Source organism: Pagrus pagrus, assembly GCF_965226575.1.
Source record: "Pagrus pagrus genome assembly, chromosome: 5".
Classification (NCBI taxonomy): domain Eukaryota; kingdom Metazoa; phylum Chordata; class Actinopteri; order Spariformes; family Sparidae; genus Pagrus; species Pagrus pagrus.
Window position 1 is genome coordinate 7001732 of NC_140189.1, and position 71645 is coordinate 7073376.

At 41.5% G+C, this 71645-nt stretch overlaps 4 protein-coding genes across 5 annotated transcripts; 3 read left to right on the plus strand and 1 right to left on the minus strand.

The window, feature by feature from the left end:
- The first annotated feature begins 29192 nt into the window (after positions 1 to 29192).
- LOC311257910 (transmembrane emp24 domain-containing protein 9-like) lies at positions 29193 to 33093 on the plus strand. The gene is made up of 6 exons (XM_084353870.1): positions 29193 to 29358; positions 30536 to 30621; positions 30913 to 31038; positions 31152 to 31298; positions 31602 to 31717; positions 32950 to 33093. The coding sequence occupies exons 1-6, from the start codon at positions 29211 to 29213 to the stop codon at positions 32951 to 32953; spliced, it is 627 nt and encodes a 208-aa protein (XP_084209996.1). The 5' UTR covers positions 29193 to 29210; the 3' UTR covers positions 32954 to 33093.
- Positions 31772 to 35930, minus strand: tmem216 (transmembrane protein 216). Of its 2 annotated transcripts, XR_014622675.1 has the most exons (7): positions 35880 to 35930; positions 34638 to 34651; positions 34439 to 34532; positions 33534 to 33626; positions 33100 to 33301; positions 32892 to 32981; positions 31772 to 32384 (listed from the first exon to the last, which is right to left on the minus strand). XR_014622675.1 is itself a non-coding variant. In XM_084353871.1 (6 exons), the coding sequence occupies exons 1-6, from the start codon at positions 35887 to 35889 to the stop codon at positions 32966 to 32968; spliced, it is 429 nt and encodes a 142-aa protein (XP_084209997.1). In that variant the 5' UTR covers positions 35890 to 35930; the 3' UTR covers positions 32688 to 32965. The 2 variants fall into 2 exon arrangements, 1 of the variants encoding a protein (XP_084209997.1); XM_084353871.1 differs by lacking the exon at positions 31772 to 32384 and having other exon boundaries at positions 32688 to 32981.
- Positions 35931 to 37202: 1272 nt separating this feature from the next.
- LOC311257332 (transmembrane emp24 domain-containing protein 9) lies at positions 37203 to 42705 on the plus strand. The gene is made up of 5 exons (XM_084352908.1): positions 37203 to 37365; positions 39354 to 39454; positions 39610 to 39735; positions 40249 to 40395; positions 40484 to 42705. Exons 1-5 carry the CDS (start codon positions 37218 to 37220, stop codon positions 40631 to 40633), a joined length of 672 nt encoding a protein of 223 aa, XP_084209034.1. The 5' UTR covers positions 37203 to 37217; the 3' UTR covers positions 40634 to 42705.
- Positions 42706 to 43825: 1120 nt separating this feature from the next.
- b4galt7 (xylosylprotein beta 1,4-galactosyltransferase, polypeptide 7 (galactosyltransferase I)) lies at positions 43826 to 51978 on the plus strand. The gene is made up of 6 exons (XM_084352291.1): positions 43826 to 44473; positions 47235 to 47582; positions 48565 to 48790; positions 49262 to 49345; positions 49466 to 49570; positions 50525 to 51978. Exons 1-6 carry the CDS (start codon positions 44421 to 44423, stop codon positions 50678 to 50680), a joined length of 972 nt encoding a protein of 323 aa, XP_084208417.1. The 5' UTR covers positions 43826 to 44420; the 3' UTR covers positions 50681 to 51978.
- Positions 51979 to 71645: the final 19667 nt, after the last annotated feature.

The window sequence follows — 71645 nt, forward strand, 5'->3', positions numbered from 1 at the left end:
TGATTTCACCACAAACACTCACAGAGGTGTAAAACTCAACTGATGTGCAAATAGACTGTTTGTGGAAGCTCCCGTCCCGTCCAGCTGAAGATAATCATCATCCTGGACAGTCATGTGGTTGCAACCTCACACGCTCAGTGAGACCCGACGTCAGACTGAGTCGTTTATCATAACGGAGCCTCTTTGAAGGGCGCCGCCTTTGAGAAACGTCGCTTTTTATCTTATTGTCTTTGGGCAGAGTTTGATCTGCTCTCTCTTCCTGTTTCCTTTATGAAACAGAAGAAGAAGATGAGAAGTTTCAGCCTAATTAAAACTTTCTCTTCGCTGTACTTTCTCACTAACAGGTGTTTAAAGAGAGCAGAGTGGAACCGACAAAGGCAGAGCGATCTGGAAATCCGGCCCTCGGATTTAAAACCATCACACCTGAGCGCCGAGGCAGAGAGTCGGCGTTAACTCGGTTTTAATGCTTTCTGTTTAATCTGGGTGGCAGCAGCCCCTCACCTTCATCTGTCTCCTGTGAAGTTCCTCTTTTAAAATATTCAGAAAGTGAACCGAGGCAGCGAACACACACACGTCTGTGTTTAAACTTTAAAAACCGGCGAGATGTCAGCAAAAAAAATTCAAGTGAAAGAGGAGCCGCCGCTTCTCTTTGAGGCTCGGAGTCATCGTTTGAATTTTATGACTTAATGTTAAAAAGAGAAACGCTGTGATGGGAAAATGTCACTTATTGACAGAGAGAAGAGAGAGAGTGTGTTCAATCATTACATCAGCTGATTAAAGGAGCATGCCACTGTTTTTTAATGTCCGATCATTTTCAAAAAACAGTTTTTTCCTCACAGGTGAGGTAAAAACTGGTCACAGTCAACATTAACTCACCTTTACCTTGGCGCCAAAGTCTCCTTCATGGTGCGTTCGAGGACACGTCAAGAACGGACACTGAACTGCTGTTTTTGCTTATTAAAATAAACATATCAGTCTTTAAACAGCATCTTTCAACTGGATATAAAACAATGTGTGTCTTGTTTTACCGGTTTTGTGAGCCAGTTGTTGTGGTGCGTTCAAGGACAGTCTGAGAAATATATTGTTGTTCTTGCCAGAGTTTTAAAACAGTTGAAAACCTTTCTCCATATTTTCAGTTTCTATCACACCGTCCGCTCCTCTGAGCTCGACGCTGAGCTCCCAGGAGACATCGTCCGTCAGCCTGAGAAAAAAGTACGACGGCCGCTGTGGAGTATATATCATAAAGTTTTGGAGGCAGCGTTGGTTTGTGAGGCGCTGACGTCCAGCTGTGAGTGACGGAGGAGGCGGCGTGGATCGACAGGACGAGCGGAGGATCCTCGGGGAGAACGCTGCTGCCGAGAGTGTAAGAAAAAGGGGTTTGAAAACATCCTCGGCTCTAAAATCTTCCTTTTTCTTTCACTCTCTGTCTCTTCTTTCTCTACGTTTTCACCTCTCGCATCAAAAACTGTCAAATACTGAAACTCATCTAAACATTCAAGAAGAAAACGTGTCAAAAGATTCAATTAACATAAAGGAAGTATTCAGTTATAAAGGATGGATGCTCTTTAAATCACACCGACAACAAAAAAGCTTTGGTTTGTTTGTTAAAAGTGTTTCAGGACTTTGACAGGGAGGGCGTGAACGCCTCCTCTTCCTGTTTGAAGAACACAAATCTAAAAAGTTTTTCCGGCTCGTCCTCGTCCTCCTGCATTTATCGCAGCGTTTATCGAACTGATTGAAGCTCATCTGTTCTCAGAGCTGAAGATCTGCAGACACGATAATGAAACAGCTCGCTGCATTTCTCTGATTGTTCCCAACACGGAGGAGATTTGGCAGCGATGCGTCACCACATTAGCAAACGTGGCCGACACACAGCTGTCGGTCTGATTATCTATACTGCATTTTCATGAATCTTTTCGAGTGTCCACCAGTGTCACCTGATCCTGCAACTCCCTGCACACCTGACTTTCATTACCTGTGAATACTTCTAACTGTACCTGTACCTGTAGATGTGGTCTCACCTGCAGTATCCAGTCTTTATAAAGAGAAAACAAAAGGTATTAGTACTTAACTTATTCTGATAATATTGGCTAATTTATCTAACCTGTTCAAAAAGTATGACAGTAAATTTAATTTGTTGGATAATTATTTATATTAAGTGAAAGAAATGTAATTTATTTAATTGAACTTTTTTTGACATTTTTCATCATGTTTAGACCATGAAATATTGGTGATTGGGTTTCCTGGTATCAAGCAGTTAGCTATTGACTAACGTTAATTAACATCAGCCCTCACAGACACTTATAAATAACATATTGTATCTGGCTAACGTTAGCTAACATCAGCCCTCACGAACACTTATCGAACACTTATTAACACTTATCACATGAGTCCTCAAAAATATGTAACTCATATTAAAATGCTGAGTTACCGCAAAAAGATAATTTCCTTGCTGTCGTTTTTTTTCTATCTTTGTCTCATAAAATTACAACTTCATACTTTATTGTAAAGTCAGTTCGGAGCCTCAGGTTCCCCTCAGGTGTGAATATCGTTCTGTGTCTCTCTAGTGTTCCTGAAATCAAGTGTGAGTTTCAGTTTCTGCAGGTGTCATTACAGGTTGAATATATCTGATTTGAAACCAGCTGGTTTCATGTGGTTCCTGCACACTCAGAAATAAAATGGGTTTCAACTTCCTGCAGTGAAAATACGACAATTATTTTTGTTAGCATGTCCCACGAGACGTTTAGCATTTACCTGTGTTGAAAAAACCCTGGCGAGCTGCTCTGACCTGGAACAAACTGACACTGAGAGGAAACGTGACCCGCTCACATCCTCTCAGATCGACATAATAAACGGTTTGAGACTCAAGGACTCAGTAAATCCACCTGTTGACTGATTGTTGTTGGATAAACGTGTTGTTCTGCAGACAGATGCTGATCTCAGTTCAGCCTCGTGCTTCGGCTCTGCGACTCTTTAGTATTCTTCAGAGTCACTGATTCTGGATGAAAGAGTCACAATCACACATGCAGCTCCTCAAAGCTTTCAACTTCCTCTTTTTCTTTTTTCTTTAATTCCTACAGTGGTGAAAGAGGAAGAGCTGAATACAGATGTCACTGCTGTGTTCACTGACTCTGTGTAGTCTGACGTGTGAGGACAGGAAGTTCCTATATGTTGTAATTGTGTCATGAATCACATGTTTGTCAGTTTAAAAGATAATTTTCAAAGTCAATAAAGTGTCAGTTTGTTTGTTGTAAGTTTCACAATACATACAATTATCTTGGCACAGGAAACCATCAACGATTATGACATCAACAGATCTCAGGAGGAAAGAAGAAGAAGAAATCATCCACATAGGAAGCACGAGCCAAAGATTCAGACGCTGCCAGATTTTATTGCTTATAATACAAAACAAATGTGACACGTGTTAATATGATTGGATCCAGTGTGTACCTGCTGTTAGAAATCACCTCCTTTCCTGACTGTCGCTGCTTTCATGTTTACTTTTGGTGCCATTTAAGCAGACAACACAATTCTGTACATGCAGTCGTGTAGAGAGCCCCTTCAGGTTTACCTCATGGGATCTTGCTTCAGAAGTGTCAGTTTGTTGTAGTTGAAGTCAAACCTCATGTAGTTTTGTGTTAAAGCGCTCAGTGAACTACATCGTCTCACTCAACACCAACATGGAGCCAACTGGGCTCAGAAAAGGTCGTAAAAAAGATGAATAAATAAATAAATCTGCCCATATTGACAACTGCAGTTCTGGTTCTGGTTTAGTTCTGTGAGCTGCTAATATACAGGAGCAGCTCTACAATGTTTCAGTTAGGAGACGACGTCACTAACGACACTGTTGGCTGTGTCGTCTTTATAATGACGTATTTTCACAGGGAACAGCCTGACGTTCCGAAACACCTCCATTGCAAACCCCTCCATCCCGACACACCCCACTCCGACACACCGCTGTTCCGAATCCGACTTTCAACTTCCAATTACTTCCCAATATGGTTAGGGTTAGGGGTTAGGGTCAGGGGTACCACAATAGCCTTTTCGGAATAGCGGGGTCTTTTGAAAAAATGGGAAACTACGCCATTACGATGAATGGAAATCTATTTTCGGAACACGGGGTTTCGGAAAAGCGGGGTGTAACCATTTTCACAGGCTGGTGCTTCATTAGTTTGATGACAAACTGACACTTTACTGAATCGAAAAATGATCTTTTAAGTTCTGTTAAGGTCCCATATGGCAAACTTGAAGTACCGTGGCTTCAGCTCTCTATATAAAACTTCCTGTTAGACTGTCACAATAAAGTGGCTGATGAGGAAAAGTTCAAACTTTGATTCAAAATAACTGCGTTCATTTACTTACGTATGTTAACTAACTTATGTAATTGATATACAAATCATTCTTGACTTTTAGTCACATTCAGGACACAAAGCACTCCACAGGGACCGTCCAGTGTTTGACCCGTGGTACCGTCTCCTGAGTCGAACCTTTCTCGCTATTCATCTTGCTGCACTAGAGGGTTGCCTCAGGAAATGATGCTAACTACAGCCTCAAACGTAGAAGCGTATGGCCACTGACCAGGCTGCTGTACGCTAATGACAACACTATTATAAATATTATATTCCATCTCTGCCAATAGATCAACACTGGACCTTTAAATAAATGATCTGAGTGCTGCTTCTGTTACTGCTGGAGTATAAAGTATAAACGCCAAAAAACCACGACTGAGATCGTATTATAACTGGACACCTCTTTAACTGTAAAGTGAATCGAGCCAACATTTACAGATGAAGTGATTAATAACTAATATCTGCCCAGAAGTGATTGATTTGTTGTTTGGCTCCCTGTTATCACAGCTAAATGGACGTTTTTAACTGCAAACTGAAGAACCCTCCTTTAAAAGATAAAGAAAACTATAGATGGTACGCTTATATAGTAAATAGTTTGAATTAACTGAGTCAGATGATGTTTAAGGCCAGTGACAGTATGAGCAGAAACAAATCACACAACATGTTCTGCAGAGTTTCTCACTTTTAATTGGGCTCTTTTACATCTCCACTTGAACTAACTGAACTGTGGTGAAAACCAAATATAGATGAGAACTAACCACATGGCCTGTGTTCAGGGTCTGTTTGCTCTGTTTAAGACTGAAATGTCAGACTTTTAACACTCTGAAAGGGTTAATGTTCCTCTGACAGGGTTCATATTGATCTGACAGTCTCTCCTCCCTCCTCGTCCTCCCTCCTCGTCCTGTCCAGCGGTGTGTTTTATTTTAATCCTCCTCTCTGAATAAAGGACCATTAACAGCCGCTCTGTGTCGGAGCTGAAATGAAGCTGAATGTGTCAGACGGAGAGGAACATGAATTAAACATCCGTGAGAGAGACGGAGAGTTATGAGCAGTGTCCGGTCTAATAAGGCCGAGCATTAACACCACAGTATCCCCACCAGCTGACTGACACACAGACGTCCATCTTCCTCTGCGACGCTCCGGCTGAGCTGGAAACAGAGAAACTTCATCTCAGAGAGACGAAAATGAAACAAATGTTCTGAATGAAACACAAAAGAGAGGAAAGAGAAATGAAACAACCCTCTTCCTTCTGTCGTTAGTGGTGTTTCTGTCATCGGTTATCGATGTTAGCTTCTCCAACGGGCTCGTATTAATGCTAGTGGCAGGCTAACATTAGTGTTAGCTTCTCCAATAGGAAAATATGGATGTTAGCTTCTCCAACTGACTAACATCAACATTAGTTTCTTCAACAGGCTAACAACAATGCTCGCTTCTCCAACAGGTTAGCTTTCCAATAGACTACAATTAATGTTAGCTTGGTGTTAGCTCCTCCAAAAGGCTAGAATCGACGTTAGCTTCTAAAACAGGCTAACATCTATGTTAACTTGTCCAACAGGCTAACAGCAATTTTAGCCTCTCATACAGGCTAACATCCATGTTAGCTTCTCAAACAAGCTGACATTAGCCGTTAGCTTCTCCACACTGTTCTGTAGTAAGATGAGATAGCACAGATAGGAAAACATGTTTCTGAAATGCCAAATATCCTACATGTCATCCTGAACTGAGATATATTTGGATTTCAGTCTTGTTCAGTTTCTGTATCGAGGCTCCTGGATCTCCTTTCAAACCTCCAGACTCTCGTCACCATCTGCAGTAAAAGCACATCAGCTCAGAGTTTTAAAAAGTTTGTACTTGAACATAAACCGAGCTTTGTGCAGTGTTGAATATAAGATGATCCGACTGGTGACCGACTGTTTTCCTTCACGTTTCTGGAAAAAGACCGTCTGAAGGCTGCTGCAGCTGAAGCTTTCCAGAGATGCTGTTAGTCCACGGAAACATGAAACATGAAACATGAAATATGTATTAAAGCAGGACATAAATTTCACATTAGAGCACCGCAGCTTGTTTACAGGAGACTCTGTCCTCCTCAGAGATATTTGTGATATGTTGATTTTTGTCAAAGCAAAGACAGAAAAGTTCCTGAGACAAAATGTCATTTTCAGTGATTTGATTCAAAGATTCAGAAGTCTTAATTTTCTATTGCATAATGAAAGGAAGTATTGTGAGTTGTGAAGCTCATAAACAACATAAAAACACATGAAACCCTGAAATTAAATGAAAACAACAACAGTTACACAACATAAATGAATGAGAGCAGGTGTGCAAAGCTGTATTCAGAGGTAGTCACAGTGTTTGGCCTTGTTAAAATGGATATTTTAGTGGAGATGAAAGAGTTTTTGTCTGTTCTTTTTGTAAGCAGAGCTGCAGTGAAGTGTCTGTCTGATGGGAGATGATCTCTGAAAGGTCCTCAGCCAGTCTGACTTTCTTTCACTGTGGGACTGTAAAGGTCTGAGAGTTGTGTTGGAGTGGTGTCAGTGAGTTTTGGGTGCGTCCTTGATGATCCTTCTGTGCTTTTTGGTTGAAGTTGTAGCAGGATGTTGAATGTGAGGACTGATTGTCAGTAAACTGCTGCTGAAATGTCCTGTAAGAACCTCTGAGCCTCCTCAGGAGAATCATGTTCTGTTGGACCTTATTATAGATCATCTCTGGAAGCTGTGTAAAGAACACTAGATGTCGCCAGGAGGTAGAATAAATGTGAAACACACAACCAGTAACATTGTACTTTGCAGTCTACGGCGTAGAACCAAAAATACTTCCACACTCTGCTTCTCAGATGTTTCGAACCGCTCTGGACGGCTTTCCTTGCTTGAGTCCAAACGACACAACTTTACTAGCTTAGTGTACTGATCCGGTCAACATAGTTGGAGTGTACCAGCACCGGCTGAATCGGACTGGACCTTTGTCATCAAGTGGTACCATTCCTGAAATTTGTTGTAAAGTTATCCTAACTTGTCCGTCCCAGTGAAGCCCATAGTACATTCAAAGCCGTTGCTGAACCATTTGGAGTAAATGCTTAAATGCTTCCAGCAAACTGATCTTTGGTAGTTCGAACGCACTAAAGAATTACTTTTTTTCTTGCCTAAATTTTTTAATGAGCTGTAACCTCCCCTTTTAGCTGGAAAACACATCGGGTCCACATCATAAAGTCTTACATCGTACAAATTCAAATTTGATTCCCGTCTACGCGATCACTTATTGGTTGTTGTGGGCTCTAGGGCAGGCATAGAAGCTCCATCAACAACATGTAAAAGCAGCTCTTTGTTATTTCAGCACCATTTATTCGTGTGTTACTGTGTGTTGGACTAAATATTTTACTGAAATGGATCTTCTGGATATTTGGGAATAAGGGAAAAAACAGTTTAACAACCAGACGCATCATCAGTGAGTTGCCAAAACTACATACACACTTGTTTGTTTGTTTGTTTGTTTGTTTGTACCTGCCTAATGTGGTTTTACCTTGAACTGGGTTCCATGAATCAAATCACAACACTCTCAGCTTTCTAACAATATATGGCATGAGTTTATATATTACATACATGACGTCACCTGCCTTCCTCCTTTGCTCCTGTCATAATTATTACAACCACTAAAGGTCGCTACTTCATATTATAAATATGGGTGGTACTTAGCTGCTTGCAACGAACTATATGGCCGGGATGTATTTTTGTAAGTTGCAGAATATTTGGCTCTAAAAAACTATAATTATCCAGTTCATTAAACTATGAATCTAAAAGCTTCTTGTTTTGTAAATTGAGGTAATAAAAAGTGAGATAACTTTAGGGCATGATGACATTAATGGAACAAACAGGTAAACTGACCACAAAATAAATGAGATGTTATTCATCTTACATCTGACACTCAGCAGGCTGAATGCATGTTAATCAATACAACACGTCTGCTGCCTCCATTCAGTTCATATGCACAACGTGTGCATTAAACATGTGGATGTGAACATGTGAATGCATCACTTTGTTGTGCGGCAGCTTCAGGCAGCTTTTCATGTTGAGGAAATGTGCGGAGGGAAGCAAGGTCATACCTTCATTATGTCTCCTTCACAGAGTCCATATATCTTTTCTTACACATGAAATAGAAGTTATGTCGATGATGGCGAAGTATGCAGCAGGTTGTGGATTCAGCAGAGTGAATGACAAAGAGCTGATTCTTCATATGAATACCGAAGGAGAAGAGCCAACAGGGTGACGTTATTCAAGTGTTCACAGTCGTGAAGAGGAGACATTTTTTCTTATTTCAGCTGGTTTCTAAAATTGAGCAGCAATATTCAGAATCTTGAGAGTTATGAGGTTCAACTACGATCAAGAAAATAACATTAAACAAAAAAGTGTTGATGTTAAAGCTCCACACACCTTGTAGAGAAAAGGTTTCGACAATGTTGATTTTAAGACCCGCTGGAGGCAAACACACCACCTCCAACACTTTTCACCTGCAGCTGTGTATGTGTTAAAGTCCTGAGCTAGCTTTCTTGTTAGCAAACAAGAAAAAATAAGACAAAAAAGCAAATAAGAAAAGGACCACTTTCTCCAATACATTGTGTGACATCGGTGGTGACGGTGGTGACAACAGACGCTGATGATCCAATATATGGAAACTCTGCAAGACTGATTTACAGCATCCTGCAGGGTCAGCCATACTTCTCTGTGGAGCCAAAGACAGGTGAGAACGCACCTGAAGTCAACACCTGAACACACCTTAACACGACACCTGAGCACATCACCTGAACACACAACACCTGAACACGACACCTAAACACAACACCTGAACACGACACCCGAACACCTCACCTGAAAATGGCACCTGAACACACCTAAACACAACACCTGAACACAACACCTGAACACGACACCTGAACACACCTAAACACAGCACCTAAACACAATACCTGAACACATCACCTTAACACGACACCTGAACACAACTAAACACAACACCTGAACACATCACCTTAACATGACACCTGAACACACCTGAACACAACACCTGAACAAGACACCTGAACACACCTAAACACAACACCTGAACACGACACCTAAACACAACACCTGAACACGACACCTGAACACACCTAAACACAACACCTGAACACAACACCTGAACACGACACCTAAACACAACACCTGAACACAACACCTGAACACATCACCTGAACACGACACCTGAACACACCTTAACACAACACCTGAACACATCAGCTGAACACGGCACCTGAACACAACACCTAAACACGACACCTGAAGACACCTAAACACAACACCTGAATACAACACCTGAACACATTACCTGTTAGAAAGCCCATTTGTTAATGTGTTCTCGGTAAGTTTTCTTTTGTCCAACACTCGTGAACGCACCACAGTTGTTCCGACGCATTTGAACGCACCACACCTGTGTGTGAGATGCCTTCCGGTGAAAGTCAGTTTTTCTCCTCCTGATACAGCAGTGATAGCTAGTGATTCTCTTTGGCCTGTTTCCCCACCACTCACCTGTACATCCTGGGATTTATTGTGTGTAAATGCTACAAGGTGAGTGTGATGGTGTTTCACTGTTCAAGTTGGATGTTATATTGTGTTAATGTGTATTATTTACCTTTGGATATGGCTAATGCTACCTCATGCTGCTGTGATGTTCAGCTAATAAGCTAATTCTCACCATGTGTGCTGTGTCTCTTGGGAGGCGATTTCTTTACAATATATGATTAATATCATATGAATGATTAATGAATACAGTCCTTTATATTCAGAGTTGTGTTATTTATGTGTTATGTATGGTGTGTTCTGTACTGATTGTTGCTTTTGTATCTCTTTATTATAGAACCACAGTTAAATAAATCCATCCTAAACTGGACCTCTGTATCCGTGTCTTTTAACGGGGACACACACCATACACCTTGCCGCTCTAAATTCAGCTAATTCCTGGAGACTGCCTCATCTCCTTTTTATGGTCCTTCGAGCCGGATTAGAGTAACAACCCAAGGTATGGATGCCACAGATGCCCAGACTGAGCTAACATCTCAACGTGCTTCGCAGAGAGAGCGACACCCCCCAGCTTACCTGAGTGACTATGTGGTTGCAACTCTCCCTTCAGAGGGACAAACCCACACCACACAACAGGCTCCCTCCCAGAGTTCACACAGCCGAAAAACTGGCTCATCTCGGAGGAGCTCCAGCTCCAGGTCTGGACGCTCATCTCGCTCATCCACCGGCAGATTCCCCTCTCATATTTTATCAGAGCTAGAAACAGCCCAGCTCGAAGAGCGAGTGAAGGAAATGGAGCTTGAGGAATTACAGCAGCACATGGAGGAGGATCAACAAATCGACCACGAGTGTCAGCGGCTTCAAACTCAAGCCAGAGAAGCTCAACAGCTCCAAGAGGAAGCCATTAGAACGCAAGAATCGCTAACCAGACAGATGGAGAAACGACGTCAGCTAAAGAAGAGAGTGAATGAGCTGGAGATAGCTAAGATGGTTACTTCTCTCCTCAAAGAGAAATCACAAGATCCTGGTGGCGCCGGATCCTTACCACGTCCCTCAGATCAGCACAAGACACGTAACCCAGTGCTACACACTACTTCACCTCAAGTAACTTTAGCTCCGCCTCACATGGCTCCTAACCAACCTCTGGCTCAGCCTATCGCGGCCCCTGCTCCGCCTCCAGTGCTCCATGCAGCTCCGCTTCCCGTGGCTCCACCTTCAGTACCGTTGGCTCAGCCTATCGCGGCCCCTGCTCCGCCTCCAGCGCAGTATCCATCTCTTCCCCCACCACAGACCACTCCTCCTTCTGTATCTTTGCCTCCTAGTTTAGCGCCGGTGAACTACAACCTGGTCCCTACTCCATATTCAGCTCATCCAGCGCAGTATCACCCAACTCAGTCAGTCTTCAACTATCCTGTCCAAGCAGCGTCGTACTCAGCTTCAGCCTTGCCTCAATCCAGTCCACAACAGCCACAGGTAGCTGATGCGTCTCCGTTCTTCGCCCCATCCTACGGCATCCCCAAACCTATGATTCCTTGCTTTGAGAGTGGCAAAGAAAGTGACTTTGCCTTATTGAAGATGGCGCTCGACAACCTTCTGAGCAGCCATGTGCACTTGAACGAACAGTACAAATATCAAGTGCTTCTTGGACATCTGAAGCTACATAGTGCGCTCCAACTGGCCAAAGCCTACATGCACGATCCAAGGCCGTATACAGCAGCTATGCAAGCTCTACAGGACAAATATGGTCAACCTCGTCAGCTCGTCCAAAGTGAACTGGGTGCCATCCTGAACACTCCAGCCCTCAAGTTTGGTGACTCCGAAGCCTTTGATGCATTCGCCCTATCCATCCAGTCACTGGTAGGCATGCTTAGGACCCTGGAGGGACAGAACGGCTACGAACTGCGATGTGGATCTCATGTCGACCGACTACTGAGCAAGATGCCACCAAGCTATCGTGATGGGTTTGTGGAATACTGTCTGAACCAAGGTATTCTTAGGACAGGTACTGACCAAACTTACACCCTACCTGATCTGAGTTCCTGGCTACAGGTGAAATCCCAAGCTAAACGCATAGCAGGTCGAGCAGCTTCACTTTATAACTATGAAGCACCCAAGCCACCGAAGAAGGACCAACATCCCTTCAACCGATCGAAGGAGAAGTCGACAGCATTCCTCCTCACTGCCAGTGGAGACCAAAGCCCCAAAGGACGGTCTTCACAACCAAAGTCCTCGTCCAAACCCAGACCATATTGTCCCCACTGCGACAATAAAGAACATTTCCTGAACGCCTGCACCGAGTTCAAGAAATTGAACACAAACCAGGTTGTGATGTGGATAAAGGATGGACATCGATGTTGGAAGTGTGGAAGATCTCACAAGCCCGAGGTTTGCACCCTCAAGCGACCGTGCACTACCTGCAAAGAGCAACATCTCACAGTACTACACGATGCAGTCCAGCAAACCCAGAAGAGTGTGCTCATGGTGACTGCTCCGACTGCAAAAGTGTACCTAGACAGACCGAACAGATCCCCTAAGGTGATGTTGAAGGTTGTGAAGGTTCTACTTCATAATCAAGACAGAGTACTAGAGACTTATGCAGTTCTAGACGACGGCTCGGAGCGAAGCATTATCTTGCCACACGCAGTGCAACGCCTGAACCTCACGGCGCAGCCTGAAACACTTACCCTCCGAACTGTTCACCAAGATGTGGTGCAGCTTCACGGTGCATCAGTCGCATTCTACGTGTCTTCACTGCCCAAACCTGAAGAGAAGTATCACATACGTCAGGCATTCACCGCTGACAACCTGGGACTCTCAGAACACTCATATCCAGTGAGAACCCTCCAACGGAAATATAAGCACCTCCGCCACCTACCTTTGCCTCCTGTGGATCACGCTCAACCTCTGTTGCTCATCGGATCTGACATGGCTCATCTCCTGACACCCATAGAGCCGGTGCAGTTGGGACCCCCAGGGGGACCCATTGCAGTCCACACCAAGCTTGGCTGGTCACTTCAAGGTCCCACCAGTGTCGACCAAGTTCCTGCATCCAACCAGCAGTGCCTGTTTACAGCAACGGTCTCGCCTACCTATGAACTCTTCAAGAATGTTGAACGCCTTTGGCAGATCGACACGCTGCCGTACAGAAGCGAGAAGCAGGTGACCCGATCGAAGCAAGATCAGCAAGCCCTAAACCTGCTTCAGATGTCCACTGTCAGGGTCAATGTTGAAGGGGTCCAAAGATATGCTACACCGCTGCTTCGCCGAGCCAACTCCACCACCCTGCAAGCTCCTATGGAAGCAGTGTTGCCCAGTCTTCGTAGTACTGAGAGGAGACTCGCCAAAGACCCACAGCGAGCCGAGGTCTATTGTAAGGAGATCCACAAACTAGAGAAGATGGGCTACGTAGCAGTGGTGCCACCAGAGGCCGCAACATCAACTCTGGAATCCTGGTTTATACCTCACCATATGGTGCGACACAACAACAAAGACAGGATTGTCTTCAACTGTTCCTTTCAGTACGAAGGAAAGTCTCTCAACAACCTTCTTCTTCCTGGACCTGCCCTAGGCCCATCGCTGCTAGGAGTCCTCATTCGGTTTCGGCAGTACCCAGTTGCGGTGAGTGGTGATATCAAGGGTATGTTCCACCAGATACGTCTTCTGCCAGCCGACAAACCTGTTCTGCGCTTCACCTGGCGGGACATGAAGAGGACCGAAGAGCCGAAGGTTTATGAATGGCAAGTCCTTCCATTTGGCACTACGTGCAGCCCTTGCTGTGCCATCTATGCCCTGCAGCGGCACGTCCAGGACACGAGTGAGTCCAACAGCCATCTTATTGATTGTGTTGAACAGTCATTCTACGTGGATAACTGTCTCCGCAGCACCCACTCAAAGGAGGAAGCGAAAGATCTTGTTGATGGTCTGCGCCAGCTACTCCACACTGGGGGCTTCGAGATACGCCAGTGGGCTAGCAACATCCTGGAGGTTATTGAGCATCTTCCACCCGACGTCAGATCCGAGAGCAGTGAGCTGTGGCTTTCCCAATCCAGCATGGACCTGCAGGAGCCAACTCTTGGGCTACGTTGGGATTGCCTCCGTGACTCCCTAAAGTACAAACATAGACCAGTGGAGAGAACCGAACCCACACTGAGGAACGTCTACACAGTACTTGCCTGCCAATATGACCCCTTAGGTTATATTGTACCGTTTACCACCAGAGCCAAGATTCTAGTTCAGGATCTTTGGAAGGAACAAATCGGCTGGGATGAGCCGATCCAGCCACAGAGCCTCCGTGATAGATGGCTTGCCTGGGAGCGAGAGATTCCAGACCTCATCCAGATGGAGATCCCCAGATGTTATGCACCAGCGTCTGCAGACTCGTCGACATCAAGTAGAGATCTGCACATATTCTGTGACGCTTCTGAGAGAGCCTACGGGTCTGTTGCTTACCTACGGACAGAAGACGCTCAGAATGAAGTACATGTCTCCTTTGTCCTGGCCAGGTCCCGTGTGGCACCAAAGAAGCAGCTGTCCATGCCACGGCTAGAGCTGAGTGCTGCACTCACCGGCGCGCAACTATCCAGTGTTCTCCACACCGAGCTCACCTTACCTATCAGGAAGATCACTCTCTGGTCCGACTCTACTACAGTTCTACACTGGATCAAGTCGGAATCTTGTCACTATAAGGTTTTCGTGGGTACACGTGTGGCAGAGATACAGACCCTTACGGAAGTGAGCAACTGGAGGTACGTGGACAGTGCGAACAACCCCGCTGATGACATCACTCGGGGCAAGACCCTGAAGGAGCTGTCCCGACCACATCGTTGGCACCAAGGCCCTGATTTCCTGCGTTATGCAGAGGATCATTGGCCGATCAGCCCAGCATCCTATCTGGAGTCGGATGATAGTGAGCTGAAGAAATCATCTTTCTGCGGACATGTTACTGTCGACACCTGTATTCAACTCCCTGATGTCAGTCAGTTCTCCAAGTGGAAGGATTTGATGCAGACAACTGCGCGGTCCCTGCACGGGGCGGCCGACCCAAGCTCTGACTCACCCAGTGAAGCAGCTGACTACATCAAGGCTGAGAACCTCCTCCTGAGACGGGCGCAGTTGGAGTCATTCCCAGAGGAGGTCAAAGCTCTCTTCTCCGACCGACCTTTGCCGGCCTCCAGTCGTTTGGCCTCCCTATCTCCCGAGTACGACAGGGACACAGGACTCCTCAGAGTTGGGGGGAGGTTACGGAGAGCAGAGCAGCTACCACAAGACACCATCCACCTGGTCTTGCCAGATCCCAAGCATCCGTTGACCAACCTCATCATTCAGGATTTCGATGAGACCCTCCTGCATCCTGGACCCGAAAGAGTGCTAGGTGAGCTGCGTCGTCGGTTCTGGATTCTGCGGGGGAGGGAAGCGGTGAAGAGGTGTCAGAGCCACTGCATGCAATGCCAGGCATGGCGAGCCAATCCTTCTGTCCCTAAGATGGCGGATTTACCACCTGCTCGTCTACGCCTCCATAAACCACCCTTCTATTCGACTGGACTCGATTGTTTCGGTCCATTCACAGTCAAGATTGGACGCCGAACAGAGAAGCGTTGGGGAATCGTTTTTAAGTGCATGACAACCCGTTGTGTGCATTTAGACCTCCTGGAGAGCCTCGACACTGACGCTTTTCTGATGTCTTTACGACGTTTCGTCTCCAGAAGAGGCAAACCTTTCGAGCTCCTGTCTGATAACGGAACCAATTTCACTGGTGGAGCCCGGGAGCTACGTGAGGCCTTCGAGGCCATGGGCCCTCAACTGAAGGAACAGTTAGCAGAACAGCAGATTGAGTTCTGCTTCAATCCCCCTAGCGCTCCCCACTTTGGTGGAGTGTGGGAGAGAGAAGTGAGGTCAGTCAAGACTGCTCTCAAGGTGGTACTTAAGGAGCAGTCCGTGCCTGAAACAGTGCTCCACACAGTTTTGGTAGAAGTGGAGGGCATCCTGAATGCCAAGCCCCTTGGTTACCTCTCGTCAGACGTAGCTGATCCAGATCCCATCACACCTAGCATCCTACTAATGGGACGCTATGATGCATCACTTCCACAGGCTGTTTATGATCCCAGTAACACTCTCGGGAACCGTCGATGGCGGCACAGCCAAGTCCTCGTCGACCACTTCTGGTCCAGATTCATCAGTCACTATCTGCCCAGCCTGCAGGAGAGACAGAAGTGGCTGAAGGATGGGAAACAGATCGAACCAAATCAAGTGGTGCTCATTGTGGATCCCCAGCTCCCACGAGCTTTATGGCCTGTTGGGAAGGTAACAACCACTTACCCTGGAGCTGATGGACGCATCCGGACTGCTGCCATCAAGGTCAAAGATCGGACATACGTTCGACCAGTGGCTCGTCTGGTCCAGCTCCCTAAGCTGGAAGACGCGGCTGAAGATTCAGTTATTTGAGTGGACTTTCTATCTTGGATTCGACTGTCTGTGTAGACAGTCGGGGGCGGCTGTGTTAGAAAGCCCATTTGTTAATGTGTTCTCGGTAAGTTTTCTTTTGTCCAACACTCGTGAACGCACCACAGTTGTTCCGACGCATTTGAACGCACCACACCTGTGTGTGAGATGCCGTCCGGTGAAAGTCAGTTTTTCTCCTCCTGATACAGCAGTGATAGCTAGTGATTCTCTTTGGCCTGTTTCCCCACCACTCACCTGTACATCCTGGGATTTATTGTGTGTAAATGCTACAAGGTGAGTGTGATGGTGTTTCACTGTTCAAGTTGGATGTTATATTGTGTTAATGTGTATTATTTACCTTTGGATATGGCTAATGCTACCTCATGCTGCTGTGATGTTCAGCTAATAAGCTAATTCTCACCATGTGTGCTGTGTCTCTTGGGAGGCGATTTCTTTACAATATATGATTAATATCATATGATTGATTAATGAATACAGTCCTTTATATTCAGAGTTGTGTTATTTATGTGTTATGTATGGTGTGTTCTGTACTGATTGTTGCTTTTGTATCTCTTTATTATAGAACCACAGTTAAATAAATCCATCCTAAACTGGACATCTGTATCCGTGTCTTTTAACGGGGACACACACCATACACCTTGCCGCTCTAAATTCAGCTAATTCCTGGAGACTGCCTCATCTCCTTTTTATTACCTAAACACAGCACCTGAACACAGCACCTGAACACGACACCTGAACACGACACCTAAACACAACTCCTGAACACATCACCTGAACACGACACCTGAAGACACCTAAACACAACACCTGAACACAACACCTAAACATGACACCTGAACACACCTAAACACAACACCTGAACACAACACCTAAACATGACACTTGAACACATCACCTGAACACGACACCTGAAGACACCTAAACACAACACCTGAACACAACACCTAAACATGACACCTGAACACACCTAAACACAACACCTAAACATGACACCTGAACACATCACCTGAACACGACACCTGAAGACACCTAAACACAACACCTAAACATGACACCTGAACACACCTAAACACAACACCTGAACACAACACCTAAACATGACACCTGAACACATCACCTGAACACGACACCTGAAGACACCTAAACACAACACCTGAACACAACACCTAAACATGACACCTGAACACACCTAAACACAACACCTGAACACAACACCTAAACATGACACCTGAACACATCACCTGAACACGATACCTATACAAATTGTGTTCAGCAGCACCTTGTTAATATTCAGTCCAAACACAAACTTTTTGTTTTCTTTAGTCCATAAAATCCAAAGTCCAAAATCCAAAATCCAAAACAAAAAGCAGACAACAAAACAGGAGTAATCCATAAGCAAAAAAGAAAAAGTACAACCCAAAAACAAAGTAAACACAGGTAAAACATGCCGGTAGACTGGATCAGAAACAGATGAGACATAATAATAATACATTTAATTTATATAGCGCCTTTCAGGGTACCCAAGGATGCTTAACAAAGTGGAACATACAAAACAAAGAATAGATGGATAAACAAAAATACATATACTGTAAGATAAAGGACTAGAAAAGTTGATTGTAAGGGCTGGACCCTAGAGCTGATAGGCCTTATTAAAGAGATAGGTTTTTAAGTCTTTTTTGAAGTTCTCCAGAGAAGTCTGTATGCGGGTTTCAGCTAGGAGAGCGTTCCAGAGAGTAGGGGCTGTCACACAGAAGGCTCTGTCGCCGAGGGTTTGCAGTTTGGTGTGAGGGATGGAAAACTGGTGTGTGCCTGATGAGCGCAGCTTCCGAGGCTGGGTATAGGGGTGGAGGAGGTCAGACAGGTATTGGGGGGCGAGGGAATGGAGAGATTTATAGGTCAGGAGGAGAATTTTGTAAGTGATGCGTGATTTGACTGGGAGCCAGTGAAGGGGAATGAGAGTGGGGGTGATGTGTTGCCAGGGCTTGGTGCGGGTGAGGACCCTGGCAGCCGAGTTCTGCACATACTGGACCCTGTCCAGGGTTTTGGAAGGGAGCCCAGACAGGACTCCATTACAGTAGTCCAGGCGGTAGGTGATGAAGGCAGGTGAGGGTCTCTGCCGCAGGTTCGGAGAGGGAGGGCCAGAGTCTGGAAATGTTTTTAAGGTGATTAAAAGCTGATTTGGTGATGGATTTTATGTGTGCTTGTAAGGATAGCGTGGAATCAAGGATGACACCCAGGTTGCGGACTTCCGTGGAAGAGGAGATAGAGCTGCCGTCCACGTCCAGGAGAAGATCTCCAACCTTCTGGAGCAGCACCTTGGAGGCCACAACCATGAGCTCTGTTTTATTGGTGTTTAGTTTGAGTTGATTTGATGTCATCCAGAGTTTTATATCATGCAGGCAGTTGACGAGTGACTGTGGGGGTAGCTGGGTGGATGGTTTGGTGCAGAGATATAATTGAGTGTCATCAACATAGGAGTGGAAGTTGAGACCATGTTTGCGAATTATCTGACCAAGATGGTGAAGAGAAGGGGTCCAAGCATAGATCCTTGAGGCACGCCTTGGTTGACTGGAGCTGGGGTGGAACTGGAGTCTCCAATGGTGACAAACTGTTTTCTGTTTGTTAGATAAGACTGGAACCAAGAGAGTGCTGTACCGGTGAGGCCAAGGTAGTCAGATAGGCGGGTGAGGAGGATGGTGTGGGAGATTGTGTGGAAGGCTACAGAGAGGTCCAGGAGGATCAGAATACTGATGTGGCCAGAATTGGCAGCGATAAAGAGGTCGTTGGTGATCTTGATGAGGACAGTTTCTGTGCTATGGCGCGCCCTGAAACCAGACTGAAGGGGTTCATAGAGCTCATGGTTGGACATGTGCTGATGGAGTTGGGCGGCAACTGCTCTTTCCAGGATTTTGCTTAGGAAAGGAAGGTTGGAGATCAGCCTGTAGTTATGTAAGTCATCTAGATCCAGACCTGGCTTCTTGAGGATGGGGGTGACTGAAGCCGTTTTGAAGATGGACAGTACCATGCCAGATTCTAGGGACGAGTTGATAATGTCCACCATGAGGGGGCAAAGGGCAAGTAGGCAAGACTTCACCAGAGTTGTTGGTATGGGGTCCAGAGAGCAGGTGGAGGCTTTGACGTGGGAGACCAGCTTAGCAACAGAAATAGAGTCCACAGGAGAGAAGGAGGAGAGAGAGCACTGAGGCAGGCAAACAGTGGGAGGATCATCTATCTGTGTCAGAGGTGCATGTGGTAGAGGGGTGGCAGACGCCAGGAGTTGCTGGTGAATGGTAGCCACCTTTTCCTGGAAGAAGTCCAGGAACTTGAAGCCACTTGAAGTCAGGGGCACCAGAAAGCTGGGGGACATCGAGAGGGCTAAGGAGCCAGTTAATGGTGGAGAACAACATTCAGGTTTATTTTGCTGGTCTCCAATGAGGGTGGTGTAGTAGTCTGTTTTGGCCTTAGAGAGAGCTTCTTTATAAGACCTCACGTGGTCTTTGTAGGCTTCATGGTGGACGGTGAGGCCAGATCTTTTATAGAGCCTCTCCAGGCGGCGACCAGTGGTCTTCAGGGCGTTGGGCCACTAGCCCATCCAGTGAGGTGTCAAGGGGATCAGAGGCCAGGTGGGTTGCCAGGATGTTGGTCAGGGCCAGTGTGTTCACTGTCTTGATGTTCCTGTATGTGATGGTATGATTTATGCGCTGTTTGGGCACAGGGACAGGAACGGTGAAAAGGACGGCATGGTGGTCTGAAACAGCGAGGTCCAGGCACTGCAGATGGGAGGGAGCTGTGCCAGTGGAGCACACCAGATCCAGCGTGTGGCCTTTGACATGGGTGGGACCTGTGTGATAACATGCTATGTGATGTTGAAGCAGTCTAGGAGTGGCAGGAATTCAGAGGCAAAGGGGCAGCTGGTGGAGTCCACATGGATGTTGAAATCACCAAGCAGGAGTGTAGATGCAGACATGGAGCAGATGTAGGTGAGAAGCTCAGACAGCTCGGACAGGAAGGTGGTGGAGGCTTTTGGAGGGCGGTAGATGAGGACAACCTGTAGCTGTGTATGCCCAGCCAGAGAGAAGGCTGCACACTCAAATAACGTGGAATACAACACTGGAAGTTGTTTAACGAGGATGTCGGCTCCATGTATGACTACCAGCCCACCACCATGGCTCTTGGAGCGGGGCTTCTGTATGTAAACATAGCCTGGGGGAGTGGCTTGATTTAGAGTTAAGAAGTCCTGCTGATGCTGCCATGTCTCAGTTAGGCAAAGAAAGTGACATGGCATGAAAACAGACAAAGACAGGAAGTGGAAAGTAAAACGTGACAAATGAGGATAAACTTTCAACATAAAACAGGAAATGACTTGGTAGCCATCTGTGTCACACAAAAACCACTTGGTCAGGGTGAGGAAACATCATGTTTTAACTTAAAATACCTGGTTCTGTCACCACAAACACGACTGGAAACACTAATGAGCTGTAGTAAGACTTACTTTGAATCTGCTGTGACAAAGACATTTCCCCATTTGCGGGACAAATAAAGGAATTCTGATTCTGATTCTGATTGAACAGTGGTCTCTGACTTGGCAGCCTTCTGGCCACAGCTGTAACTCCACCATCACCTCCACCTTTTTAAATAACAGTCAGCTCATAAAGATGTAATCTGAAATGCAATACAGAGTATTTTCATTTTTTGCTTCTTTTTACTACTTTACTTTATATTTTTTACTAGAAATATTGTACTTTTTACATCACTACATTTACTAATAATACACAAATAAAAATCGATGTATTATTATCACTTAAAACTAAACTTAATTGATCCTTTGGTCCAGTTTACATGCTACACAGCATCAATTTTATCAGCCGCATTACTAATCATCATTTATTAATGTAATATATGTTTTTCTAAAATGTCTATTATGAGCACTATACTGTTATCTGTGTACTATTATACATGTATGATTCATTTTTAACTCCTGCTCACAGTAAATACTCCACCTCAGACTTCAGACCCACCTGTCGGATGATGATACCTGGACGTGTTATTGAGATGAAAGCCACACATTTTAAATTCCTTTTCAAGCAGCAGCAGCATCAGGTGAGATGACCTCGCCCTCGCTGGCTCCTTCTTCTTCTCTTGTTTTTAAGAACATCAGACTTTACGCCTCAATAATGGAGATTTATTTTAGCAGCTCGCTCTTAGAGTGACGGACAGGAAGCTCTCTCTCTCTCTCTCTCTCTTTCTCTCTGTGTGTCTGTCTGTGTTCTCGACCTCTCTCTGTCAGCCTCAGCATCTGTGTCATCATTAGTATCATAACCTCTGTAAATATGCATCTTCCTCCAGTGTTTCTCTCTGACTGATCACATACATTATGAATGCTCTCCTCCTCCTCCTCGTCCTCCTCCTCGTCCTCCTCCTCCTCCTCTTTCACTACCTTTTATGACAAATGCAGGTCCTTTTTCAGTTTCTCCTCTCAGTCGTATCGCGGTGTTTCACTGCCACCAAGTGGCTGCAGATTTTAGACCCTCACAGTTCTGATGAAGCTAATTATTCTTCTTCACCTTAAGCTCTGCTGGATGCTTAGATCCTGGACTTTCTGTATTTTTAGAAGCTGCAACATTAAAAATACAAAATTACTCCATTATAACTACAGTAAAAGTCCTGTTATAACATCTTACGTCGCTTAAAGTACAGATGTTTTACAATCGTAAATAAAAGTATAAAAAGTATAAGTAGTTCACGTTTGAAATGCAGCAGAACATAGTTAGAGTTTGCCATCTAGGCTCCGACCTCATCACTCCCTGCAGAGATGTTTACATAGAGATATTGAGGAGAGATCAGCAAAACATCTTGAAGCCCCCGGTCGCTGCCTACAGGTGGATGCTCGCAGGCGTCGCTCCATTTCTGGACAAAAGGCTCAAGATATCTTTGACCTGATACCTGAGAGGCGACACTACAGGTGGCATACGTCACTTTCCTGTCACCAGAACGACCACGCCCCCTTTTAAGTGAAAACAAAACGCTGTAACGTGCCAAAGCCAAACTGATAAAACTAGTAGCGGCAGGTCTTAATGCTGTGTTGCATTTTGTACATTAAACCATAAAAACCCAGTCAGTATCATCTGATGGAAAACACCTGATCACAGGTTGGTTATGACGTCACTGAGTAAATGAAGTGTGCACCGATTGTGTCTGAAGATCGAAGTGAATCAAAAAAAAGTCTTTGTGATGATGTCACTAATGTTTTTACTGTGGAAAAACATGGCCCGACCTTAAAACACCTGCTTTTAGAATGGAGTTTGGTTGAACAGTTCGTTTGACAATAATAATCCACATTAGTTGGCCGACCTACCTTCTAAAACGAGGTTATAAACAGCATGAAGTTATGTAAAGTAAGTGGAGCTAAAATCAACCTTATCTTTAAAGTTACTAGAGAAATGTAATAGTGAAGAAGTATAAGTCCTGTAAATGAACCCTTTGAGGTCTGAGGGTATTTTCTAAACATTCATATCTTCTTAAACTGAACTGTTAAAGGTATTTGCATGCATACATACTGTAGCTAACTGTCTTCTCAGCCTCCTGTACATCGCTGCGTGTCGCACATCATCTATTCTACAGATTCAGATCATTTTTAAACCACATTTTTGTGTCGTATTGTCGCCAAGATATGAATGGAAAGGTCGAGTAACACAGCGCGATCACAGACCACAGCTAAACATCTTGGACCTGCAGTTTCCAGAATAACCACACAGAATAACAGTGATACCCCTTAACGTCTAACATACAGAACGCAAGAACTTTATATGAAATTATTACAATTTTAATTAAATTAGTAGCTATCCATTCACAACAACTCATGCTCACAGCTTCCTGCCAAATGTCTTTTGGTTCAAGAGTTAGTACATCTTTCTGTAAGACCACAGGAATAAAAATGGAGACATTTCCCCGGAGCTCTGACTACAGTAAACTCCACCTGATAGAGTTTACTGTCTCTTCCTCCAGATTTACATTTATATGCATCTTTTGTTTTCCTTCATTGCATGAGTAAGCTTTTTAAAACATAGGATCAACTCAGGAAAGGTAGGCTGATAAACTGAGGGCAACCCTGCCCGTATGTTCTTATCTTTCTGAAACACCAGCCATAAATTGAGCGGCACATTGGATTTCTGGCCGACACTCCCAGCTGATCCACTGGGAATTCTCCTAAGTGCTTGCGATGGCCGGTCCTGTCTTCAACTGGATGGACTTAAAAAAACTACATGTTTTGGTAAATGTTATCAGTAGCTATAACTAACTCCCTCCGTCTTCTTCTTCACCTGTGACTCTTCTCGGCCTCCCATCATGCCTCTGTGCGTGTGAGCTGCTGTTGACAGAGCATTAGAAAATGATTTCAGGCTACTTCATTTGTTTTTTCTCCCTCTTCTCTTCCTGCGCTGCTGTAAACATAAATCAGAGCGAGCCGAGCCCAGAGCTCATATAAATGTCAGGAGAGACAGCGGAGCTCATAAACCTCTAATTTGATCTTTATTCATCCGGGACACGGCGTGAATAAAAGCTCACCTAGTAAATCATCATTTTCTGCTTTCTGTCAACACAGCTGAGCGACGAGGGACACACACATCCATCCATCAGTCTGTGGAGGCCCCGCCCCGCCCCCACCCCCTCGCTTGCTCGTTAGGACGCCTCGCTGCTGATTGGCCGGTTCAGTCTCCAAACTTCGTTAAGTGTGTAGGCTCAAGTGTTATAGGCAATTTATGTAATTAATTATAATAACTGACTTTAAGATGATTTATGGCATTAAAAATTCAATTTGCCTTTAAATGACGGGGACATAAAAGTTATTAAATGTGCCGATTAACGATTCTGTTTAATTATTCTGTCTTTAATTGAACATCAAGCGTCTTGACAGGAAATACACATCACTGAAGCTTCCTCCTGCTCTTCCTCGATTTCTTCCTCCTCTCTTCCTCCTCCTCTTCCTCGATTTCTTCCTCCTCTCTTCCTCCTCATCCTCGTCTTTTGTCACCATCTTTTCATCTTCCCTCCTTCTTCTCTTTTCCTCTCATCCAAACTTATATATCTCTCCTCTTCCTCATCCTCTACATCTCCTCCTCCTCAGTCTGCTTCTTCTTCTTCTCGGTCGTCTCTCCTCTTGTCCGAGGAGTTAAAAGCTCCGACTGATGGAGCTTCACTGACATCTAGTGGTTAAATATCAGAACTGCAACAGAACAGGAGATGAAGAGAGATTCAGAAATGCTGCTTGTTGAAGGAGCTGAAAACAGAATTATTACTTCAACAGCAAAACCTACAATGACCTTTACTGTCCTGACACATGAAGTAAAACACAGCGCTGGATTTAAAGTCATTCGTGTTTCTGGTTTCACTTCATCTGTGGCTCCAAACGTCGTCTGGCTGCTTGTTAAAACACAAAAATGAAATCAGGGTTAAAGCTACGAGCTGGATCGACTCCAGATGTCAGAATCAGAAATGCTTAATTGATCCTGAGGAGGAAACTGGGTTCAATACAGTTTCTCCTTCTAGATATAGAAATGTCTCCGTGTGGAGGAATTAAAAATATAAAGATAGAGAATAGAGTTTGTAAAAATAAAAATATACCTGTACGACAAATCTGTCTAGAAAGAACTAGTAAAGAACTAGTAAACTAAACGACTACTACTATAATACTGAGTAATACTGTAATAATACTTTGCATTATAAATGCTACGACACACCAGAGGACTGTACAGTGGGATCATTGTGTCGGTATAGAACTGGAGAAAATACAGAATTTGAATATTGCACAAAACTACAATTATGAAGCTCTGTATGTTTGATTACGGTCATTATTGCACAGATGAAATGTAATTATAAATAAATGAGTTATGGTCATTTACAGGGTAAAATTAGTCTGAGACACATCTCAGTGATTCAGTCTCACACTAGTTGGTTACAAACTCAACGACCACAGAACCAGAAATATGAATCTCAGCATCATCACACATCTGTCTCACGAGGCGAACATGCACGGAAATCATTTATATTTATTCCACCCAGAGAGAAACGATCCGATGAAGAGTTCACGTTATTCTGCTGAATATTCTCCTATTGAAGGGATTAACAAAGGTTTACACGGAACCCTCTGTATCTGACTGAAAACCCGTCCAGCTCAGGTCGGACTGGATCAGCCTCTTCAGATTGAGGTGTTTTACATGAGACATTATTATTCTGATTAGATTATTGTGATTATTAGAAGAATAATAGATTCACTTTTGTACATTTATCACATTTAATTTCTGCAGGATTTGCTCATCGTCCTGTCTTCAGCCTCTGATCAGCAGCTTTTTGAAAGGCTGTGCTCACAGAAACTGATCCGTCTGATCAAGTGATGCAGAAAAAAAGGTAAACTGTTTGTCCTGAATGAAGAGCTTCACATCCAGACTGTGTTATTCATAGTTAACTAAAAGAGAAAGTACCTCGTGTCTTTAGTGAAGTCACATTCACACATGTGAATAATATATAATATAAATAACCAAAACATTACAATCAGATAAAAGCAGGTTTATACTGAGTAAAAAGGTGGAGGTCTATGCATATAATACATACAGTTAAGCTGTGAGTTTCCACCATGACTGATGAATAAATAACTAAATTAACTTTTGAGGAAGGCAAAAGCTGCTACATCCAAATATATGTGGAAAAGGAAGACAGCGTGTTTCAGTGTTTCAACATGTATTCTCACACGGCCGGCTATCTGTGTCGGAAAATACCAGAGAAATACAACATTTTTATATATTTCCAGATTTAAGAAACAGAGCTGCCATCTGTGCCGTGTCTCACCTCCCCAAAAAGACTACTGAAGTTTAATTTTTTTAGATTTTGTGTTCAAGTGTATTTTTAGTGAATTTGCCTCCTTAAATGCATTAAAAGCATCTCCTCACTGCTATATTATCATTCTGAGGGGGAAAGCTATTAAACATTTGTTATATTTTTTTTAAATTTAGGTTAACATTTCTGTGTTTTTTAGTTTCAGCTCTGTTTAGAAATACAGCTCAAAGTGCTTTAAAAAACAGAAGAAACATGTAGAAAACTACATGTTGAAGAGATCTGAGCTCACCTCTATGGTTTATATTAAGTCTGGTTTAAATAATAGAAACTATATTGTTTAGTACGTGTTTAATAATGGAAGCTCCCTTTAAGGAAGACACTATTTTATTTACAATCTATTTAACTTCAGCAATATAAAGTGTGTTTTTAAGAGCAGCTTGTCTTATTCAGATTTTCTATCTTTTTTTCTTTTTGCTCCTAAAACCTGAAACATTCTCGAGAGCTGAAGAAACGATCTGATGAAAAACTAAAGGAAAAATATGTAAAAATAAAAATGACACAGGGACTTTTTTGCGAGCTGACGGCCGTGGACACGGCGTGCAGATGAATCTGCAGTTATGAACGGAGGTCGGTGTTCAACAAAGTGGCACAATTTAATTTGTGTGGCAGGAACTGCACGGCTGCGATAGACTCAGTAATGAAACCTCTCAGCTTTAAGTTCTGTCTACTTTATATTCACAAAGAGGAAACGAGCGAGGCAGCCATTGTGGAGACATGCAAATACACTGATCTCTTTAATACGGGCTTCACCCAATTGGACGCCGACTTTGACAAGCAGAACAAATGCCCTGCGAGCACAAACACGCGCAGGTCAGGAGGAGCGGCGCTGATGGCCGAGGCAGAATTCAACTTTCTTTATCCGCTTTTCAACGCCGGCAGTCACATTCTGCTTGTTCGCTTACTGTTAAATTAGTCAATCTGAGATTAGAGACGGCTTAAGAAGAAAAGTTTCCCTCAAAAAGTTGATAAAGCTCCTCAACTTTATGTAAACTGAACATATGAAAAAACAAAATGTGGGGAAGACACTTTGTCTGTGGTGGAAAGTCCCTTTTCACAGCTTAAAATGACTGCAGTGGTTCAGTTTGTTGCTTTGACTTAAGTTTAATTCATTTCATCAGTGAGAACATGTGTCAGAATGATGTTTATGATTTCAGCCTTCTGCAGTTTGGATTAAAAACTAATCTTTCAGTGAGGAGCTGGAGTCGTTAGCTTAGCTTAGCACAAAAGCTGTGTCTCGATTCGGGGGCCGCGTCCTTCGAAGGCTGCAGTTGAAGTCTAAATGCGTCAAAGCGTCTTGACAAGGTCGTCTCATTTCAAAGGCTCCTTCACATGCAGCCTCCCTCTCCCACATGGTGGAGGATCTGACCGTTGAATCCTTCATGGCCGACTGTCTCCCCAGATTTATTGCGCGCTGGTGATGGTTGGATTTGTTTTTCCAAAGGACGACTGTGGTTAACACGAGGAGGAAAACAGCAGCTGAATACACTTTTTAATGTAATTATGGTGTTTCAGGTCACTTGAGTAGCTGACAATGTGTGCTGCTGAGAAATTAGATTCTGTCTTTAAATCCAGCGACATGGCAGCTCTCAGATCTAACAGGTCCACCGTGTCCCGGCCATCAGAATAGCACTAGCAAAGTGCACGTATGCACAGATAATCCTCATGGACTGTGTGCATGTGGCAGGGCTTTCAGGACATCACTGACTACAACACCTGTGACAGCGATGCCTCATGGGCCTTTCAGACACAACGCAATTTGAGCTGCGTTTGCTGCCGGGTTCAGACCAGTCACAGTGCCGAGCAGTGTGCTGTGTGCTGACTTTCTTCAACACAGCAAAAACCTGTTGTGACGCAACAGAAGCCACTGGAAATACTTCTTCCAGATCGCAGTGGTGCTGTTGTCACATTGTGTCTAAAAGGGCCTTCACTCCCAGAGACGGGGAACAACTTTTATGCAATGAAGCCAATGAAGCCAACATCCACCAGGTCAACGGTCAACTTCAGGCGAACCCAAAGCCAAAGTCAACCTAACCCAAGGCTGTCAGTAGACATGAACATGCTCAGGAAGCAGACCAGAAAACCAGATGAGCTCGCTAACATCTTCAACATCTCCCTGATCAAGTGCTCGTCCATTAATGCTCCAAGACCACCTCCATCACCCCGGTGTCAAAAGAGTCAACAGTGTCCTGAATCAGTGACTCTCACCCTGTGACTGTCACACCAGTCCCAGTAAAGATCTGCCGCTCCTCCACCTACACTGTTTGCATCGTTCTCTCTTTGTGTTTGCACGAGCAGAACTGCAGTTTTATTCCTCTGAGTGCTCTACTGCTCTCTCTTCTCCAGGACTGTAGTGGAGGTAAACAAACATAAACTCAGTTTATTAAATGAAACACAGGCTTTTTTTCCCCCCACCTTTTTATGAGTTTAAACAGCATTGTAGAAAGTACCCAAAGTCATACTGGAGCAAAAGATACCTAAACAGACACCCAAAGATATGGTGTTAAAATAAGGAAAGTCACCCGTATGAATAGTGCTCGAGTAAAAGTCTTTAAGTTTCTGATATTAAATGTACTAAAGTATCAAAACTACAAGTAAAAGTAACTGATACATATATTTACATGTATATAAATACTGTATACTATGGGTCGACTTATTATCAGGTCTGATATTCAACATTTTAAAATAAAATAAATGAAATAATTTTGTCTAAAATTTTGCCTCCAAAATGTAGTGGAGTGGAAGTATAAAGTATTTACTCAAGTCAAGTACAAATACCACAGAAATACACTTAGTTACAGTACTTGAGTAAAAGTACTTAGTGACATTCAGTCATTAAGAAACCATTAATTAACATTACATAGTTAACCCACCTTTTATTTAGCCTCAACATCCCTCTGCTCTTATGTATGGCAAGAACTACAACTCCCAGCAGCCTCTGCTCCCGCGCAGACTCAGTAGCAGCGGGGAGATGTCAGTCAGGATGAGGTCGAGTCTGTTTTTAACAGTTTTATTTTTTAACGTTTTCTACAGTTTCGTCTCTTCTTTGTATTTTCACATCGGAGACACCGAGAGGAAATGTTTCATAGAGGAGATCCCCGACGACACGATGATCATAGGTCAGTTTCTACTTCCGGTTAGCATAGCAGCTTTAGCTAACTCAGTTAACTTTAGCTAACCAGCTAACTTTAGCTAACCAGCTAACCTGTCGACACAACAAACATTAAACTTTATGTCTGAACGATATTAACCAGTGAACAGTAACGAAGTACATTTGCTCAAGTTATTAACTGAAATATATTCTTTACTTGAGTATTTTCATTTTTCTGCTACTTTATACTTAAATAAATATTCTGTTGTTTGAAGTTTTACATTCATTTAATAAAGTTTAGTTACTTTTTAGATTCTGATTAATGATAAAAAACAATATAATCAACAAATGATGATGTGATTATTAAGATGACTGTTATATATCCTTGTTAGAGCCTTGATGTACAGCAGTTTATCACTGTGCTCCTGTTAAACAAACCAATTATAACAATAGATAATAATAAAACTTTATTGATCCCTGTGGGGAAATACAAACGCTGCCCAGCAGTGTGTAAACCATTAACAAATGAGCTCCATCTTTACCAGCTGTAATGTTACAATTAAATTAGTAAAAGGAGTATTGTCATTGTTAATCAGTCTGTCGATAATCGATCAGTTGTTTTGTCTCTTTAATGTCAGAAAATGGTGAAAATGGCAAAGATGACATCCTCAGATGTCTTGTTTTGTCCACAACCCAAAGACATTCAGTTTGCTGTCATAGAGGAGGAAAGAAACACATTTAACAAGCTGACATCACAGAATGGAGACTTTCTATTTCTTAAAAAACAGTCGACGACTCATTGATTAGTCGTTGCAGCTCCTGTAAACTATTCACACATTTCTACCTGGAGAACCTAAACTTTTTGAGAAAAGTAAACTCTCATGGTGTCACCGTTGATTAAATCATGTTTAATCACTTGATTCAACCGTTAATGGACTGAATTTGGCAACTTTATAAATCATTCAGAGAAAGAAAGTAACTTTATTTAAAAAGAGCATAACGTCACAAAATGCTTCATCACAAACTCTCTGTCATCTCTGGTCTTTGTATCGCATGTTTTTAGTACTTTATTTCAGCCCATAAGCCTGATAGTGTTTGCAGAAACCTTATTGAGTGTCCTTACTTACTCTATGATATATATTCTCTTGTGTGTATACTGTATGTCACTAATGTTGACATGTCACTCTGTCTTCGTCTCTCTGCAGGAAACTTTCAGACTCACCTGGATAAGGACCTGCCGGCCAATCAGAACCTCGGGATGTTAGTAGAAGCTAAAGATCCTGATGACAAGGTTCGTCCTGGATGGTGCAGAATATTCTGTCACCACAGAGCATGTTACATTTTTTTTTAAATCTCTCCAGTTTTGATTTTTTACACCTGAAACCTGATCTTTTATAAAACATCAGCCTCTCTGGCTGCTGGCCACATATTGATCTGCAGTCTTATTGTTTGTTTTGCTGCTGTGTGGTCTTTGTTATTTAGTTTACATTGATGAATTTTATGTCTGTTCAGCCGTCAGCATCAGATTCTGACTCCAGCAGGGTTTTGATGATGTGTGTGTTGTGTCTTCTTTTCCCTCCAGCTGGTTTTATCAAAACAATTCGCCTCTGAGGGAACGTTCCACTTCACATCACATAAAGCAGGAAGACACCTGATCTGTCTGCAGTCCAGCTCTTCACAGTGCCCCCTGTCTGCCGGAGGCATGCTGGTGAGTGCAGTCCAGCCCGGCTGCAGGACGTTGTTACATGCAGATATTTAAATGACATGTTGTGAACCTCTTCCTTTATAATGAACTTCCTGTTTCCTGTTGCGTCGCTGCAGACGGTTCACTTGGACATCAGAGCAGGCGAACGCACAAACAACTACACCGTGATCCTTGCCAGAGACAAACTATCGGAGCTGCAGCTGAGAGTCCGACAGCTGACGGAGCAGGTCCAACAGATCCTGAAAGAGCAGGACTACCACAGGGTCAGTCCAAGTGTGTGTGTGTGTGTGTGTGTGTGTGTGTGTGTGTGTGTGTGTGTGTGTGTGTGTGTGTGTGTGTCAAGGCCCACTTGGTAGATTTATTCTGGAGTTTTCAGCAGCGTCACTCAGTTTCGCTGAGTTCTGCTTTAACATGCAACTATTGAAGCAACACAGAGGAAGAGTCCTGCTCAGAAAAGTGAGAAAATTAAGAGAAGCAAAAAAGAAAAGTAGAGCTGTGAAGGACAGAGTGAAGCAGAGCGATCAGCTGGTGTTTGTGTTGAAGTTGTGTGTCTGTTTGATCGACAGCTCAGAGAGAAACATTTCCGTGAGGTCGAACACAACACCAACATGTGGATCTTCTGGTGGCCCGTCGTCCGCTCGCTCTACGTGGTCGCTGTCATCACCGCGAGCACCAACTCCTGGTAACACCTACTCTTCTTCTGTTGACTTTTATTACTCACATGTAATCCACTACATCCTTCACAACATCCACAACTACCAGCTTTACCTGTAGGATGGATGGTTGTTTACAGACTGTCCTTCGTGTACCTTCATGTTATTATAGCTCCACTGACTTCTGCTGCTTTTGATCATTTTATCACCACATAGAAAGCAGTTTAATTGCCACCAAAGTATGGAAGTATGATGGAGGACCAGGAGGAAATAAAATTATTTATTATTAAAGGAGCAGTTCACCCAAGAATGAAAACTCAGTCATCATCTCCTCCCTCCATGCTGATATAAAGTCAGGTGAAGTCTCGTAGTCCACAAAACATTTCTGGAGCTTCACAGTAAAACAGAGTTGCAGCATTCTGCTGAACAACTGAAGTAGCTGGAGACTTGATTTAAAACATCAGATGTCTCCATACAGCTCGTCTGCTGTGATCACAGTCTGCAGGAGAGAAGAGATCACAACCTGATCTGAGGAGACCATATTTACACCTTTATTAAGATGAAGTCTTCACTGGAGCTGCTGAGCTAACAGAGTTAGCATGCTGTCTGAAGTGGCTGCACGAGGGTGTGAACATCGTCTCCTCAGATCAGTTTGTGATCTCGGGGCTTCTGGAAACTTGGATTACAGCAGACGAGCTGTATGGAGACATTTGATGTTTTTTTGGTTGTTTGTCATTTCTGGATGAACTTTTCCTTTGACAAAATGTTAAATTGTTTGCTAGGTAGCTAGAAAGTTAGTGTACTGATTGTGGCTCTGTGAGTTTAAGCCAGTTTTAAAGTTTAGTGCAGCATAATTTAAAGTTAAATGAATCCTTGCTGGTGCCACCCAGCTACAGACTTTATAATACCTAATGAGGTCTCAGTTTCTTCTTCAGATTTTGGGATCTTTTTTAATAAACTTTTGATTATAGTTAAAAAAAAATCACATGACTCTCATGATGATGTTCCATTGAAGAAAATTTGTGGTTTATTTCAGTTTGGATCTTATTTACAGAACTTCATCCATCATCAAAATTAAAAAACTAAATTATAAAATGTCTTTATCTCTGGTACATTCTTACAAACATTTTGTATCAAACCAACAGTAGAAAATATTAAAACAGATTTACTTTTCATTATGAAAATAGACAGTGTTTTATTTACAACATGGCGTCTGTACATGTTCCTTCCTCTGCTGATCGGACCTGCTGCTCTGTTGCAGGTGAAGTCAGGATGTTTCAGTAAACTTTGGACCTACCAGGAAAAAACATAAGAAGGGACAAACAGAGAATGATCTTCCACATGTATTACAATAAATAAAGATTTTTAAGAACCGAGACCCGCCCACACACGCATCAGACGATCAGGTCACCTGGAGAAGGAGGACACGGAGAGAAGTCCGAGCAGGAACTCGAGGCCGTAGAAGCAGAGCAGGACGGCGCTGAGCAGGAACTCCAGCCGCAGGACGAAGGTCTGCAGCAGCAGGAAGTAAACAGCCAGCGCCGCACAGGGGAAGAGGATAAAGAGCGACACGCACGAGGCCAGAGAGCGCTCACACAGGTTCCCCTTCCAACCTGAACAACCACACAGCATCATGAGTCATCAGTGAGTACATCAATGATGTCATCATGAGTCTCTTCTCTGTCACATGACTGCAGCTGCCATGTTCACCGCCAGAAGAAGCTGCTGCATATTTTGCACAATAACTACTGAACATCATGAGTACTGACTTGTGCAATTCAGGTACTGATCAGACAGACGTGAGCTGTTTTCTACCCGTCCGAGTATTTCTGTTTGGTGTCTCACCGTAAAAGATCCGGAGAGTCTCCAGACCGAGGAAGAGCAGCAGCAGAACCACATCCAGGACCAGATTATCAGCTGGGTAGGGCAGTAAAATCCCTGCACGCAGGAAACAGAACAAGAAGAAAAACATTCCAAACATTAAAACATGATTTAACTTCACAAAATCATCTCAACTCATCAGGACAACAACATTGTGACCTTTGACCTCCTTCCTTCAGCCGCCACCAAGGCAGAACATTCTAATTGTAAATCATTTTCAGTGTTATTGTGTAAACACCGCACTGTGTCTAATGTGCCAAAGATTTATATGAATGTACTCTGAGTACCTGATCTGCACTTTGTTTTGTAGCATGCGCCACCTGTATATTCACTTTAATGAGTAAAAACTGAAATCTGTCCTGATGCTTCAGACTTGTTTCTTGTTACAGGCGTCATTATTCACAAATACAGAAAGAAGAGAGATTTATGTCATGTCTTACATTAATCCTTGTCAGTACACCAGTAAAATCCTGCCAGTGAACCAGAAACTGAAGTTGATTCTACTGCAGCTCTCAGAGAGTCAGATTTACACCGAAGATAAAGACAGAAAGTCGAGTTTTGGGCGACCAAGTGTGATCTTTGATAAGTCCTCCAAACACTCCCTGTGATAGAATTCAAGATGTTTGTGGGTAGTTTTGGTTTAAAATGTGGAGTTTGATCAAAAGCTTTCCTGAAAAGATTTTTATCTGTTTATCGCATATTGAATAACAATTAACCCTTAAGATTCATCATGAGGTCTTTGCTCATATGTAATAACAGAGCTTGTCCAGCAGGCGTCCCCATACTGACTGCTATGAAACTCTGAACTCTCTCAGCACAGTCGCTTTAGAGACAGTAGATGTGTTTCAGAGGAGTTGAGCCTCTCAGACCTTTATAGATGAACATGAGGATCTCTGCCAGGTAGAAGGCAGCGAAGTACCAGCTGTTCAGGTAGAAGAGCACCTGCAGGGGAGTGGATGAGAGCTGAGGGAGAGGAAGAGTCAAGGACAACACAGGAACACACACACACACACACACACACACACACACACACACAGTCAGAGCTGCTGAGTTTCATGTGAAGGATACGATTGGTTGGCTCCCTGCAGACAAAAAGCAAAAAAACACAGCTGTTAGTTTTTTCTCAATGAATCATTGTAGCCATGATTTAACCAAACGTTCCATATTACCAATTATTGTGTTTTGGAGTTTTATTTATTTGCAAAAGTTAAAAACAAACAAATAAAAGAAACATGACAAATAATAGCCATAATATATTTAATGACATAAAGGAGCTGATTGGCTGCAAAGACATTCAGAATGAACACTGTCAATATCTTCTGAAAGTAGAAACATTCACAGAAATATATTCAGGTTTTTTGTCAAAAATATTGTACTTTACTGTTTGTACTTTAAAACAGTAAATAGGTCACATATGGAGGCTTTTTTCGTTTTACACTTTCATAGTAACAGTAATGGTGATAATGACATGTTAGCAATAATATTAGTAACTGTGGGGGGAGTACTCAGATCCATTGTGTAAAGCAACTAGTAACTAAAGCTGTCCAATAATTAAAGCGAAGTAAAAAGTAATAATATTTGCCTCTAAGATGTAATGTAGCATTACAAAAGTAAAGTACAAGTACATCAAATGTGTACGTAAGTACAGTACTTGAGTAAGTGGCTAAAAGGAAGAAGAGAATTAGTGTCTTTTTGTTTAAATGGCTTCTGTTGAGCAGTCCATCAACATTCAAATATCCATTAAATGTAGTGAAGTAAATGCACGATATTTCCCTCTGACATGTAGTGGAGTACGAGTAGAGAGCATGGAACAGGATTACTTCACGTATGACAAAACTACTAAATGTGTGTCTACTAGTTACATCCCACCACTGATCAGCAGTAGATGTAGTAGAGCAGGTAACGTGTTGAACGATAGATTTGTTATTGGCTGGTATTTGTAACTGTAACGTTAATTTATCTGGTTAAGTTTCAGAGTCGCCATGATGATAAAAACGAGATGTTTCAGAGGCTTTAACATCCGGACGGGAACAATCTTGTGACATGAACCTGTGCTGGCTCCCTGCGGTTTAAACTGACGGTAAACTTCTGTACGTTAAATCCGCATCTCAGTCTGACAACACTGCAGCTAACGTTTGCTAACTTCATCAGAAGCTAACGGAGGTTCCGACCTCACAACCGGACATTTTGTTTCTATCCGTCTCTGTCACAGTTTCCTGTGAATCGCCTCAGCTGGGAATACTTTAATAAACACAGTGTGTTAGTGAGTTACATTTCTAAATGTTTATTGACACAAAGAATGAGACTCACCGGGCGCCATGTCTGATTACCATGGAAACAGCTTGGGAGGAAGTGACTCTTCTTCGTGTTGAGTTAAAGCGGAGCTTCTTTGACCGGCTGCCCCCTGCAGGCTGTTTGTGATATTACTACTACTACTAGTAGTAGTAGTAGTAGTAGTAGTAGTACAGTAGTAGTAGTAGTAGTAGTAGTAGTACTAGTAGTACCACTACTACGTATTCTAATAATAATAATAATAATAATAATAATAATAATAATAACAACAGAATATAATTAAAAAAAACAGCTTTTTGGCTTATTTAGTTATTTTTACTTTGTACTTCATGTATTAACATGTGAATTTGTCCTTTCTTAAATAAATTCAATTGAATTATTTGTTCCATTTTTTTAAATTGCTCCCTTCGACAAATAGTTAGGGTTAAACAACACTCAACAACTGATATTCAGCTTCAAGGTGCATCCACATGTTTTTCTTTTGTACTGAAAGAAGACGTTTCTACTGTATATAAGAGAAAATGCAACATCTGTATCAATATTAAATAATCTTGATGTACAAGCATTGACTGGGTAGATATTGCATACAGTGACTTAGTAAGTCTCCTCAATTTATGTAAATGAGGAAGAAAAACATTTCTGATTGAAAATAGCAAGTCTGTTAAAGTAATTTCATTTCTATGTAGTTTATAGTTTGCTCTTAATTTTGCAGTAACAAACCACAATAATACAAATATGCCAAGGGGCTGTGTGTTAAAATAATCACAAATTATTAATCCTAATAAATTAAACTTTAACAGCTCAAACAGTTATATAGTTGATAAATAATATATAATAGTCTTTATGCCTTTGAGTTTGATTAAGTGCTAAATGGTACATTAATAAGAAATCAGAAGAAGCACAAAAAAATCCAATATAAAGGGGTGTGTCTCATTCAACCAGAATAGGAAGATATTCCAGCACTGATTTTGAGTCAGTGGTTCACATGACATGAATACAAAATATGAGCCAGGCTAAAATCCAATAGAATATGAATCAAACATAGAATAATCACTTGAATTCAATATAAAGAGGTGTGTCTCCTCTCAACCAGTACAGGAAGTCATGATTTTGAGTCAGCACGTCACATGACCTGGAAGCTATTGAAGAAAATTACCAATTTAAAATATATATATATTTTTTTTTAAATTGGTAATATATATATTTGATGTAGATGGGGGGGCAATAGCTCAACGTGTTCACGACTACAACTCCCAGCGCCCTGTTACGGCGCGCTGATTGGCCAGACTCCAGTGAGGGTTTACGTGGCATTGCTGTGCCTGCGCATGCTCAGTCGAGCTCTGTCCCGGCAGGAAGATGGTGTCTGTCAGGATGCAGTCGTGTGTGTTGTCAGTTTTACTCCTGAACGTTTTCTACAGTTTCGTCTCCTCTTTGTACTTTCACATCGGGGAGACCGAGAAGAAATGCTTCATAGAGGAAATCCCGGACGAGACGATGATTATCGGTGAGTGTCTGCAGCGAGAGGAAGTCACCGGCTAATGCTAACTGCTAGCTCTCCAACTTTAGCTAGTTAGCTAATCGGCTAACTCAGCTCAAGTTGTCTTTCGTGTCCACACAGTTCACACAGACGGTTCTGTTCTGCTCATGTGTTGATTTACAGCTCAGTACAGAGTGATGTTAGCTTGTCACAAACTACGTACAAACCTCCTTTTTATGTTTTCATGTGTTTCAGATCTTAAATCTTCAACACATTTGGTCACATATGCAGCGACAGCTGTGGTTCTCTCCAATGACTGAAAGAATTCACAATGGTGCTTTTACTAACTAGAGACACACGAAGAACGTCATTACAATCATGTGCAGTTACCCAACTGTAGTAGTTAGTAACGTGACATTTAACTACAGGTAAAGAAACTCAAAATCATCCAACAGCTGTTAAAAAACAAGTGTTTCACATGCTGGAAGTCCTCAGTCATGTTTTATAAGGTTCACATCAGCCCTTCTGGCCAAACGCAAGCTGTTCATGTACCAGACTGTCCTCTGACTGTACACCTGCTTGTTCAAATACAGCTCGACCTGTTTGAATGAATGAGAGGGCACACTGACAGGAAGTGGCTGTAATATCTTGTGAAACATCTGTCAGAGCTGCTGGTGGATAGAAATAAAGGAAGAGAAGCAAAAAGTGAAAGACTGTGACATGATCTTGTAGTTTGGTTAGTTCCTGTGATGACACCTCTCAGCTCTCAGTTCACCTCTGGCTAACATGTTTACCTTTGTTATATAAAGGATCACAGCCTCATTAATATCAGTCAGGATAAAAGAACATGTTTAATTATGTACCAGATGTGAGTCAATACATTTGTTTCTTCCACAAATTCATATTTTGAGTGATAGAAAAAAAAAAGTTTCCCTGTACAGGTTTGTCTTTTTGTCACACAAACTGCATTTTTCCTAAATGAACTGCACACAGCCACTGATTTAATGTGAGCAGGCCTCCAGACTGCAATCATTTTTGGAGATCGCTCCAGTGCTTTGTAAATATGCCTTGTTCTTTAAAATCATCATCGTATAAACGGCAGCAGCAGCAGCGTTTTCACATGTACTGTTTTTCGGTGGTCGCTACAGTAAAAAAATCTCAATCTCAAAAGAAAACAAAACCCTCTTCAGTGTTTTATCGAGGTCACATCCAGGGCAGGGCACTTCAGTCTCCGGAAACTATTCAGTGATTATTTGAAGATCTGCTGTTTGTGTGTACCGCAGCATATAGTGGCACAGACTCAGTGAGGAAAAGACTGTGTTACACATGTTTACCGGAGCCTGGTAATACTATTGTGATTATACCAACTTCTGTAATAATTTGTGCCGGTAAAAACAAGGCAAAAAGCAACGGAAACTAATGTTTTTCCAGATAAAACCAGAGTTGCATGAACTATTAGAATTATTCTAATGCTGACTATTTGAATATTATAATCGAGACACATCCCTATTCACATAACAAAGAATCTAATCGTGGACTAACACTTTTGATAATAAACAGATTAAAAACAACAACAAAGTAAATCCTCTTCTTAGCCTGTTCCCAGTATGGAGGTGGAAATCACGTCAGTTTTAACATTATTTAAACACAGATTAACTTATTCATATCAGCTGATGGTTTTGATTATAAATGTTTTAGGAGCCTCCGTTTAAAAAGTCAACTCTTTCAAAATAAAACAGCACTCTCTTGTTTCTGTAAATTGTGTTTATTACCAAAGAAAAGATCAGGAACACTGTGTGACAATCTTATTTGCAATCAAAAGTCCAATTATTTGCTTTTTCAGAGCTTTGAACCAAACCTGACAGACTAAACCACAGAATGGTGTCATCATCTGAACTACGCAGTCTCTCTGAACAAAGCTATGAAGTGGCATTTTTGTCCCACATCTTACTAACTGATCAGCACACTTAAAAATGAAACCTATAACTCTGACACATGTTGTTTTTTCTCTGCAGGAAACTACCGGACTCAGCTGTATGATAAACAGAGAGAAGAATACCTGCCGGCCACTCAGGGTCTGGGGATGTTTGTGGAGGTCAAAGATCCAGATGACAAGGTGAACAGCAAGATTCAACAAGGACAAGCAGAATGTATCATCAGCTCATCATTTCCTCCTGATTGACCTGCCGTGTGTGTGTGTGTGTGTGTGTGTGTGTGTGTGTGTGTGTGTGTGTGTGTGTGTGTGTGTGTGTGTGTGTGTGTTTCCTGCAGGTGATCCTGTCACGTCAGTACGGCTCAGAGGGAAGGTTCACCTTCACGTCGCACACACCTGGGGAGCATCAGATCTGTCTGCACTCCAACTCATCCAAGTTCTCTCTGTTCGCTGGAGGCATGTTGGTGAGGAGTCGCTTCACTCAGCAGACACACTTAAGACTTTTTCCTCCAGTTATTTACTCGCATCTAAATATTTTTAACAGAAACTGAATTAGCCTGAAGCCAGAAGGCTTTTGTTTGAATCTGTTTACATTTTTACCATTTAAATAAGGGCTGCAACTGACGATTGTTTTCAGGATTAATCATTCAGTCTTAAAATATGGAAGAAAAAAAAATTTGAAAAATGCTCATCATGAGTGCCGTCTTCAAATTTCTTCTTTTGTTGAACAAACAGTCCAAAAAGACTGAAAAGAAAAGCAGCAAATGTTGAGATTTCAGAAGCTGGAACCAGAAGATGTTTGATATTGAAGCTGGAAAAATGACTGAAAGAAATAATCCACTAACTGATTATTCGGCTTCTTGTTGCAGCTCTAATTTAAATTTAGTTTTAATGTTGGTGAAGGATTTTGATCATAACATCTGTCTACTGAAGAGGGCGCTTCTTCTTCATGACTTCCTGTGGAACTTGTGTTGCAGAGGGTTCACTTGGACATCCAGGTGGGCGAACACGCCAACAACTACGCTGAGATCGCAGCCAAAGACAAACTGTCGGAGCTGCAGCTGCGAGTCCGACAGCTGGTGGAGCAGGTGGACCAGATCCAGAAGGAGCAGAACTACCAGAGGGTCAGTCGAGGAGAAACACTTATGTGGGGGCAGTTGGTTTTATAAAATATCCTCAGTTATTAAGTGGCCCTTGTCTGTCTTCTCTCAGTACCGTGAGGAGCGTTTCCGTCAGACCAGCGAGAGCACCAACCAGCGGGTCCTCTGGTGGTCCATCGTGCAGACCCTCATTCTGGTGGCCATCGGTATTTGGCAGATGAGACACCTCAAGAGCTTCTTTGAGGCAAAGAAACTGGTGTAAATGTTCTCCGAGGGGAGAGTGTGAGTCTGTGTGTTTGTTTGTGTGAGTGTGTGTTTGATGCAGTACTGAGTGGCGGCGGTCGCTGCTGTCAGAGGAGACGGGACGCGGAGAAAAGCAGCTGCAAGATTCGGCTTGAAAACATCTTTAGATTATTTTTATTTTGAATGTTCTCGTTGTTTCACCAGCCCTGTTTGTCACGAGGCCCTCGTGTGTGCAGTAGACTATCAGGGAGGATGTGACATCTCTATTTATTACGCAGGTTTTCTTCTCTGTTGACACCACAGAACTAAATTCATTGTATTGGATTTTTTTTCTTTTTTTAAATTAATCAGCCCATTTTCTTCCCTGTTGGTCACAGCGATGAGTACATGATGTGTTACTGGCCATTAGAGATGTTCCTCAGAGTCGTGCATGAAGAGTAACAGTTTGATTTGAAGTAAACGAGTTCATCTTCTGAAATTATAATCGGGATTCTTCTGTAAAATAACAGTTTTGTGATTCATTTTCTGCCTCTTGAAGGAATATTTTAATCTGTAAATTCTGGTTTTGCGACAGCGTGAACATGACAAAAACAGCGACACTGTTAAATGTTGAGACGGTGGCAGAAAAGTATTTTCTGATATACTGCCCCCGGTGTTAATGGGGTTAACTACATGTCTGAGGACGCACAATATGGTGCTACAAGGATCACAGGATTTGTCTGGCATCCATCAAGTACACATGAACTCGTAGTTAAAAGTATATCAGAGCGTTAATTTGTCCCTGCAGCTGTGAAATACTGAACCAGAGCTGCAGCATCCAACCGATTTCTGACCTCTGTGCAGCTTTTGAATCATGTTTTCACATTATCAATGTTTTGGCTTTGATACCAACACTGATTTAAACGCCTGAAGAAGTGGAAGCTGCTACGATTTAAACGATAAGGAAGAACAAACACGTTCAGACCTTTAGGGCCAGAAAAAGGAGCTCTGTTAGTCAACGTTGGGAATCTGCGCACACGGAAAATGTTCGTGTTTTACAGCACGTACCATAAACTTTGAGTTCCTTGCGAATGTGCTCACATGATGAATTTCAAGTTATGTGAACGCTTGCAGCCATATGGATATAGCTGGGTAAAAATATTCATCATTTATGAGGTGAATTATTGACCTATCAAGGCTGAGAATTTTGGTATTTGTGAGAACGAAGCTCTGCAGTTTGTGTGAAATCAACCAAATGTTTTCTGTTTGTTGCTGCGTGAGTGAATCTACATTTTGTCCAAACTGAATGTATGTTTCTTTTCGTCTGATTTGTCTGAACATTTTGATCAAACAGGAGCTTCAGGTCTCGAGGCGTCCATTAATCAAAATAGATGATAGTTTTTTATTAATTGCATCTTTTTTTGCTTCAACACTGCCGGAGACGCCTCCCTGTTTGGATCTCTGTCCTAAAATTCTAACTCAACTCAAAAACTGATGACTTGTCAAAAAGCTAAAAAGCCACACTGAGTGATCTGCTGAAGAAAAACATTTAAATGTAAAAATGCCTGAGCGCTGCGTCACCAACCCATCCTGGCTGGATGATCTTTACCTCAAGGTTTTTCTTTCTTTCCCTTTCACCAATGTGAGCTCAGTTTTGTCTTCAGACTTGGACAGAACCAAAACAGAAAAGTCCTGAATCTCTAAACATTCAGCTTCCGCATGAGTTTGTTGCGTGAGACATGAGTAGTGAGCTGGTTTCAAATCCTCCGTGAAGAGAAACTGTGGAATAAATCTCAACCTGAGGAGTGAAATCAGCTGTCAGAGTTTAGAGGAAGACGGCAGATGCAGATGTTTAACACCATCGGGCTTCAGATATTAAGATTTTGTTCCTTTTTATTATTTCTATTCCTTCCTTTCTTTCTGGTGGTTTGTGTTGGACTGTCTTATGTTGCTGGTAGATTTCAGAAATGTTTTCCTGAGTTAGAAATAAATCAGTTGGTTTAGGCTGGAGGAGGGGCTTGAATTTATTTTATTTTTAGAGAGATTCTGTCAATGTGAAATCTGTCTAAAGTTGCACTCAAAATAAAGTTTTGTCACATTTGGTTTAAAGGACGCAGTGACTGACTGTTTCTTTCATTCTTGTCATTTTCTCCACCAAAACCCAGAGTAAAAAATTCACTTTAAAGAGCTTTTTAAAAGCAGGACATTAATTGAATTGTGATGAGAGTCAAATTAAGAAATGTGACTGCAAAATAAGTTAAAACTAAACAACACAGGTCAGATTTATCTTTGCTATGATCTGTGCTTATTGTACACATTCTGCATTATTGTTCTCTGAAGCATTTCTTCAGCAGCGTTACTACATTAAACATTTATTCACAATGTAAAAATACTACTTAAAGTCCTACATTGAAAATGTTTGTATCATCAGCTGTATGTACTTTTTTACGAGCAAAGGTACACAGAGCATCCCAATCATTCATTTTGTGACTTTAAGGTGAATGCAGCATTTTAATGTTTTAATTTTAGGGTGATGGCTTCCTCTGAGGTCATGTCTCCAATATTTTTATGTATTTATTATAATTAGCCTATTGAACTTTGAATCTGACCACACTTGAACAAAACAAAGTTAAGTAATGGCTATATTTCTCCCTCAGAAATTAAATAATGCAGTGTGGAGAAGACTTTAAAATAGCAAGCAGACATTAGTTAAGATAATAACATTAATAATACAGTTTATTAAGACAGCACTGGTACAAAACAAAGTTATAAAGTGATTTACATGGTTGAACCAGGATCTAAATAAACTCGAATACAATAAGACAGTTACAAATAAAACTGAATAAAATGGAATTAAATACCAATTATAAGATAAACAACAATAATATGACATGTTGGAAATAAAACTGTGCTAGAATTAATAAAAGTTATTATATAGTAAGAAGAGTCTATAACAAAATGCATTATGTTTTATGAAAAGTAAATTACAGGCTTGGTATCAGATAAATGTTGTGAAAAGCACATTATTTTACTTTAAATGTTGATGTGTAGTAAAACATAAAAATCTGTTGTAGTACAAAAAACAATTGTCTTAATGTAAATATATTAACCGAGAAAGTTTCATGGTGATATTTGTTGGTGATCTTTGTTTTTTTTTACCGTATTGGTGTAGTGTGTGTTTAAAGTCAGGTAGGAACTTTTCCTACTGATTGTCGCCATTTCCCGTCGGACTCGTACCGTGGTCGGACAGCTTTACAATCGGCTTCTGTTTGATATTTTTCTGTGTGAAATTACCCTGAAATATTTCGCCTGTCGATTCTTGTTCTGTTATTTTTTATTTTTCTCTGAATTCAAACATTAACGGACGCTCGGAGACGGTCGCTGTCTGTCGGTGACGAAAATTAAATGAAGTAAAAGTAAAAAGCTGAAAATGTTGAACCCGGAGCGGCGGTGTGTATGAACCGCTACATGCTACGTGTACAGTAACAGTTAGCTACCAGACAGACTGACAGACAGGAGGACAGGCAGACATGGAGCCAGAACAAACCGGTTACAAACATGAATTTTAATTTCATATTTTACTAAACAAATGTCAAGAAGCTGTTAAAGCGGCGGAGGGTGTTTTTGTGTTCAGAAGGAGTTAGCAAAGAGTTAGCATGGAGGACAGTTTGGTCCCAGCCAACATTTACAAATGAGAGGATGGAGGAGTGAACATCAACGTGTTTCAGAGACATCACGACTCATCCTGTCGTTTTCTGTTTCTGTGAGAAGTTGGAGCCTCTGTCGTCGATTTTAACCGAACAGGACTGAAATCAAAGATCGCAAAGATGATGTATTCATCGAGGAGAAAACCTGTCCTCTACTTCAAAGAAGAGAGAAAGTAAGATGGATGATTCTTTGTTTTTTCTGTCGATATGAATCCAGCTGTTGATATTCAGTGTGTTCATGTTCATTCACAGTAATAGTACATATAAAAACAAGTATAGTCTCAATCTGTTGAAGTAACACTGTTTCTCGGCCTTTTAAGAAATGAGCTCTCTAAAGTTCCTCATCGAGAACAGAAGTGAGTAAAGACTGATGTGACTTCATGTTTCTACAGTGGTTCCCAAACTGGTCCAGAGACATTCACATGTATTAAAGCAGGGGTTTCTTATGTTTGTGGAAGATTAAGGTGCATCTATTTTGCAGGGGTCCTCCCGTAAGATAATATAATAATTACTGTCGATGGGTTTATTTAGACTTTATTTAAAATCTAATGAGAATTAAAAAGTTTCCCAAAATCAGATCTGCCAGGATGAACTTCAGGAGTCTAAAATGATTCAAAATTCATGATAAATATTTATTTCTAATGCAGCCAAGAAAAATTGAGTCCTAGGCTCGTTTTCTTTCACTCTGTGGAAAGTTTCAACAACGTGATAAACAATTTAGACAACTCAAAGCTACTTAAGAGGGAAAACAACAAGTTAAAGATCTTTCTGTGGATAGCTGATTTAAAAAGTCCTTATTGACACCCTCGATGTGCACGCTAATGCTTTTCTCTAAGCAGCTACAGGGAAGATTTCAGCTTGTGTTAATGACTTAGGAAAGATCAGGTTTCACTGTCAACCCTCCAGGTCTATAAGTGAGCATTAGTGGAGCCGGTTATAGTTTAAATATTTGAGTTAAGGTGTCGTCTCATGGACTAAACATTTTGAGACATTACTTTGAGAACAGAAAAATTTGTCTTTTCTATAAACCTGAACAAAACAAGACCGAGCTGGAGTATGAATCTGTTTTTATGAGACTCAGTTTGGGAACCTCTGTTGCCGACTGCTTGTTTGTCACCTTGTTGGCTGGTTTGTTTCATCAAACACTGACTGAAACACAGTTTTGACCCTCAGAAGGCTGCAGGTCTGATGCTGCGTTCATGTCACATCGCTCAGACCGTAAATCTGAGTGCTGAGTTGTAAAGGAATTTCCAGACTGCTCTGTTATCTGTTGTCCTTCATCAACAGGAGTCTCAACAAAAAGATAAATAAGTAAATAAGTTAATCAACTCAGCTGATTAATGTGATCAGTTTTCATACGTTAATGAATTGCTAACACAACTAAAGAGCTAATTTATCCATTTTTTTTAGTACAAAGCCAGCAGTGGTTTTAGAATAAAGTCACAACAGCAGGAGGTTTTTCTGTTCTTCCTTCCTGTCTTTGTGTCATGAACGCAGCATTTGTGTCTCTCATGTAATCACTGAAGTTTTATTTGACATTTCTGTCTCAAACATCACATTAAGTCAAATAAACACACCACAGCTTTAATTAAAGTTTAAATGAATAATATCTGTCTCTTTAGCTGTTGAACTGTGTTCACCAGCTGGTCTCTAACTGTGTCTGTTTGCTGTGTACTTTGGTACTTTGGGTTGTTTTCTAATAGAAATGTTGCTCGCTCGACGAAACCAGAACCACGAGTGAATAGATGCTTAACAAACACCTGCAGCTGAACAGTGAAGCAGAATTTAAAGTAAAAGTCTTTAATATTTACAGTATAAACGTTGATCACATGAGACACTAACAGGAGCTGACTAACATGATCACAACAGACTGATCCAGCTGTATTTATCTCTGTGAAGACGATCGCTTTCTGTGTGAATATGAGGGTTACAGCTGTAATCTGATGTTTGTTTTCATTATCAGTGAATCCTCTGAATGTTGTTGATGACAGACATACTTCACACATTTCATTTTAAAGTAAAGTCTTTAAATGTGTTGATTTGTCTGACCAACTGTCCAAAAGATTTACTTTATTATAGGACAGAGTAAAACAAAAAACTTCAACCTAAATGATTAATTCAACTGCACTTAAAAACTATAATACTGTAGATGTGACATGAAAATATAAGAAAATATGATGCTGCATGAAAATATAAAATTTTAAGACAAACATGAAATATTTTCACATTTAGTTTATCTTATTTTTGCTTATTTATTGTATATAATTTCTTCAAGATAACGTAACATACTGTAAATACAGTATGATGTACAGTAAATGTTGAGGTACTGAGAGCAAGTGAGAGAAAAAACAGGCTGGAAAAGGTTTGTTTTTGGATATTTTTTGTGTGTGTGTGTGTGTGTGTGTGTGTGTGTGTGTGTGTGACTTTAAAACACTGTGTGTGTTTTCTTCTGCACGTCTGCTTCACCTGTGTCTGTTTAAACCTTCAGTAGAGTTTAAATAATCACATTTTGTCTGTTAGACATCAGAAACATGTCTTTTTGCTCGTTCGCCCCACAATCACCAGCTCAGAGAAAAATCTACAGGACTAAAAATTACAACAATAAAATGTTGAAAAAGAAAATCAATAAATAAAAAAATTAAATAATCACCATTTATAAAATAATTTATAAACCAGTGATTCAAACTTTTAAAACTTGGATTATAAGTTTATTAATTAAAACTGAGAGCCAGATGAAATAAATGTGAGTCTTTAATTTCCTTTTTAAAGTTCTATTGAACTCTGGTACGTATCTGTCATAATAATTAATAAACAAATCAAAAGGTTCCTGTTTGTTAATGTCTAACTCCAGTCTTGGTCAGAGTCCTGTTACCTGTATGTTTTTGCTGAAGATGGAGACGTCACTCATTCTGACTCTGTTCTGTGTGTTTTCAGGTTCCTGTCTGGTAGATGTACCATCTACAAGCTGTTCATCCTCTGCATGGCGCTGCTGCTCGTCTCTCTGCTCTGGCTGCAGTTCAGCTGTTCAGGCGACATGTCGGCCGCCCTGCACGAAGACAGACGCCTCCAGCAGCAGCAGCCGCCACCGCCGCCCTGTCCCGCTGACAGTCAGGCATCTGCGGCAGACGACCCCTCCTGGGGTCCTCACAAACTGGCCCTCATCGTCCCGTTCAGAGAACGCTTCGAGGAACTGCTGGTGTTCGTTCCCTTCATGCACACGTTCCTCAACAAGAAGAAGATCCGCCACAAGATCATCGTCATCAACCAGGTGGATCACTACAGGTGAGGAAGACCTGCAGAGATGTTTGTGATCAACAGATCGGTCTGTGTTCATTTATGCTTTTATTGTTAACAAAACCACATCCAGCCTTCAGGACAGACAGGCCGCTGACCACTGTTAGTGTTTGTTTTTTGTTGTTCTTCATAAAGAGCTCTTTTTTTCTCTCTCTTGTCAGAACGCTGTGTTTATGTTCTGGTTGGGTTTGGGCAAAACCACTTGGTTAGGGTTAGAAAAACATTATGGTTTGGCTTAAAATACCTGTATTGGTCACCATGATCACAGATGGCGATGTTCCATCTTCCTGTGAAAAAAAGCTGGTTTTAGTCGGCAAAAAAATTACTGGAAATGTCTTCAGGTGTCCTTAAAAATATCCAGTGGTGTGACTCAAGCAGCAGTCGGCAAATTGGCAGGCGTATTGGCTGTGATAACTCCACCTCCTGATGTGAAAGGTGGCCAATAAGCAGATCTTGAATGTGAAGTTTGCAACAAATGTCATTGTTTGACGTATCTGTCTATCTCCAGGTGACCGGCCACCGTCAGTATCTACAAGAAATGTGAGAAAATTCCTGCTGACAGTTAATATGAGAAGAGCCCAAAGTGAAGTCGTCAAATTTCCTTTTGTCCGACAAACAGTCTCAGAACCTAAATACTCTTCATTTACTGTCGAAATGACAACGAAAAGCATCAAACTCTCACCTTTTTAAAGGCTTAAAACAAGCAAATGTTTGACGTTATTGCTAAAAATTGACTGAAACAATTACCGGTAATCGTCTGTCAAAATAGTTTTTTTAATCAATTAATCAACAAATCGTTCCAGCTCTACTTGTCTCAAACATCCCAATACAGATGATCGCAAAGCTAATTGTCAACTTTATCTTCTAATTTTCACAACTATTTTGTGTTTCTGTGAACATTCAGAAGGAAAACTGATCCTTGAATCTCAAAAGTCATACGAGACACCCGACACTATTTCTTGTTACTCAGATTTAACCGGGCGTCTCTGATCAACGTGGGTCACCTGGAGAGCGGGAACGACACGGACTACCTGGCGATGCACGACGTGGACCTGCTGCCTCTGAACGACGCTCTGGACTACGGTTTCCCCGAGGACGGGCCGTTCCACGTTGCCTCGCCTGAGCTGCACCCGCTGTACCACTACAAGACGTACGTGGGAGGAATCCTGCTGCTCACCAAGAAGCATTACAGCATGGTACTGAGCTGCACCACACTCTGTCTTTAACGGGTCTGTCAGGGTTGTTAATGTTGTTCATCAGCAGTTTGACTGACTTCTCATCTTCCAGCAGCTGTTGGTTAAAATGTATTCCACTGACCTTCAACTCAGTCAGAACTTATAGAGTCCAGTTTAAATGTTTTTCTCAACATCATGAAGCTTCACTGAAGTGCTGGAACAAACTGGTTGACAACATACAGGATGATGACATAAACCCCAAAGTTACTGAAGTAAAAATCAAATCAAATCAAACCAATTGAGTTGAATTCACAGATTTTATCTCATTTCAATTTGTGAAGTGACATTCTCAAAGTCTTTTCCAACACAGTCAAGTGTAATGATCTGAATTGTCCACCAGATGACGCTGTTCAACCAGTTTTAATCAGAGTGCAGGACACGTATTTCTTTTTTTGGACAGAAGTGACTTTATTGGTTTGTTTTTCCCTTCAGTGTAACGGGATGTCAAACCGGTTCTGGGGTTGGGGCCGAGAGGACGATGAGTTCTACAGACGACTGAGGAAAGCTGAGTTACAGGTAAAAGTCTCAAGACAACAAGGAACCATCAACAGCTCATATTAGGAGATTCTACAGGAAGTGTTTTAATGTTCACGACTCGATCGGTTGGATTTACGTATGTTGTTGTTTTCTGTGCAGCTGTTCAGACCGAGTGGAATCACAACAGGATATAAAACCTTTATGCACATCCACGACCCGGCCTGGAGGAAGAGAGACCAGAAGAGAGTCGCAGCTCAGAAACAGGTACAACACTTCATCAGCTACACTGAAGATTCACAAGATTCACTATTACACAATATTAACACAAGGAGGAGAAGATGATCTGTCCACGAGAACGACACCATCCAGGATTGATTAACTAGGTGATAATCTCTCGTCTACCATCAGTCACACATGCTCTGCAGACACTCTGGTGTTACATCCCTCCTGTAAACTCACTGAGATGCATCCTCTGCTTTTAATGGAGGCCTAATTATGCGGTTGTTTTGTACAAACTTGCGATGTCATTCAGTGCACGTTGGTTTTGATCGGCTACATAATTTCCTCCACACGCGGCTCACCTGCTGTTCTGACAACGGAGGAAAAAAATCATGAACGTGAGGTTCTTTGGGTCAACTCTATAGAACTTACTGCTGAAGAAGAAAGCGGATAACGTTGCTGATAGAAAGAAACTGAAAGGAGAGGCAGCCAGTGTGCATGCATTAAGGTGGAGAATAAAAGCAACAATGTTGGCAAACTCTTAAAGCGATTCATCAAGACGAGAGAAAGTACCAAAGAGGCCACGGGGGGAAATATTTCTACTGCTGATGAAACACCTCTGTACTCAGCTCAGAAACATGAGAACATCTCAAAAACTGAAATATGTACATGAGTTCAAATAAGTTGTGAAGTGTCAAAATATTCTGTTCATGTTTCTGCATTCAGGAATCTTTTGGATCAGTGTGTTCTGTGTATGTTAATTGAGTGAAATTAGATCAGAAACAACATTGAATCAACACAATTTCATCACTTTAATCATTTATTATTGTTGACTTGACAACAATTGACTTAAGTAACCTTTTAGTTTATGTTGTACAGATTTTAGGGACATGAAGCTTTTGTAGAAAGTCCAAGAAATAACAAACAGTTAATTGAAAACGATATTAAACTGAACTTTAATGCATCAACCTCTTCAAACTCCCCGTCTCCTCCCTGAAGGAGCAGTTTAAGGTGGATCCGGACGGCGGGCTGACTAACCTCCGTTACCAGGTGGAGTCCAGACAGGAGCTGACCATCAGCGGCGCCCCGTGCACCGTCATCAACATCAAACTGGAGTGTGACCAGAACCAGACGCCCTGGTGTCTGCTGGGATAGAGGACGAATGCTGTCGGTTCGGTTCTGTTCGTCCTCCTGGAGGCTTTAATGTTTTATTATGTGGCAGAGCTGCACGGATCCTTAACGGAGACACTGGACGTGGGTCGAGTTTTTTCTGGAGATTTTACTGTCGCTGAAATGTTTAACGGGTGGTTTTTAACAGATTGTAGCTGCTGTGACGGCACTGATGGGAGAATAACGGTACAAACGGACATATTGAACACTGATGAAGTGATTCCCAACCTGGAGCTTATTATCCCTGAAGATCAGACGGACATTTAATATGATCAGGTACATCTCAACAGTCACACTGCTGATTCATGAGTGGATTCAAACCTCCTGATGATGTTTTTTGTTCTGACTGAAACTCATCCTGAACTTTTTTTTGGTGTCTGACCTCAAACCTCAGAGCAGCAGACGGAGTTGATCTGTTACACCAAACTGAACCGGAGCTGTTTTCATTGGCTCTTGTTTGGTTGTTTGTTCCTGCTGGTGTGAAAACAAACTTTAAAGTCTATTTTTTTTATTGTGGGATTGTGCAAACGGAGCAGAGGTGTTGGAGCGACACAGCTCCAGATCTGAAATCCAAACATGCATCATACTGTGACGTCAGACTTCAGCTTTTTGTTCATGTCGGAGAAAATGATCCATTCTAAAATTCCTCACAAACAAGAGTAGCTCGGAAAACTTTTCATTTTCCTGCTGAGTGAGGTGGAGCAGGAAGTAAATGAATTTTATTTTATTGTTTTTACAGCGTGTCCCTCTGGAACAGACACTTTGAATTCACCAAAGAAAAACAAATTGGAGACTTTTATTGTTAATTTATAGTTATGACAACATCTTTTTCCTCATCATGACGTCTCCAGATTTATTTTCTTTGGTGAACGTGACGCGTTTCTGTTCTTTATAAAGTAAACTGAGCCAAACCAGGCGGCGCTGAACTGTAGCAGATTATAACAACGAACAGATGGTTTGTTTGTGACGGGAGCTTTCCAATGACCAGATAATAAATTAATATTTTAATCCAATATCTCTGGTTTCAACTTTAATAAATGTCCCTTTTTGACTGAGAAGGAACCAAAGTGACGAGCAGATCAACAGTCTGCAGGATTAAAGGCTGGTAACTAAAGATTATTTTCATTATCAATTATTCTGATTATTCTCTTGATTCATTTATGACTCAGTCCATCCAGGATGTCAAAGATTCTCTGAGATCTAAAATGGCTGATTTCACAGCAGCTTTACTCCAAAATGTGATGGGTTTTTTTTGTTTTTTGCAATAAAATGAGGTTGTTTGATGGTTTTTTGGGTATAATCACACACAGACACACCCTCCATCTCTGATTTCATCACACCTCATACTTGATATTTTGAATAACACTTTCACATCATATTTTACTTCAAGATTTTCTGTTCCTACACTATTTTCTTTACAATTGTCTGGGTGTGTTTTGTGGTCAGTTGATGACTTTCATTTTTTTGTTTCACTGCAACACAACACAACACAGCACGTCATGCAAAACCGTTTACTCCTCTTTTTTTTGCAGAACATACACAACAAGCAGAATTGCCTTTCACGACCTTTAGAAGTATTTTTTGAGGTAAATGTGGGAAGTTCGAGTCGTGTCGGCATCTTCACAACCAGAAACAAGGGAGTGAGTTTGTTGGCGTCCATCTTTGACTCAACGTTCTGCGCATTTTTGCAAATTGGTAGAATTCACCAGAAACTACAATTATTTGTCAAATTTGCAGAAAAGTTTCAGTCATTAGAAAGTTTGTGCAGTTTTTCTTATCTCGTCTCTAGTAGTTGTTGGTTCCTTCTCTGTCAAGAGTTTTTTATCCAAGTTGTCAAAAAGACTTCATTTTGTGGAAAAACTGTCAGAAACTATCATTTAAAAGTTACTATGTGTGTCACAATTTTGACTCTAAATCAAAAATCATCCAAAATGAGCTGCTGATCATCAAAACCAAAACCTGGATCTGCGATGCCCCCAGTGTTTTCTTTCTTTATTTTTTTGCGTGTGCCAAAAGGAAAAATCTCCTCAAATTTACTTTGAAAGTTTAACTCAGATTTGAAAAATGTCTATAAGAGTTAAATTGAAAATAAAAAGTCAGTTATTATTTTATCATGTCAGTAAAATGCACAAAGCTGAGCAAAGAATTAAAAGTCCTGAGAAACGAAGAACATTTCAGGTTATTTATTTTATTGTATCTGTAAAAACATCAGTCCTGTATTTTAACATTTTCTTGAAAAGGTCATTAAAAATATTTCATTTACAAAAGAAAGGGCCCATTTTCTCCTGCAGCCAGAACTCAGGGCCCAGACTTCCATGTTAGGAGCTTACATTGTAAACAAAATGGCCTTTGTAAAAGTTTTTCTAAATGTGATGTACAAACAGTTCAGGGGTAAAGTTACTTGTGTTTGTTGGTGGGAAACTTGTCACACTCAGATTGGTGATGTTTCAGCTCTCTGAGCCGACACATGGTCATCCTGAGGAACATCTGGAGCAAGTTTTATATAGTCGGGCAGAATTTTACCTCTAAAATGCAAATATTTGGCTCCTTGAGTCTTTGAAAAGTCTTTGAAACAGATTCAAAACCCTTTAACTTCATCTGAATCTGTCGGTATGAATCCTGTCTGCTGTTTCTGTTTCAGTCTGGTCAGTTACATTCAGAGGGCGGCTCACACTGTCCTGTTCTCTGCTGTTGTTATCAGCTGGTCGGCCTGCAGGGGGCGCTCTGAGGTTTCAGACTGTCTGTTAACTTACGGGCTCTGATGTCAAACTGATTTTTATTTTACAGAGACGACGGTACCGTAATGTATTTGTATAATATTCAGTATTTATATAAATCTGAGTCTAAGAAAAACATCTGGAGGTTGTTTCTTCTTTAGTGTGTCTGTGTCTGTGTGCGTGCGTGCGTGCGTGCGTGTGTGTGTGTACATGTCGTCCTGTCACCTCTTCTCTCCTGGTGCATGTTGCATGTCTTATCTGTCGCCGGTGCGACTTTTAACGCGGCCACAGGAGACTCCAGCAGGAGGAATGCAGGTAAATGCAGGTGCATGTAGATAATTGAAGGTGTGCAGGTACCTGAGTGAAGGATCAGAGGTTAGCAGAGCCATTAGCAGGTTCAGAACAGCAGGTGTTTACCGACAGTTAGCCTGTCATCCTGCTCCTCATAATGAGCTGCTGATGAAAGCTCTCTCTATTCACCACCGTCATTGAGACGAGAGTGACGAGTCAACACAACTTTATGTTCAGATACTAAACCTGAATCTGCTTTTCAGATCAGAATCCTTGAACCTGAACCAGAGTCTGAACTGAGCAGTGAGTTTGTTGAGTTTTCACCAGATATTTAGTCTCATTAATTCTTTCTGGACTCATTTTTCAGCTGCAACAAGTCAGTCAGAAATGATATCAGTTCTACTTTGTGGTTCAGCAAATACTTTTTCAATATCTGCTCGATCCTGTGAACGTCAGCTGAAGGTGAAACTGTTTTTGCACTGCTGCAGTTCACAGAATGACGTGTAATCAGCCTTCTGCCGGTGTTTTCTACTGTCATGTGTGACCAGAGTTTAGTTTTAAAAAGTCTGAGCTGCTGATTAAGTGATTTTAGGGCAGAGAGGAGAGTTTAGGCCTCTGATGAGCCTGATTGTCATGTTTGCAGTGGTAGCAGAAGTTCTCATCGTTTATTAGAAGTGACACTCGCTGCAAAATCAAACCTATGATCTGTAAATGTTCATTTTAAAAACTTAGCAGCATTCAGTCTCTGCAGAGATCATAACAACCAGTTATGCAAAACAATCCATAGACCTCTTTGTGAGCAGTCTCATGAGGGAACTATTTTCTTTCCGCGTCACCACGCAGAAGGAAATGTGCATCTACTTGTGGACGAGAGGATAACTAACTAACTGAGCTAGCTGATGTTACAGCTCTGCTGAAGAGCAGGCCGTTAAATCCCAGGCTGGACCGAACACGAGGTCTTATAGTTTTAAGTGGGGACTTGTCTGACTGAGCGGGTCGCCCAGTTGCTGGTGGAAGTGTTCTTGAGCAAGATACTGAACCACAGCAACCTCGACTATCAGTGTATGAATGTGACAAGTGTTAAGTAAAACACTTTGAGCGGTCAGTCGATGGGCGAAGTGCTACAGAGATGAAAGTCCATTTATTTGTAACACAGATGTCTGTTGAGTCTCATGACCTCTCCTCCTCTCGAGGTTTTTAAAATCCGAAGGGTTTAATCCTCTTCGTATCAAGAAATGTCATCAGAATCAGAATCTTTTTTAATTTGCCAAAACCGAACACACACAAAGAACGTCTTAGCTGCGGCCACGCCCTTCAAAGAGTCGTTAAGATTGGCCTGAAAAAAGGTAAAGTCGATCAAGTCGTGTAAATCGCCAAAAATGAGCACTAAATTCAAAATGGCTGACTTCCTGTTGGGTTTAGGTCATAGCGTTGGTGACCTGAAGTTCATACATGTTGGTGAAAGTAGACCCGTACATTTCCACCACGACTGAATTTTGTGTAGTTTCATGAGTTTTTGAGCAAAGAAAGAAAGTATGAGTGATTATTCTTCACACTTTGCACCGTTCTGAGTTGAAACAGTTGTAGAAATAATGAAATTAGCAGTAAGAGAAATATAAAATAAAACAATAATCTATTTTTATTTGTAAACTGAGTCGAACTATAATTGGACCCAATATTCAGAATCAGTGTTTTCTTTTTTCTGATCTCCGATAAACTAGTAGGTTGATAAATGTCCGTCCTGAGCGATTTTCACTGACACCTTTGCTCTTCTCTCACCTGTAAGTCTCAGGTTCGTCTTCCTGTTTACTGTCAGTGTTCTGTCTCTGCTCGCCATCTGAACGCGTGTTGAACAGGTAGATTTTAAATCAGCAGCTCGTGTTTCCCTCGAGGCCTCGCTGCTCTCAGTCGACACAAACCAGCTCTGATGTGGATTTTTTGGGGACGAGCCAAAGACGGCGACAGAGACAAAGAGGACGAGGGTGAACATCCCCCCGCCCCCCTCCGCCCCCCCTCACGGGTTCAATTTTCACCTTTTCTTGGAGGTGACTGCGACGGGAAGAAAACACCTCTCCGCGGCCACAAATAGACACGAGCAGCACTCCTGCGCCGCCGCTTTGTGCTAATTCTTTAATTCCCCGCTCAGTGATTATAAAGGTTTTTCTCGGCAGTAATATAAGATAATGGGAATAGTGAAGCAATAAGTCAGAGAGGCGAGCGGCGCCGCTCGGTTCACTCGTATTTACAGACGAGGAGCAGATGTGGTGCCAACACTTAATTTTCAGCCTTTGTTAATGAATGTGGGGGATTATTGCTTCTATTATGCAGCAATTAGCAAAAAATAAAAGAAACTGGAGCGATGAGAGGATGTAATCATATTCACTGCACAGATAATAAAACACTGAAGAGCAGACGGAGCGAAAAACACAAGCAAATGTCTCATCTGGTGGTTTTACTGTTGGAAGATACACAGATTTTATACACAGCTGCATCAGGACGCTTCTGTTGATTTAAACTGATTCTGTTTCCTCTGCAGAAACGTTTCAGTCTTGCAGCACGTTAGCTCATGTAGATGCCTGCAGACTGATTCCTTTACGTTTCGTCGAAATCACTGAAAATTGGCACAATTTGATGATGTAGTGAGTATTTAAGTCGGTGTTTTGTTCTCAGAAGCGTCTCAGCTGACTTTCACAACAGGCGACTGGAGGTGGAGGAGATGGTGGTGGAGTTATTACAGCAAACAAGGCTGCAAACCAGTCGACCGCAGTTCGAGTCACACAGCTGGGTATTTTTAAGGAGACCTGGAGACATTTCCAGATGTTTGTATCGTCAAAATCAGCTGTTTTCCAAAGTCCGTTTCCATCCGTGATCCTGGCGACCAAAACACATACTTCAAACCAAACCATGATGTTTTTCTAACCCTGACCAAGAGCCTCAACCTAAACAGAGCATCAGCACAGCGTTGTAACAAACATAAAGCTGCAACATAAAGAAACATTCAGTTTTAATTCATCTGTGGTTTTGCAGAAACGTACTTATCTGATGTTTATTCTGGAGACCTGGGGCCGTATTCCTAAAGATTCTTAGTGCAAAGAGTTGCTCCTGGTGGCCAAATTCTTAGAAATTCTTAGAATCATTTTGTTTTCTTAGAATTTCCCCCAAAAGTGAAGAGTAGATCCTAGTAAAGATAAAAGCTATTCCTAAAGAATCCTAGCTCTTAAGAGAGCTCCTAAGGTGAGATCTGTTAAGAGCAGGGAAGAGGACTTTTAAGCGGCTTAGGAGTTCCCTAAGCAGAGGACAAAATGGCAGACGGAAGAGGCAGGAGAGATATTCTCCAAACACTGGATGACAGTGAATTAATGAAACACTACAGATTGGATCGTGCAGGAATCATGTTTGTGGTTGATCTCATTAGAGATGCACTTACATCTCCAACCCAACGCCACAATGCAATACCACCCGAAATGAAAGCCAACCAACACTGCTTCTTATAGGCCGGTCAGCAATCACAGACATTGATGAAAGCTGAGCCATTTTACCCTCTTTAATACCAAATTGAGTTGAAATGTTGAAAGTGCAAAAATTACCAGCATGGCAATTAATATAAGCAAATAAATATAACTATCACTGTGTGAATACTGTGCAAGTGGGCCTACGTTTTCACACATTTTGTAGGATCATTTTAAAGTATAGCTTACTATTCATTTAACAGATATTTTCTTTCATGTGAAATATTATTTACAATTACACAGTCTTCATAAGATTAGATTCTATGATTAAGTTTATCGATTTGAGGGTCCATCCTTTGCCCATTATCACCAAAAGTCTATTTTTTATCTAGCTTTTAGGATCAACCAATCACAGCTTTTGAAATGATGACTCATACCTAGCAACGGGGTCAACCACACCTCCTCACTAAGATAGGAGTTTCTGTCCATTCCTCGCTCAGAGTTCTCTGAGAATGTTCTGGAATCACTCCTAAGCTAAGACTCCTCGCTAGGAATATTTAGGTTAAGTTAGGAGCTCTCTGAGAGGATTCTCAGAAGCTTTAGGAATACGGGCCCTGGTTGTTAAATAGACTCAGTTTAACTGTAGTTACAACCATTGTGGATAAAAACACATTAAACATGTTGATCTTATAGAATCTGAAGCTCTGCTGTAGATTAAACAGGCTAACAGGATGTAAAGGAGTTAAAATGAGCTGAGCTTTAAACATCTACAGCAGCAACATGACACAAACACGTTAATATAGCAGGAATATTCATCCACAAACATCAGACATAATCATGAATTAAATATTATTATGATAATTCACAATATGTCTGTCTGAGAGTAATGTGTCACTGATTACATGAGCAGCTAATATTGTTTCATCGCAAGTAATCAAGTCACCGAAGCTCAAGATTACTGCAGTTCATCATGAATCCAGCGGGGGGTGATGTTGAACTTGGGCAGCAGACAAAGAATCAAAGTCTGATCGATTATCAATACTTGAAAACTTTTATCTGTCACTGAAGAGAGTTTCCTCGGCACTCGACTGTCAGTTTCCTTTTCTCTGATAAACTCAAAGTTATCGGAGTATTCTCATTTAAAAAACGTAGAGTCTGACCAACACCATTCTTCTTCTGGGGATATTTGTTCTGGTGGAAATTAAGTTAAGTTGGCCACTGTAACACTCACTGGTGATAATGATTACTGTAATAATATCACTGAAATCCTGTAAGAAACATTATATTACACTTAAAGTAATATATAACTGTAAAACACTGACAGGGAACATTTTAGGGCACAATGATGCTTTTACTTTGCATACATAAAGTACATTTTGCTGAAAGTACTTTTTATTTACTAAATAAAAATGTAGGCCTAAATGCAGGATTTTTACTTGTAGGTGAGTATTTTCAAAATGAGGTATTAGTACTTTTACTGAAGGATGTAAATACTCTGTACATCATTTATTTAATGGAGACACATAAAATATATTGACTTGAGTTAATGTAGTGAAATAATTACATAAAACCTAAAATAACCGTCTGTGACTCAAATCATTTAATCCAAGTCATCAAGCGAGTCCTGAATAATTTTTTCTTTGCAAAGTCGAGTCAATTCAAGTCAATTTACCTGCAGTATTCACACTTTATGAAGAGAAAAGAATAGGCATCAGTATCTGTCTGATAATAATATTATTGTTCAGTTTATCTGACCTGTTCAAAAAGTCTGACAATTAACTTAATCTGTATTAAAATGATTGATATTCAGTCAAATAAATGTAATCAAACAAAAAGCTTTTCTGAATTTCTACTCAGTCAAACACTCTCGTCACACCGACTCCCTGAACTGTTTAATATTTACATTTAAATACTTAAACTGATTAAACAGCTGATCAGCTCGGTGCTGTTCAGCTGTCTGACAGTAGGTGGCAGTAATGTGCCGAGACAGCGATGAAGAAGATGAGCTGATGTAAACAAAGAAGGTTTAACAATAAATCATTATTTTATTCATGTATTAATTTAAAAGATAAAGTCCTGGACGGTGCACTGTGTGTTCTTACTGAATGTTCACATGTTGACAAAAACACTAACCTAGGGCCCCTTAAAGTGCACTGTGTGGCCAAAAGTATGTAGACGCCTCCATCCATCCTCGTGAGGAGACTACAGTTACAGTTACAGAACCAAATGTAATCAGTTACTTACACATTTGTATTCTCTATCTTATGGACGGAAGTGTTGTTGCATGGTGCGTGTGTGTGTGTGTGTGTGTGTGTGTGTGTGTGTGTGTGTGTGTGTGTGTGTGTGTGTTGCCATCGTGTCGGCATCAGTCCACCTACAGATGGTCGGACTCTCACTCGTCTGTCACACTCTGATTGGCTGCTTCACTGCTGCTGCTGGAAGCTTCTGAACCAAACCTGACAGACACTTCACAGGACAACACACACACACGCACACACGCACACGCACACACACACACACACACACACACACACACACACACACACTGACTATAAGGCATATAATGGAAAAGACAGTAAAGCAATAATATAACACACAACATAAACGCAGGAGATCAGATTTGATCATCATTGTAAACACTTTATAGACACACATGACATCATTTTGTCTGTCAGATTTAATGTGTTTTTCATGTTTAATATTATATAATATATATATATTATATATATGTATTATATATAAAGGCATAAATAAATGCATTTTCAAATACCTGTAATAATTTATACACATTGACTCAACATGGTAGAAAAACTTTGTATTAAATGTGTCACTTATAACAGAACTGGATGGGATATTTGCATGTAGGCTAATTTTTAAAAAAGACATGTAAAAACAGACTCTGGTAAAAGTAGAAGTACTGCTTCAACTTCTTTACTCCAGTAAAAGTAGTAGAGTACAGGCTCTGAAATGTACTCAGAGTATCAGAGTAAAAAGTCTCCCTCTGAAGGACATTTGTGGTCAAAGCTAACTGAAGCTCACGTCATATTAATATAATTCAAAGACTATTAAAGTTAAAGGTAGAATCAGTAGGATTTGTCCCAGCTGTTCCTGAACGCACCACAAAGACAGTTGATTGTTGAGTCTCATTCCCAGGACGTCACATAGCCACATTTTGGGTTGGTAAAGCGTCCGAGCAGCAACAAAGTGAGAAAATAAGAAACTCTCTGCAGATACGAGACACTAACACGCCTTTTCTCCACATTCCAAATAAAAATAATCCATAATTCACCTCAAATGCATCAAACTAAAGTAACGAGCCTGTTTTGAAAATGTGAGGAGGAGAAAGTTCAGATGTAGAGAGGGAAAGTCAGAAGCTGTCAGAAAACATAAATACTAGTACAGTAACTGAGTATTTGTACTTCATTACTCTCCACCTCACTTTAAAGTGACTTCCTTGTATTACACAAACACTCTTAGTTTAAATGAAACCTCATAAAACTTTGTTCAAACTCACAGAAGTTAGATTTAAAAGTAATTTTCACTTTCCGATACTTTATACTCCATTACACTTTGTAAACCACTGTAGTATTTTTTACTCCACTACTTTTATCTGACAGCTTGATTTTCTTGTTACTCAGGAGATTAAGATTTAAATTCAAAATCTATAAATCATTGTTAAAAACTATCTACCAGCGTGTAAATAAACATTTTTAAACACACATAAGTATCTGAGTACTTCAGGTTCAGGTCACTTTATTTGTAGATTTTGTTTGCAGTAGAAGACGAGACAACAAAACATGATGAATCTACTTTTGACTTCAGAGACAATTAACAATAAAACAATTAATTAAAAAATAAGAAGTAGAATAAATAAGGTAACTAAAAGACATTACTTCTGCAGCATGTTAAATTTTTTATTGATACAGACTCAGTGTGATTCAGTGTCTGACCACTGGAGGGCGCTGTGCTGTTTGTAATGAGTCCCATCAGTGTTTCCTGTGGATTTCTCTGTTCCTCTGATGTTAACGGACGTCAAACTGACTCAGACATATCAATCAAGAACAATTAGTGACAGAAATGAAATGAAATAGTCATTCTTCCTGTAATTTCTTCATTATTTCCTAAATGTTTCCTGTAAAATATTAGTGTTTGTAATTAAAGAACATGACGCTGTACACTTGGTAAATACATACTCATTTTTTTAGTTTGTCAGAACCGAGAAATACAAGAGATGGTTACAAGCACTTGTTGATTTCCAGAGGATTTTTTGAACATAACGATCAAAATAACTGGAAAAAATATAAGAGGTTCACTGAAACAGAAGTTAATATTCAGCCTCCTCACAATAAGATCAGATGATCCTTCATTGATCACTGGAGGGAAATTCAGGAGCTGCAGCAGCAAAATGACAAAAAATAAGTCCAGATAAAAAGAGAAATTAAAAGTACGTCTGTGTAAAATAAAAATATTAGAAGTAAAAGTAGAAACTATACAGGAACAATAAACTCTAAATTACAAGTAAAGTAGAAACATTCACATTCTGCAAAATATAAACTCAACCTGATGTTTCTTTAGGTTTTCAGTTTTATGTAATGACGACGCTGTGCTTATGGCCTGGTGAGGTTTAGGTGCAAGCACCAAAATATCTGCATGTCTCCACAAACACGGCTGGAAACTGTCCCGACGTCTTGTTAAAAACATCCAGTGGTTTCATGCTTACAGATGTTGGAACACAGTCTCGGACAGTGATCTCTGGCTCGCAGAGAGTTACAGTCGTCAGGTTGTTTGAGAGGAGAGGTCACCATGGTAACCACCAGTTTCTCCTAATGATAATTAACCGTTAATAATCAACAGTTTTGAAAATGCTGTTGTACTGAAGTAACTCTCAAACTTCTTTTTTTTTCCCGTGTGGGAAAAGATTCATAAATCTGGTTCATCAGATGAAATATGTTTGTTTTCCTCCAGATGGTTCGAAGTCTCTGGAGATTCTGTAAATACCTTCACAACAACTTTAAAAGACCTCCTGCCTCAGTTAATTATCCTTGAGAGGAGCTGGCGGTTACCTGTGTGCCCCGCGTGTCGACAGGTGATGAGGGTGTTAATGACTGCAGAGAGAGAAACCATCTCAAACACTCCTTTAATGAGTTCGTTAGAAATATCCAGAATATCCTCCAACGTTCATCACAAGTGGACCGAGACCGTTCGATATCTGGACCTCTGATTAATATCTGTCCTACCATACGTGTGTGTGTGCTTATGTGTGTCCTCGGTGTGTTTACTTGCATTAATGTGTGTTTATGAGTGTGTGAGAACCTCCTCAGTGTATATTTAATCTCTGACAGTGTGTCATTAAACCCCCTCTCCCTCTCCTCCCCTTATAAAGCCTGTGTCTCGGCCCAGCGGCGGCGGCCCGGCGCTGAGTTATGACATTTTTGGCATAGCTGTGCTGCAGGTGAAAACACGTCGCTGTGAAATGCAGTTTAGCTTAATGGTGCACCTCCTGCAGCAATTTGTCCTCCACAACAACACATAAATTACCGTTTAGGAGATGACTGTGGGCCCCCGGCGCTCCCAAACGCTGAGTGACAGTTTGGGGCGGCGGTTCTGAAACGGAGGTCTGGAGACTCCCCGGGGTCCTCGAGGGGATTGGAGGGAGTCCCCGTTTAAATTTCAGCTTTGATTTACAAGAATTCATAAAATTACAGACTGAAGATCATCTTTAGATTTCACTCACAAATCTGTCAGACAGTCGTCTCATCACGTCTGTTAGTTTATAGAGTTTCACCAACGACATTTACACAGTAAAGTTACATTACATTCAGGAAACTTCATTTATCAGCAGCACATAACAAGTACTCTTACTCTTACCTTTACACAAACATTAGTTTAGTATTTCAGATTGTTGGAGCCGATAAAGTGGAAAAACTAAAAGAACAAGTCGTAAAATTTGGGTAATAAAGTACTTTAATGACAAAAGTTGTTGTTTTGGGGTTTAAAAATGTGATAAATAAACAAGAAGAAAACATAATTATGTCTTTAAAAGTTAAATATTCTGAAAATTTAGTTTCTAATTTTTAAGTTAAATTCACATGGATGACTTTCACTTTTAACACATTTTCACACCACATCTTTACTGACTTTTTACTTTTCATAAATCAAAAATCACAGATCAATAGTAGCCTATATTATTCTGGATCTGCATAGCGAGTATTTTTCCTTTAATTATAACACTTTAAAGTGTTTCTCCACTGTGGTATTAAAGTATTACTACTTTAGCTTCAGTAACTATGTGAGTATTTCCTCCTGAGCTGCAGTCGACATATGTCTTCTTCTCATTACCTCACTGACAGGACTTTGTGTCGCTGTCATCACTTGTACAGTGAAGAATCACAAACTGTGTCACAGAGACGAACTCAGCGTTTCATCAGGCGTGATGAAGTGACGGGAAGCACGACGACGTTTGTTTAAAGCTCCTTAGTCAGAGTCAGGACGTCTTAGATCAAACGAGTGCCGCCGTCCATCATGTCTCCTCGAGGTTGTGAGGGAATGTCGCCCAACCACGTTTCACCTGAAAAATCTCTTTTCTGTCTTTCTACGTCCTGCTCCTCCTCGTCCCATCTGAACTTCTCTCTTTTCTCTTTCTGCATCTTTCTTGAAATGATCCAAAGTTTATTTTTCTCATCCAGGACTTGACTCTTCTTTGACTCTTCTTGTGTTGCGCTGCAGTAAAGTTTTTCCTCTGCCGCCTCCTCAGAGTGTAAACTTGTTTCAGGTTTCATCTCCTCCTCAGGACTCAAATCAATACTACGACTCGATTATAAAACGACACCTCATATATTCATGTGAAACATGTCCAGCAGCCGGAGACACTGTGAAGGAGGCTCAGCAGGGTGTTTTTGATGAGGACACTGATGGACGATCTGTCTCGGCACGACCTCGGCCATCACCCGGCTCTCCGTGTAAATGGCCTCCACGTCTCAGCGCTAAAAGTGAACATTTTCTATATGTAGCTGGTATCGTCACAGACAAGTCCACAGACGTCTGAACGTCACAGAGTCAAAGTGAGACGCGGTGAAATGATCTGAGAGGACGTTTCTGGACTGAAGCACTTTCTTTTGTTCTCTCGACCTGCAAACTGAATCCAAATCTATCCGATGTCATCTCGTCAGAGCTGAACAGGAGATAAAGACTAATTAAAGCTCAAGACTAACACAGACTTCTTCTACATCTTTATGGATCGTCTAGTTATTGGTCACACAGCGTGATACATATTCAACTCAATGATGCGTCAATAAAGACAGTGTAGAAGAAGCGAGCACACATGGATGTGACGACACGTCCTCAAACCTAAACTACCAAACGACCTATATTACTGTTCCCACAACGACACCAACACTATGACCTGTGACCGCTGGAAAATATCACGGTTTGAAATAAGTTTAGAGAACTCACCGATGACTTTTTGTTTGGGCGGGAAACGAGCAGCCGTCCTGTGCTCGTTTGTTCAGCCTCATCACTTTAAATAATCACTGTGGCTGCTAGAGGTGTGAAAACTCCTTGATGTGGATGATTGACCTTCACCTGTTTGAACCTAGAAAGGTGGCAGGGTCCGCCACATATAAACAAAGTAAAACAGTATGAATTGTGTTGTCCTTTAAGGTCAGTTTGTGTTTGAGTTCCTCATTTAAAAGCTTTTTATACTCAGACTGTCGTAGTCTGATCTTTGCAGGACTTTCTACATGAAAGAAGACATGTTGATTTATCCGACTGCTCGTATTAAGTGATAGTAAAATAGATCACTGAGATGCATCGAGTATAATTTTGTACTGGAACGGATAACAGGTGAATCCTAATCAAACCACGTCAGTGAAGATTCACACTCCTAATGGCCACCAGAGGTCGCCACCTAACAATGAAAATGAATGAGTCGTGCTGAGTCGCTCGCTCAGACGATGTATTTGCTTGTTTTTCTGATGAGGGCGGGCTGGGATGTGAACGATAAAACAAACCGGCTGTGCAAATGTTTTCTGACGGATGAGAAACTTTATCAGCTGTATTTTTGAGCTGATGCCTCGAGAACAATCTTGTCTTGATTTTCGAGTATTTAGATCTCAAGTTCTTTGACATATATTTAACTGATAATCCTGTACTGCAGTTTTACTACTATCCTATATATGTGCCACACTTTATACAACTACTATAAAATACACAGATATTTAAAACACTCCTTGTATTGTCCCGGAAATTGGTATATTAAAACATTTTTAAAAGTAAAAGATAGATGACTTATAAAAACTTTGAAAAGAGTGAGTAAAAATGAAACGATGTTCACTTTGTTTGTTAAAATGTACTGTATGAATATATGAAAACAAGCTGATTGTGGAAAGAAACGTGATGCAGTTTTCTTCTGGCCGGGTAAAATCATCTTCACGTCTTCTGTTAACATGTCAGCAGTAAATGGAAACGATCACACAGCAACATTTAAAAACACAGCTCAGGTTTTAAACTTTTGCTTTTAATCTCTTCTAGAAATTAACTTTATTGTGAAAACAGGAAAAGCATAAAAATAGTGACTATAGGAGCAGCAGTGAAGTCCAGTGGAGTCATGAGATAAAACATCTGAGTGTTTCGTGTCTCATCACATCAACAAACTCGTTTTTCTTTCTGTTGTTCTTCGTTTCTTCTCCGACTCTCTTCTTCTCCGGACTCTTCCTGTTGCCTCGCCGCTACACGGTTTTAAACACGGACGAGAACAAAAAGAAAACATGGCGGGCCGGCGGGTAAACAAACAGTGACGAGCAGGGAGGCGTTTAGCAGCTAATTGTCTTCACTGGGGAGCTGTTATGGCCTCAGTTAAATCCTGTAAAGTCCCCAGGCCTGGGGGGAGGAAACATACACTGCTACAGGAAGAGCCCAGGGGCACACAGGAGGATCCATACCCCCCCCCCCCCCACACACACACACAGACCATCACCTGGACACACACACCTGACTGAGAACACACACTGATGTATAAATGAGAAGAAATGCATGAGTGTCCCTCAGCGACACACACACACCTGGAGACAAAGGGAGTGTCTATCACCAACACACACACACACACACACACACAGACTCACCTGAGCAGCCCCCCTCCTCGTGACACCTGTCAACACTCGAGGTGTGGAACAAACATCCTCTGAGCTCGTCCAGCAGGTAAAGATCTGCGGATCAAAGAGACGCTCTGACAGGACTGAGCTCAGATCAGCTCCACAGACCAGAGCAAACGATCCACACGATCAGAACCACTGATGATAGATCAATAGGTCCACTGATACTAACAACAATGGACGAGGTCAGTGCTTGACAGATCACGGACCACGTCTGAAACCCTCTCACCTACAGAATCAGCTGCATCAGAGACCAAAGCTGAGATTTATAGACCAGACAGATCTGATCGGATGTTCATAATTACGCCTTATTCTGCATGCAGCACTGTCCAATTAGGACATGTGGGACATGTTGGCATTATTATTGTAGATGGTGCCTCTTGAAGTCTTGGAGGCCATGAACAGATTTTCAGGCGACACGACGGGAGGCGACGTGACTGCAGTTTAAAAATGAAGTAAATTCCTCCACAGCTCTTAAACAGGACGTGATGCATTGTGTTGATCTGCGTAAACACGCCTGCTTGTATGTGTTATAATAGTGAGTAAATTAACTGCGTCACTCTTTAGACTTTATACTTCACCTCGTCTCGACGTTATTAAAGCCGCCATGATTGTAGTTCTCTTTAAAATCTCACGATGCACCGAAATTGATGAGACTTGTTAAAGAAAACTTACCTACGACCTCAAGTCTGACTGCAAGACTTTATTTTTTGTTTTTATAACTGTTACTGGTGATTAAAATACCTTTTTAATATCTAAAGAAGCTTTTTACCTGTACAGGTGACGAGAAGGCAGCAACATGTTTATTTAATCCAAGACAGGGAGATTATATTGTGGATAAACTCAGCTGTGCATCAGAGCAGAAAGATGGAACACATGACTTTCTTTTCAGGACAGATAAATGATTGATGAATCAGCAGGAAGACGTCATGACAGATCAATTAAACTTAATTAAATTTAGCAGATCTGGTCAGTTGTTTTTACTTCCCGTCATCTTTTCTTCCTCTCTCTTGAATTTGAACCTGATCTCCGTCACCGTCTGATGCTCCTCCTTGTTAAATCGGCTCCATAAATAAAAGGCGTTCCCGCCTGTCGTCTTCACTTCCTGCCTGCAGCCGTCTGACAGCTCTGCCCACCTCCAACACTCAACCTGAGGGGGGGTTTACGGCTACTTAGGTGGTAATATATTGTCCCGGATACCACAGGTGTCTTCCTAAAGTGGTCTGGATCAGATAAGAAGCGAACCCTCCTCCCCCGTCACGCCTCCCACACCTCAGACCCCCATCGCCTCCACAATACACTGAAAAAGTCAGAGAGCTTCGGGAACCTTCAGGTGATCTGTTCTCTAATTTGTTCCTTTGTTGACATCACTGATCAGAATATGATGTAAAAATGATCCATCTGAGTGTTGAGTTACAAAGTGACACTGATGGATGGAGACGAGGCCTCACAACTGAAGGTCAGAGGTCAGCCAGGAGAAATGTTCAGGACAAGATGACACGAGATACGACGAGTTACTGTCGCTGGTTAAACTGCATCCAAACGGGTTTCATGACGAACTCACGTAACTTTATGTGACAAGTTATGCGAACAGATATGAGGACTTGGACTCCAGTTTTTCATTGCTCTTAATTAACTCTCAGTAATAAGGACAACAGAAGATGAACAAACACAGGTTAAGACCGATGAAGCGTAAAGAACGGGTTAAACATGACCAACAACATGAATTAAAGTCTAGATATTAGTGTTCTGTATGAAAAAAATGCAAATAGTGCAACAAAATGAAGATTAATATATATAAACTTTGTCTGGTAGTGATGCAGAGAGACAGATAATGTATTGATCCTGTCTGAATTGTGTCATGAATCACACAGATGATGTTTGTCATCAAACTAATGAAACATCAGCCTGTGAAAACACGTCATTATAAAGATGACACAGCCAACACTGTCGTTAGTGACGTCGTCTCCTAACTGAAACATTGTAGAGCTGCTCCTGTATATTAGCAGCTCACAGAACTGAACCAGAACCAGAACTGCAGTTGTCAATACGAGCAGATTTATTGTGATGTTCGTCGTTTTTATGACCTTTTCTGAGCCCAGTTGGCTCCATGTTGGTGTTGAGTGAGACGATGTAGTTCACTGAGCGCTTTAACACAAAACTACATGAGGTTTGACTTTAACTACAACAAACTGACACTTCTCTGAAACTCATGAGGTAAACCTGAAGGGGCTCTCTTCTTCTTTCCTCCTGAGATCTGTTGATGTCATAATCGTTGATGGTTTGTTGTTCCAACATAATTGTATGTATTGTGAAACTTCAATATTTGCACATGTCTGTACTTAACCAGCCCACAAACCTGAGCCAACCCCCAAAACTCTTTGTTTTTTTATCTCTCCTGGTGAAACCTTTCCACGATTATCAGACGGCTGTTTGTCTTTTTACATCAATTTCCAACAACGTGCATTTATAGGCTATGATTAGCATATACAACCTGACTGTATATGTTGGCACGTAGCAGTCGGACCTTTTATTCTTCAGAGTGCGGCTCAGACCACTTCAGGAAGGAAATGTGAAAATAATTATATATTTAAGCAGCAGACAGAAGAAGCCTGGTTGTAAATTTACAGACAGATGGAGGGAGACAGACGGTCCTCCTCGGTGGTATGTTGCCTAACATGTGAGCGGAGGGAAACGGGGTTGTAGGTCTTCATACCTGTCGAGGATAATAACAGGTATTTTAGCAGCAGGATGAGTTGATGATTGTAGCTGAAGAATTTTTCTTTTCTTTTTTCTTTCTTTGAAGGAGGGAGGGAAGCTTTGGCATTTGAAAGTGTAAACTGGTCGTGACAAGTGGCCATAAATTACTCTTTAAAACATCCATTAAAACTCCTCTGACACAAATAGTCACTGATGCCATCTATCAACATACCTGAGTGACAGTGACGTGATGAATCAGGCAGTTTTGGACGCGGCACAATGCGGAGACGTCGAGAGGAACATGTGAGCTGGTGATTCAATCAGATTAATAATGTTGTAAATGACGCAGCGATTACAAAACCGCTCAACACACCCGCACTGTAAACCTGCCATGACACAGGGATGATGTGATGAGTAATGATAGATAGATAGATAGATAGATAGATAGATGGATAGATCATATTGTGCACCAATGTAACAATGCCAAAAACACACAGATCCTTTTGTAAATGTTAATATATCAAAATCCAGTCATGTTTTCCTATAAAACAAAATATCACATCTGCTAATGTTAGCTTGAACCAACCAGTTTCAACCAGTGAGTGTCACAGAGCTAAGATGCAGCGTCAGTAGGACGCCGGGCCTCACTGATTACTTCACAAAAAAATTACAAAAACACGCTCTACTTGAACCCTTTGTGATTTAGTTCAGAGTTTCCTGATGATGAGGCCAACTGCAGCCAGTTTGATGACAAAGAATCCAACACAGAGGTGGTTTATGAGCTAGCATAGCTTAGCATAGCCATGCAGCTAACATTAGCAGTCCTATTAGCTCACTCAACCCCAGAGTGGTGATGTGAGGCACTTTGTTGTTAAATGTGTCTTTGGCTATAATATCGTGGTTGTTTTTTGTTTTATAGTTGCCACAAACACAAAAATAATTTCTGGAAGGATAAAAAACAAATACTGACTATTTAGTAACTCACATTTAGTGCTAACGCCATTCAATATCTGCAACCAGTTCTGCCTGCTAGACCTTTTTTTAACAGGAAACTGGTTTATATGTGGGGAATAGATGAATGTGGGGAACATATTAACTCGCTGAGGAGGTAAAACTCTTTGAAAGGTCACATCAATGTGTCACATTAAGAGGATGTTGGCCTGGGGAACATAAAAACATAAAGCACTTTCTCAGCAGTAGGCTACAGTCATTTCTTTGGCTCACATAAGGTGAAGTCGTAAAAGCGGTGTCACAGTGAGCACTTGTGGCTGGTTAGAGAGCTACTGTAGCTGGCAGGCTAACGTTAGCTGAAGCCAGCCACAACAGACTGCCAAGTTTAACTTGTTAGTAGCTACAGTAGTTAGCTTCATTATAATCCAGAAGAAACGTGAGTTGACTGAAGACACGTGCATGTTCATACATGACACACAGTGGCGGTCATGGCTTGCATGACACCCTGGGTGAACCTCACCTTCAGCGCCGAAGCAATTTGTGATGTGATTGACTTTAGCCTACTAATTGCCTTGGTTGTGCACTATTACATGAATCTAATATGAATGTATACATAACTCATTTCTCATGAGTACTAACCGGGCAGTTTTTATGCTCATATTTATTATTTATTAATAGCAATACACTGCCCACACGGTCTATAGTTACACTGTTTATATTTGTACATATTGTGTATATACAATTCTATTTCTTACCTTTTTATTATGTTGTTTATTTTTGACTATTATTATTGCTTATTGTTATGTTGAACTGTCCTTTGCCTGCTGTGACGCACAAATTTCTCCATTTGCGGGTCTAATACAGGAATTCTGATTCTGATTCTGAATCCTCTGCTTCACCGCTCCCCCGCACCAGTAGGAGAGCTGAGGTCCAGTAGGTGAACCTATTCCCCCTCCCCCTCCCCTTCTTCCACAGCCTCTGTATGTGAGACTTTCTCAGCAGCAGCAGACGCACCTTTCAAAACACAGGGCGCCCAGCCGCCCACTCCCCACACGGCAACATGACATAGTTGACTTGACGTGTAAATGAGCAATACAAAAACCGGATGAAATAAATGCAAACAAATTTAAGCAGCCGGTAGGGGTTTGCACCGGGGGCGATCCGCCGAGATGATGAGATAAGCCCAGAGGTGGCTGCTACAGAGCCGGTTACTGTGGGCGACTGTCTGCTCCTTATTTTATTTTTTATTTTTTGCGGGTGCTCATGACGCCCCTCCACGAATGCCGCCCTGGGCAGCTGCCCATACTGCCCATATGAGAAACCGCCCCTGATGACACAGCTCAATACATTTATACATTTATGCTCTCTGTTTAACTCTTGGCATTAAAGACCATTAGGACATTACCACAGGCCTAACTGGTGAGCTAACAGCTACAATATCCTGCCAATTTAGCTATCTTTACACTGCCAGTTATTAGGGAAGTTACTTAATTGTAATCCAGAAATTAACTTAATACAATTCATTGGCACTGTCAAGTATACCAGGCGAGCTACTGTAATCCTAACTGGCAAGCTAACGTTCAATGTACCCACAAACATGGCTGACAAGCTACAGTAGCTGTCTTGTCTTGACTAACGTTAGCAGGCTTGCTCTAATCAGCCACAATATCCTGCAAATGTAGCTAGCTTTTAA

Excerpts from the sequence above, each read along its gene's own strand:
- b4galt7 (XM_084352291.1), top strand. The coding sequence starts at position 44,421 with ATGATGTATTCATCGAGGAGAAAACCTGTCCTCTACTTCAAAGAAGAG. Across the intron at positions 47,583-48,564 it reads AACCAGGTGGATCACTACAG|ATTTAACCGGGCGTCTCTGA; the intron begins GTGAGGAAGACC and ends CTTGTTACTCAG. Across the intron at positions 49,571-50,524 it reads GAGTCGCAGCTCAGAAACAG|GAGCAGTTTAAGGTGGATCC; the intron begins GTACAACACTTC and ends TCCTCCCTGAAG.
- LOC311257910 (XM_084353870.1), top strand. The coding sequence starts at position 29,211 with ATGTCAGTCAGGATGAGGTCGAGTCTGTTTTTAACAGTTTTATTTTTT. Across the intron at positions 29,359-30,535 it reads CGACGACACGATGATCATAG|GAAACTTTCAGACTCACCTG; the intron begins GTCAGTTTCTAC and ends GTCTCTCTGCAG. Across the intron at positions 31,299-31,601 it reads AAGAGCAGGACTACCACAGG|CTCAGAGAGAAACATTTCCG; the intron begins GTCAGTCCAAGT and ends TTTGATCGACAG.
- tmem216 (XM_084353871.1), bottom strand. Across the intron at positions 33,627-34,438 it reads CCTCATGTTCATCTATAAAG|GGATTTTACTGCCCTACCCA; the intron begins GTCTGAGAGGCT and ends TCCTGCGTGCAG. Across the intron at positions 33,302-33,533 it reads GACTCTCCGGATCTTTTACG|GTTGGAAGGGGAACCTGTGT; the intron begins GTGAGACACCAA and ends GTGGTTGTTCAG.
- LOC311257332 (XM_084352908.1), top strand. The coding sequence starts at position 37,218 with ATGGTGTCTGTCAGGATGCAGTCGTGTGTGTTGTCAGTTTTACTCCTG. Across the intron at positions 37,366-39,353 it reads GGACGAGACGATGATTATCG|GAAACTACCGGACTCAGCTG; the intron begins GTGAGTGTCTGC and ends TTTTCTCTGCAG. Across the intron at positions 40,396-40,483 it reads AGGAGCAGAACTACCAGAGG|TACCGTGAGGAGCGTTTCCG; the intron begins GTCAGTCGAGGA and ends GTCTTCTCTCAG.